The sequence below is a fragment of the Gadus morhua genome, chromosome 11 (genome assembly GCF_902167405.1).
Source record: "Gadus morhua chromosome 11, gadMor3.0, whole genome shotgun sequence".
NCBI classification, from domain to species: domain Eukaryota; kingdom Metazoa; phylum Chordata; class Actinopteri; order Gadiformes; family Gadidae; genus Gadus; species Gadus morhua.
The window spans coordinates 3,741,872-3,811,755 of record NC_044058.1 but is presented as its reverse complement, the minus strand read 5'-3'; the positions used below and the strand labels follow the sequence as shown (position 1 = coordinate 3,811,755).

The 69,884-nt window shown below is 46.9% G+C and overlaps 5 protein-coding genes and 1 pseudogene across 6 annotated transcripts in view; 4 read left to right on the top strand and 2 right to left on the bottom strand.

The window, feature by feature from the left end:
• krtcap2 (keratinocyte associated protein 2) overlaps positions 1-2,123 on the top strand; it is a 2,134-nt gene extending 11 nt beyond the window's left edge. The window contains exons 1-5 of the mRNA XM_030370687.1: positions 1-146; positions 691-845; positions 970-1,033; positions 1,452-1,518; positions 1,649-2,123. The exon at positions 1-146 is cut by the window's left edge and continues 11 nt beyond it. Coding sequence (XP_030226547.1) covers positions 143-146; positions 691-845; positions 970-1,033; positions 1,452-1,518; positions 1,649-1,769 — 411 coding nt within the window. The 5' untranslated portion in view covers positions 1-142 and the 3' untranslated portion in view covers positions 1,770-2,123. The remainder of the gene's footprint in view (positions 147-690; positions 846-969; positions 1,034-1,451; positions 1,519-1,648) is intronic.
• A 323-nt stretch (positions 2,124-2,446) lies between these two features.
• On the top strand, positions 2,447-3,698 carry s100a10b (S100 calcium binding protein A10b). 2 transcript variants are annotated; one of them, XM_030370684.1, is made up of 3 exons: positions 2,447-2,617; positions 3,195-3,350; positions 3,456-3,698. In XM_030370684.1, the coding sequence occupies exons 1-3, from the start codon at positions 2,462-2,464 to the stop codon at positions 3,615-3,617; spliced, it is 474 nt and encodes a 157-aa protein (XP_030226544.1). In that variant the 5' UTR covers positions 2,447-2,461; the 3' UTR covers positions 3,618-3,698. The 2 variants fall into 2 exon arrangements, with proteins under 2 accessions (XP_030226544.1, XP_030226543.1); XM_030370683.1 differs by having other exon boundaries at positions 2,532-2,617; positions 3,171-3,350.
• Positions 3,699-31,846: 28,148 nt separating this feature from the next.
• On the top strand, positions 31,847-33,298 carry s100w (S100 calcium binding protein W). The gene is made up of 3 exons (XM_030370718.1): positions 31,847-31,962; positions 32,255-32,403; positions 32,601-33,298. The coding sequence occupies exons 2-3, from the start codon at positions 32,263-32,265 to the stop codon at positions 32,787-32,789; spliced, it is 330 nt and encodes a 109-aa protein (XP_030226578.1). The 5' UTR covers positions 31,847-31,962; positions 32,255-32,262; the 3' UTR covers positions 32,790-33,298.
• A 768-nt stretch (positions 33,299-34,066) lies between these two features.
• On the top strand, positions 34,067-55,725 carry snx27b (sorting nexin 27b). The gene is made up of 13 exons (XM_030370717.1): positions 34,067-34,707; positions 37,050-37,281; positions 37,639-37,831; positions 39,166-39,230; positions 39,414-39,518; positions 39,732-39,810; positions 46,650-46,813; positions 47,643-47,732; positions 49,116-49,265; positions 49,708-49,836; positions 51,724-51,783; positions 51,866-51,914; positions 53,427-55,725. The coding sequence occupies exons 1-13, from the start codon at positions 34,376-34,378 to the stop codon at positions 53,495-53,497; spliced, it is 1,719 nt and encodes a 572-aa protein (XP_030226577.1). The 5' UTR covers positions 34,067-34,375; the 3' UTR covers positions 53,498-55,725.
• A 1,588-nt stretch (positions 55,726-57,313) lies between these two features.
• LOC115553811 (uncharacterized) lies at positions 57,314-60,240 on the bottom strand (annotated as a pseudogene).
• A 3,773-nt stretch (positions 60,241-64,013) lies between these two features.
• Positions 64,014-69,884, bottom strand: part of LOC115553617 (neuronal acetylcholine receptor subunit alpha-7) — a 7,554-nt gene continuing 1,683 nt past the window's right edge. The window contains exons 2-10 of the mRNA XM_030370038.1: positions 69,037-69,176; positions 68,679-68,723; positions 68,471-68,580; positions 68,190-68,269; positions 67,842-68,009; positions 67,122-67,316; positions 66,497-66,583; positions 66,280-66,389; positions 64,014-66,188 (exon numbers count right to left, since the gene is read on the bottom strand). Of these exons, the coding sequence (XP_030225898.1) occupies positions 65,313-66,188; positions 66,280-66,389; positions 66,497-66,583; positions 67,122-67,316; positions 67,842-68,009; positions 68,190-68,269; positions 68,471-68,580; positions 68,679-68,723; positions 69,037-69,176 (1,811 nt within the window). The 3' untranslated portion in view covers positions 64,014-65,312. The remainder of the gene's footprint in view (positions 66,189-66,279; positions 66,390-66,496; positions 66,584-67,121; positions 67,317-67,841; positions 68,010-68,189; positions 68,270-68,470; positions 68,581-68,678; positions 68,724-69,036; positions 69,177-69,884) is intronic.

Genomic DNA, 69,884 nt, shown 5'->3' with positions numbered 1-69,884 from the left:
CTTAGCCCCGCCCATAGGTTTCGCACGTAGGTCTTTCCGGAAGTCCCTCCCTCCTAGGTTCCTATTTCTTACAGCCGTAGGAATACATTCCTCAACACATTTAAACACCTTTAAAATTCTCCATCTTAAATCGTCATTCATAATGGGTATGTATTATATGGCAACTGTTTCTTAAGACTGCAATTACAATGCATGATCAAGCATAAGAGTTAATTTAAGAAGCTAAGTGGCTAACCGGTAGCTTTACGTTGACAACCGATGCTAGCGTAGATCGGCGTCAGACGATAGCGTTAGCCCCCCGGCGTTAGCCCTACAACATCACATATCTCCTTTTATTCAGCAGGAACACATAGAAAACCGAGTTGACTCATTTTTATTGCCCCCCAGATAAAAGCTATGTACAGATTTTGGTTTATACTCGTGTAACTCCGTTCTTGTTGCCTTTTAGTCCCAGCAAGCTAACCTGTATGATAGATGACGTGTATGTGTGTGTTCTCTTTCGTGGCCTAAAGTGGAAGTGATTCATGCACACTACACACATTCAGCACCCAGAAATAAGAGGCATTTAGTGTAATTATTACACGATGTATTCACTCTGTTTCTGTAATCGTCTCTATGTTGTATGCAATGCTGCATATCTTCTATTAATGCACCCTCATAACATCCAAAAATGCATTCTGTTCTCTGCAGCGGCGAACACGGGGACGTCCTTGGTGCTGTCCAGTCTTTTGTCAGTACTGGTGTTTGCTGGCATGCAGATGTTCAGTAAGCAGTTGGGTTCCACCGAGTGGCTCACCATCGTTGGCGGTTTCCTGGGTTCTGTTCTCTTCATATGTTCCCTCACTGTATCCTCTTTTGAAAGCTACATCTCGTCGTTGATAACTGATAACTGGCCGGGTTGCTTTCACTCTGGATCGTCATTTACTATTTGCCTTGAGAAACTGTTGCATTCCTTAATTTGTTATGCAGGCATTCAATAACCTGGAAAATGTGGTCTTTGGAAAGGGGTTTCAAGCCAAGATATTTCCAGAGAGTAAGTTGGTTTGGATGTCCGTATGCTGGAGTTGATATAGAAGTGCTTTTATTATTTGAACGCCTTGGAAAAACATTCTCATATTTTCCATGCATCTTAAACAAGTTATACGGATAGTTTTGACGGTTTTCTTAATTATCTTTCAATATGTTTTAATCGTATTTCCAACTTCTAAGTATAAACATAATTAGATCAACACCTATTTCTAGATTGCTAATTGTTGAAATAGCATTGGCTATTCTCCTTTCACTTCATGCTAGCCAATAAACTGATATATTGGTGTCCTTCAGAGATGAAGGACTAGGCAATTGCCGTACGGTGCATAAAGATCAGGCATTGGCTACCTTGTATGCACAGAGCCTGTGGCACAGACTTACAACAACTCTGTTCATTGTATGGTCCTCTTTCTCTCTTCCAGTCCTGGTGTGCCTGTGTCTGTCGTTGTTTGCCTCTGGTTTGGTCCACCGTGTGTGTGTGACAACATGGTGAGTAGGGTAGAGATATAACAAATATCCAATGCTGACTGAAGCTCACTTGAATGTACCCTTCAACCATCATGTTGGTTCTTGGCTTATATGGGGTCTTGAGGCAATTGTGTTTATTTTTCCTTTCCAGCCTGATCTTCTCACTCTTCGCCCTCTACTACATCAACAAGGTGTCCTCGGCTCTCTACCAAGGGGTGGTTCCCGCCGTAACCCCGGCCAAGGCTACAAGCAAGGGCAAGCGAAAGAACTAGGAGCGTCTGTCTGATAACATTCCCTAAGTGCCACAGAAGCCCCCGATACGATATTTCAATGAAGATTTCAATTAGAATGCAAAACATGTCTATTACACAAGGTTTTCATCGTGATGGTGCCATTGTTTGTTTCCCTTGTGGTGTCTTTTTTTTTGCAAGAATTTAAAGTGTTAGCTTAACATTTGTAACGGGACAGTGGCCAATGAAATGGACCCCCCATAAGCTAATTGAAGAGTTGTAACAAAAGAAAGGAATTTTTTCAGCACTGGTTCATCAAACTAATTATGTCGGGCCAATATTCCAGCATCATTTTCGTAAGCACATTTTTCAATTAAAAGAATCTGAAAGACGGTGTACCGTTGTTTGACTGGTTTATGCAAAGATAAGGCCACCAAGCTAGTCAATTAGATGGTCTCATTTTAATCTTAGGGGTACTCTGACAATATTTAAGACGGCCCCCCAGATAGGAATAGACTAAAGACTAATTTTATTTACCCATATCAAATTGTAAATAGACTAGTTATGAGTCCCAATCCTTTGAGGACTGCCTATAGGCCTACACATTTCCACATATGGTATGATAAAGACGGATTGGTTTTATTAAATTTTGTGTAGGCTGAAGTTGGTAAAGATTATCATGAGTGAATACAACTTTTCGAAAATATACTGTTTAGTGACGTTAAGGTGCGGGTATGGCAAGAATTTCAGGAATACAAGTTTCCTCATGGACCCCTCCCTTCATTACGGGCGTGGCGGGGCCAGCTATAAAGGGCTTATATAAAGTTGCAGAGCTCACGGCCGTCAGAGCTCTGTTCCCTGAGGCAAAATTACCCCCCATCATTCGCTTGGTATGTATTAGACATATTTTCAACTTGAATTATATTTGTATTTATGATGTTTCAGCTCCTTGACTTTTCCGCATGTCGTTATTAGAACTGCGCATGATCTTATTAGTTTCATGTCTCAAGACTTTACCTTTTTCGTTACTCGTGCGCCTATGTAGGCGTATGTTGCTAAAACTATTTTTAACAAAAACAATTTGGTGGAAGAAAAATATTTTGTATCGTCTGTCGGTGAAATGTTTTACAAATGCTACACTGAAAACGTGGATCATGGCTCCCTTCAAAGTCAAAACCATTTATGGTATTTAACAGGCAAGAATCCCATTCTAAAAAACGTTCAAAAGGCATAGGCCTAATAGACAACATAAGACATATTGTTATCCAATAAAAAGTCTAAGTGTCAAATAAAAGTTGCCCATTGTGACGACTAGGCTATAGAGATAAGCCAAGCAATAAATTAGTTAGGCCTATACCAAAAATGATGTGGATCAAAAAAATCCTCAATAGGCCTATCCCACACTCCTATAAACCTAATCCCACATCCTCACTCTATTTACACACAAATAAAATCTTTCCTCTCAAGAGACGCAAAACGGCCACCATGTCTGAGCTTGAGAAGTGCATGGAGTCTCTGATCTCTGTCTTCCACCGCTATGCTGCCGGCGATGGAGACAAGGCAACCCTAACAAAAAAGGAGCTTAAGCAGCTGTTGGAGAAAGAGTTTTCCACGTTCCTCTCTGTAAGAAAAATAGCTTTCTCCATCATTCACACTGTTTTACAATTAAACCATTAATTCCATGTATGCCTAACTAGAAGCCTTCTGGTTGTTTTGGTTTGTTTACAGGCCCAGAAAAGCCCTGACGCAGTCGATAAAATAATGAAGGACCTGGATCAGAACAACGATAAGAAGGTGGATTTTGGAGAGTTTATGGTTTTTGTCGTCGGCCTCTCCACCGCATGTGAAGCATTTCATCGGGCACAGCAAAAAAAAGGGAAAAAACTGTGATATCAACGCAGAGCCCGAATAATTCAACCGGAATGTTTGAAATTAAACAACTGTAAGTTTTCCAATAAAGATTTGACAAAATCGCATTGTCCTTCTTTCAGAGTAGTTATAGGCCTACTCATATATATCGTCATGAATCAAATCAAAATATATAGACCTCAGGCTCAAACAACTAAAGTTTAATATTATTTGACTATGACTTGCTCTGACACAAAATATGTTGGCTATTGGACTGAAACGGGGAAAGATTTTCATACAGAAAGGTGAGTCGCCCCCTGCTGGCCTTCGCTGCAGACTTCAAAATAGTGCATGTGCTAATTGTCTATCTTGTGTTTAACATTATGTTCAAACCTATTATAGAATGTACATTGCAGTTACACATCATCTGCATAATATATATTGATTATAGTGTGTTTTAATAACCATTCTGTAGACCAGGCATCACAACTTACTGTGTATAATACAGATGTTGAAGAAACCTGTGCAGCATGTGTTCACAAATCTTGGTTGTTCATAAATCATGAAGTAACAGCTTGCAGAGCACATTTACATATGAGCCAGATGCTCTCTGGCGTAGTCAGCACATATCAGTGCAGGTAGAGGGCCAGATTTGTGATTATTATATATTTTTCGAAGGATGCGATATCTCTGGTTCTCTCACAGACAATCTCTAGCACAAACTATCTGCACTTTTTTCTTGACAGTTCACGTGTTTGGGTGTAACCAATGACATGAGACTTTTGAAATTGAACATACTATGTGTGTTCTATGATGTGTGGTTTATAATCAATACTTAAGGTTGTGATTGATCATCTTGTATATCTTTGTGAATTTGAGACAAAATAATTGACAGGCGTACAGTAACCACTGGAGGTAAGTAGTTCTCCAAAGGCCAGACGTATTTTAGTTTTGTTGGGTCCATTATGTTTTCTGGTGTGTCGAAGAATAAAAGGCCTTTCCTAGCAGAAAATAATAGAACCGCAAAATACCGGCAAGAAGAGAAGAGTTATGATGCAGCTCCACGCAGCGGTCAGTTGTGTGACAGCAGCGATCATCAACACACCCAACACGTGGTGTACTCTGCGACTCGGATTCTCCAGACTTTGGATGAGGAGCATGGTCGATTTATTTTATCTTTTCATATTGTGAGACAGTTATGAGTTCAATTGCTAAGTCCTTAAAATGATTTTCTGATATAAGTACCCTTTTTGCTCTAAAATTATTTTATGATTGGAGGCCAACATTTTCTTTGTGCAGACAGTGTCTATTATATTTCTATTACAAATTGTTTCTATTTAGAAGCAGTGAATCATGCACAATCCAATCATACTAAAGATTTAGCAACTAATCAAAATAACATTGTTGTACACTGCTGATAATTAACATGAAAAGCTGATACATTTTGTAAATAAAGAAGATGAGGTGTGTGTGTGTGTGTGTGTGTGTGTGTGTGTGTGTGTGTGTGTGTGTGTGTGTGTGTGTGTGTGTGTGTGTGTGTGTGTGTGTGTGTGTGTGTGTGTGTGTGTGTGTGTGTGTGTGTGTGTTTGTCTGTGTGTGTGTGTGTGTGTGTGTGTGTGTGTGTGTGTGTGTGTGTGTGTGTGTTTGAGAGAGAGAAAGAACAATCAAGCTATTAATAATGAAAAGCCATTTGGTTCCCTGCAAAGATTGTCACCCCAGTGCACCTATTCTATTCCAGTGTCTCCCATTGATCAGCGCAAGGCTCGCTTCACAAATGATTTTGTAAATGCGAATTTCACATATTCCTTCAGCTGGGAGGCAATCTTTGCAGGGAAGGAATCAGGCTTCTAAAGAAATGCTCATCTTCCGAGGGAGGCGCTGGAGCAGGTGGGGGCTCTGGAGGTGGGGGCTCTTGAGCAGGTGGGGGCTCTGGAGCAGGTGGGGGCGGCCTTTTCATCCCTTCCAACAGCCGCATCTGGAACTCCCTCTCCCTCCACCAGGTCCTCTTCCGTATCCTAACCCTATCACTGTATGAAATGGAAACAGCAATTTTTAAGTACTTTATACCATAAATGCAATAATTTGTAAATGTAATATTTGTTAAAATATTGAAATTGGGTAACAGACCAAAATACATGAATGAAACATGAAAAGCTATGAATGCATTACTAGTCATGCTCCTGGCAAAATTTATGCATAAGGACCGCAATGACCACGTAAACAAAGTATAGCATGAAATAAATGTAATCTAAATTCTCCCATGTAAATGTACATACCTGGGATACTTGCAGGAGCAGCAGCAGGTGTTGTTGGTGGTGGTATTGGTTCAAAAGCAGCAGCATCGGACTCTCCCACACTTGAATCAGACAACCTTTCTAAGGTGACAACATAACAAAGATGTATCTATACCACAAATCACGAGTTTATCATGTCGTGTAAGTGCGTAATGGCGCGTTCACATCGCTGCAAATTATGGGGAAAACATTGGCACCTCATGACGTTGTTTCCCAATTGGTGACGTATGGCTTACGCGCATGAACATGGCGGAACATGAACGTTTTAGTCAATATAAATGAATCAACCATTATATCACATACTTTACTATTGATTGACCTTGTAACCGTCGGTTGGCATCGACTTTGCTCAGTTTTAAATGTTGTGTAGGCTACAGGTAAACCAGCTCTAGATAAGGGCAAGTGTAGCCTTCCATACAGTGGCAATGCTTCTCATAAATTAAAGCTTAAGGATATTGGGGGTTATGGTACAAGGAAATAAATGCGTTCGAACTTGAAACTGATCCTACTAAGTTCTGTTTAGTTCAGACCTTTTTTTATCGGATAAAAAAAATAACTTAGATTTCCAGCGCAGTGCACATGAACGGTAGCTCACGCGTAAGCGTGAGCTACCGTAATAGTGGTGGATTTAATGATGAATAGTGGTGGATTTTAGTGGTGAATTTAATGATTAGTTTCCGTGACCCAGTTCGCGTGATTCAGTTCGCCAAGAGGAGTCGTTCGCGAATCGTTCGTTCGTTCAGTCGAGTTTCCGGTAGCACTAACTCCACTGAGTCTGACTGACTCAGCTGAGAACCGTGCAATGGCTTGCATTCCATGATGCGATTTACCGCTACCGGAAACCAGGCTGAACGAACAATCGATTCACGAACGACTCCTCCCAGCTCAGTCGAGTTTCCGGTGAATCGATTCACCGGGAACTCGACTGAACTGGGAGGAGTCGTTCGCGAATCAGCCTAGTTTCCGGTAGCGTTGAATCGCATCATGGAATGCACGCTATTGCACGGTTCTCAGCTGAGTCAGTCAGACTCAGTGAAGTTAGTGCTACCGGAAACGCGTTCGTTCGTTCAGTCGAGTTTCCGGTGAATCGAATGGTCAACGAGACGAACGAGAGAAACGAACCGGTTTGGTTTTTTCGTCCTAAAGACTCGTTCATTCGAACCGGTTCGCGAATGAACGAGCCAAAACTAGTGCGTAAGTTAGTAGATACTTTATTCATCTCCTTAGGGAAATCCAGGTATCCAGTAGAAACAGACAGTACAGTACAGTTGACAAACAGCAAAATGGACAAACAGTAAGAGTCAACAAAATAAGTCAATAAGAGTCAATTGAAAGAAAGTGAGCCATATTGCACATAATTAAAAATTCCATGAATATAACGCGTGTGTCCGGTCCTCCTCGACCCCCAGACCAAAGGTACTGCTGCGGTACTAGGGTTATGGTTAGGGTCAGGGTTAACCCTAAACCTAACCCTAACCATAACCAATCGGAGGAGAGCCATTCTAACAATCAGAGGAAATTAAGAGGTGAAAATAGCGGTACTTAACCCCTACCATCCTACGAATAAAAGATTTGCCTCCAGGAGGCCGTAGACAGCTTGGACCTATCAATAAATAGAAAGGCTGAGACGGCCTCTATAAGCTTTCCCTCCTTTGCAATCCAATCTGGCATTCAGGAACTGAGAGCTGACAGGCTGACAATTCGCGCCAAAGTTCAAATATTTGAACTCGAGGTGAATTTGCGTCGTTTGTGCGAGTAGGAGGCTTGGCCAGCGAATGCTTTGAAACGCTTTGCTTTTGGTGGTAACCATCTTATGACATTCAAAATTTGCTTATTTTAAATAGTTAGATCATATCAGTGTTATTAAAGCTTTAACATGGTATGCAGTTATTCCAATGTCCCCATATAGTTCTTTCTTATAGTTAATTTTATATATTTGCAACCAGATCAATTATTGGACAGCATAATTTTTTTTTGGTTTGGAATTAAATGCGTTTTCAAAGTAATATTTTGACGTCTTTTGCAAATAATTGGTTTACCCGCCTGGACTACTTCAGACTATAATAAACATCATAATGTTTATAGAAATCGTAGATATCTCTCCACAATTCTTTCTGTAAATACAGTACTAGGCAGAAGGCAGAGCGCTTCATTCAGATAGTGACTAGTGCTAGTCTAACTTTTACTGTGAGTTAACCTTTACTGTGAGTTTAGGTCATTTTGGTCACCAAAACTTTCAAGAGACACCCAAATCTATCCAGACAGACCTTATGAAAGGGCAGTTGCTTGGGTTGGCAGTGCGTGGGCTGTGAATACCTCTCGTGACTGCTTACATATAGTTATGTTATTCTAACTCCATTTATAGGATTGTAGGTGTAGCTGTTCAGGCTTCACCCTATGGGCTTGTCCCGTATGCACTGTAACCTCTGACTCAACCTGTATAAGTGGCTCTTCCAGGCCCAGAGCCCAAGTGGCAAGGAAGAATGTGTCTCTCCCTCACCATGGGGAGAATCACATGAATCACACATAACCTTTCTCAATCAATTTGAAATGTAGAAGAAACAAGGGTAGCATTCATTGTTGATGGTTAGAAGTCATTAATAACTAGGTTATTAAGATAACTAGTTATTAAGATATTAATAACGTTGGTTACAATTGGTAACCAAAGCAAGACTAACCGGTAACTCTTAATCCCCCGATACGCCCGAGTACAGCCGTAGAAGCGGCCACACCCTGTGTAGAGTGAGCTCTAACACTCCCTCATATATCCAGCGAGACAGGCGCTGCTCAGAGATCTTGGCCCATGGCAGCGTCGCTATAGCACACAATCAACTGTTCAACTGTAGAACGGAACGCCGTCGAGCGTTGCACGGACATAGCCAGCGCCCGCACTGGGCACAGGAGATTCAACTCTGACTCTACCTAACTAGAATGAGGCGGGGGTTGAAAAGCCCAATATCCCTTGACTGAAAATATCTATTCACGCAGGATTGGGTACAAGCAACGTAAAAGCTGTTACAACCTTAAGAGCTCATTAGGCTGACGACCAACTCACCGCCACATTGGCAGAAACCAAAGCCAATAAAAGCGCAGTCTTAAAAGAAAGAGCATGGAGTGTGTGCCATCGCGTCTACCCCCAAAGGAGGAAGACCCTGCGGGCTGAGAGAGAACCACATCCTGCAGTAGGTGTTCGCTCAGGATGTGAACAGGTAAGCCTGAGCCGTCAGAAAACTCTGCCAGATCAGTCGGACAATGTCGGATTGTCTCGGGGAGGACCGCTGCAAGACACAAGGAAGTTCTGCAGCCGAAGTTTTGGGCAGCCGTGATATGCAGGGCTCTTAGGCTGAGCAGGGCTTCTGAGAGCCAAACTTCTGCTTGGTGGAGGGCAGAGGAGCGACCTGTTGGTTTATGTTTAGGCCGCCGCTGCACGCTGTCCGTTCCACATCTTATCCGAATGTGGCAGCTGCGCACAAGCTGATTAAAATGTCAAAGCACTTTCCTCACCATGTAAAGCTCCTGCACATTTTATGTGTGCAGTAGGGGACGTCGTCCACTCGCCTCCGGCAGACGGGGAGAGGCACGTTCCCCTCCAACCTTCACACTGTGTGTGAACCATGGGGGGCATCCCATGAAAGGGAGGGGAAATACCATCTGCAAGCAGAGAAAACACTGCAGAGGGCAGTGTTTTGTGCGTCACAGACATATAACCCATCACACACAGCGGTGGGCTGCTTTTCAAGACGGTCAGGAGGCACCAGCCTCTTCTCAGACATACACACATGACTGTAACAGCCATATTGTTTCAAATTTCTAAACTCTTTTGAATAACTTGACTAATGAAATTCTAGGGCAGGGGACACCAACCTTTTCGAACCTTAGAGCTACTTCAAGGGCACAGTAATAGTAATATGAAGGGCTACTTGTTTGATACAAACTTCCTGAATAACAAAGTTGCACGGACCGGCAAATTTGTCATACACCCATGTCTTGCACTGTCACAAAAAATTACTTTTAAGTTTTCTTTCTCTTTTCCGCCATGTTTTTCTTTATTTTGGGGGTAAAACCCACATCTAGCTCCCCATTGTACCTGCGCTCGCTAGCTTGTCACAGCAAAGAGGCTGCACTATATTGAACTTCCAGACAATGTCAGGAGTTCATTAAACATTTTTGTTTTTAAAATGTTATTTTTAATACTATCAATGCCATCAAATCTACATCAATGCAAGTGTTTTGCTGTAATCCATTTGGATGGTACGCCGGTACGTGCAAGTCGTAAGTATTCTGAAAGTAGAGCGAGTTCTCTTTCAAGCAATCATGAGGTATCTCACATATGGGTACGCCTCCCCGCGTATCCCTCAGAAGCACTTTATCACTACGCCAGCCATGATTGGCTGGCCACGTCTGACGCACCCCGGGTCAGCCCCCTATATAAGTATCTGACCGTGCGTACAGCGTCATTCAATTACCTCTTCTCGCTCAGAAGTAAATGTTGACGATACTGCTAAGTGTCGAGGTTCTACGCTACTGTCCACAGAGTGAGCTTACCACTCGCTCGCCGGGCACTAGTGCCTACTAAGCGGTTGTCGACAGATAGGCTTGTCACCAAAGATCTATCTTTAACCAGCCTGTTTCCAAACAGTGGTTACTCGCTTCTACATTGACTAGCTTGTACCCAAACATCAGTCACCGGGTGCAAAGCTAACTCTGTCTAGCTGGAAAGCTGACACGTTTAGCTGGGAAGCTAAACCGAATCAGCTGCAAAGCTGCAATAAATAAAAATACAACTGGCCAGTCTCCAAACTGCAGTTAAGCCATGGCTTCTCCCCCTCCTGACACGGTGGATGGGAAGCTTGGACGGGTGTGCGTTTGCGGGAACCATATCTCGGAGAGAGATACCCACCACACCTGCAATGAGTGCCTCGGGCTGAGACATGCCCGAGAAGCACTAGCTCCTATGGGTACCTGCGACCACTGCGCACGGCTCCCGATGAAAAGTCTACCATGTTAGCCTGACAGACGATGACCCGTTGCTGTCGGGGGCCCCCATTCTTAGCGACCATATCCAAGTAGCCACAGCGGGCGCGAGCACCGACTGGGGTGAAAGGATGGAGCAAGAGAACCTAAGGGCGATGACCGAGTCCGAATGCCTGGGGGGCTGCGAGGCCATTGATGAAGGCTCGGACGGCGCGGGCCTATTTGAAGAGGACGGCGCCGACCCGTTCCAGCCGGTCGAAGAGACTGGATTGCGAGGAACCCCGCTTGACCTGCACACAGAGGGTGCGAGAGGCGATGACAGCGGTTCCCCGACTATCGGCACGGGCCTACATGATGTGTGCAGGCGCGCTGCCGCCAAACTGGAAATCCCACGGCCCAACGCTCCGCCAGAAAGGACCGGTTCCCGGTACGAAGGCAAGCGTATACCCCGGTTGAAAAGCGCGGAGAGGCAACTTCTCCCCTTGTTCCCCGAGTGTGTGGAAGAGGCTACCCGCACCTGGTCGCAGCCGTTCTCATCGAAGATCCCGATCCAGGGGGGAGCCGCGCCGGAATGCGTGGACATGGAGGAAAGAGGTCTGTTCAAGCTACCACTTGTGGAGCTGCTGGTCGCTCAACATCTCCTCCCGGGTCAGAAGGCCCTGTCCACATCGTCCGCACCGAGCTTCCCGTCGAAGACGGACGGTTTCCAGTCTTCTATGACCGACAAAGCGTACAAGTCTGTTGCTCTTGGTGTGCGGGCCCTCAATGCGTCGTCCAGGCTGATGGTGTATCAGGCGGAGCTACAGGACGAGATGTCAGGATCGGGGGACATGGACCGCAAACTCTGGGACGAGATGTTTGTCGTGACCGACCTATGCCTCCGTCTTCACCGGTGCGCCGTGCAGGCTTCTGGAAGGGCTATGGGCACCATGGTGGCGCAGGAGAGAGCACGTTGGCTCAATTTATCCAGCCTCTCTCACTGCGAGAAAGTCCAGCTCCTCAACATCGCGGTGGATCCAAAGGGCTTGTTCGATGCAAGCCAGCGCCACTTCGCCCACGCCCGGGCAAGAGGCCTAAGCAGTCCGCCAAGCTTGCTTCCGGGAGAGGGAAAACGTGTCTTCCAGACGCACGCTCCTCTCCCACAGCAAAGGGGTATGTCCGAAGGGTCTGCCGTTGCGACTCAGGACGGTTTACAGTTCCAGAACCCCTCCACTGTCGAAAGCGCAAACATGTTTACATCAATAAAATTGTACCCCCTAGTGCATCTAGGCCAAGGGCCGAGGGCACTGCTTTTGAAAAAAAGACAAAAAATAAGCCACATGAGCTCTTTGTCGGAGCAGGCTATAAACAGGGCGAAGCAACGCTCCCTGCCACGAGCGGGCGGCGTTGCTCCACCTGTGGCGCTGGCGCCGGCAGTGGGCTCACTCGCACAGCGAATGCAGCACTGGCGGCCAATTGTGAAATCAGAATGGATTCTGAAAACCATAGAAAAAGGGTACAGAATCCAGTTTATGCATTCCCCTCTCGAGTTTCTCGAGAATAATACACTCGCAGGCAGTGGGGGAAGCGGATGCTTTCTTGCAGCAGAGATAAAGTCTCTACTGGAGAAACGCGCGATTCAAGTGGTTCCACCAGCTCAAGCAATGAGCGGGTTCTACTCAAGATATTTCATAATAAAGAAAAAGGGAGGGGGCATGAGACCTATATTGGATCTGAGGGTGTTGAATACGCATCTCAGACGATACAGATTTCGGATGTTGACACATTCAGCACTGCTGAGGTTCGTACGTCCAGGCGATTGGTTCACCACCCTGGACCTGGCTGACGCATATTACCATATCCAAATCTACCCCCCGCACAGAAAGTATCTCAGATTTGCCTTTCAAGGGGTGATTTACGAGGAAGGTGGTTACCACCGACGCGTCTCTATGGGGGTGGGGTGCCACCCACGAAGGGCGATCGGTGAACGGCCGATGGAGATCAGAACTGCGCTCTGTTCACATCAATGTTCTCGAACTTATGGCAGTGTTCCTGGCGCTGAGACATTTTCTGCCGTATGTAACAGGCGCTCATGTTCTGGTAAGGACAGACAATACGACGGTAGTGGCCTACATCAACAAGCAGGGAGGTTTGCGCTCCCCTCAGCATAAGAAGAAACATCATATGGGACCAGGGCCCCGTTTCCCGATAACAATGGTCAACTACACAGACTGGCACACAAACTGATCCTATGGAGCAGCGGCAATCTACTCTCACTCAGGGCAACGCATGTGCCTGGAGTGATGAACCACGGCACAGATTTACCGCGCCGTGGGTGCGGTAAATCCGCACCCTTCAGGTCTACTGAAGGGTGCCCTTCAGTAGACCTGTTTGCCTCCAGGGAGAACACACAATGTCCCCTGTTCTTCTCTCTGAACGATCCAGAGGCTCCGCTCGGTATGGACGCATTGGCGCACGCGTGGACGCGCACACTCCTTTACGCATTTCCCCCGTTGGCTCTGATAACCCCCACATTAGACAGAGTAATTGCTATTAGGGTCTAATTGCTATTCTGGTAGCGCCGAATTGGCCTCAGAAACAGTGGTTGGCAGAGATAACGCAAATGCTTTATTCAAAACCGCTGCGACTCCCGCTGCGCAGGGATCTGTTGTCCCAGGCTCGGGGGGGACATTTTTCATCCCCATCCAGAACGTCTGGCTCTCTGGGCTTGGCCCGTGAAAGGATGAATCTTACGTCATGTGGCCTGCCACAGAATGTTATAATTACCATCCAAAGCGCGAGGGCGCCTTCGACGCGTACTGTGTATGAGGCTAAATGGCGTGTCTTTGAGGATTGGTGTACTTCTACTGATGAAGTCCCCTTCCAGTGTTCTGTTGATACTGTGTTGATATTTCTACAGTCTCTCCTTGACAAGTGGAGGGCGTTTTCTACGCTGAAGGTGTATCTCGCTGCCATATCAGCGTGTCACGTGGGTATTAACGGTAAGATGGTGGGACAGCATCCCTTGGTCTGTCGTTTTCTTCGGGGAGCACGTCGTTTGCGCCCTGTGTCAAAGCCTCTATCACCTGGGAGGGATTTGCCACTGGTGTTGGGGGCTTTATCGGGGCCTCCTTTTGAACCGTTGTCGGAAGTGGACGTGAAAACGCTTTCCCTTAAGACGGCGTTGCTCTTGGCGTTAGTTTCAGCAAAACGAGTTGGTGATCTACACGCTTTATCGGTGCATTCGTCGTGTATGCAGTTTGGCTCTGGGGACTCTGAGGTGTCGCTGCGGCCGAAGCCGGCGTATGTTCTTAAAGTCATGGACATGTCTTACTCGTGCCTTTCCATGGAGTTTAGTGCTTTCTACCCTCCACCGTTCACCTCTGCGGAACAACGGCGGCTGCATACGTTGTGTCCTGTGGGCGCTCTGAGAGCTTATGTGTCAAGGACTCTATCGTTTAGGAAAGCGGATCAATTGTTCGTTTCGTGGTCTGGCCCTCACAAGGGTAAGCCTATCACAAAGCAGCGTTTATCACGCTGGGTTGTTGAGGCCATAGACATCTTATAGATAGACGGAGCATTGGCTGCTGGGACACGAGAAATACGGCCGCCATCTTGGAGTGGTCAACCGGGAGCAGCAACAGCAGCAGAAACAGGATGCCGGGCTGTTGTTCAGCTTATTCCTGCTCAAATCGGCGGACAATCCATAATAGGAATCGGGGGATTACTTTTTACAAGCAAGATTTAACATTACCGTACTATTGGTATCATTAGTATTGAATAATAAAACACACCAAACCATGTGGCCTTTAGGCTGACCAAACGTCCTCTTTTCCCCGGACATGTCCACTTTTTACGTCCCGTCCGGGGCGTCCGGGTTTTTTTTATTAATTGATGATAATGTCCGGTTTTCCTTCTGTGCGTGTATATGTGTGTATATGTGTGTGCCCCCCCTCCCCCGGTTGTCATTGTGGGTTAGCGTTATTACAGTAGCCATTTAACGCATCGCCAGAGAAGATGTCGTATGACGTACAGACATTAATCAGGACGTACGACCAGACGCGGCAGCGTCAACAACAACAATCTAGAGGCGGCAAAAAGGAAAGAAAAGAAGACCAGCGGTCATAAATGGTATGTTGTGTATATGAACTTATTTATTTTGTGTGAATTGGCAGTAGACTTGGACGTTAGGTCTGAATTGAAGACCTAACGTAACGTTATAAAAGTCAGTGGACGTTAACATTATGACAATGTTTTCATATCTGTCATTAGTGACGCTGTAACGTTAACGTTAGCATGAGATTACCAGGTGATGACATTGTATGTGGCCCTGTTTGGGAAGAGGGGGAGGTGGAAGACTGCTTTGGTAACATGTGATTTTCCTGTATGCATAGGAACATATGACTCTGTTAAAAATAATAATAATCAATGGTTGATAGTTGTGTGTGTTAGGCTAACTTCTGTATTTTGTGTCGGGCTGTGTGGGTAACTAATGACTGTAGTAGTTATAAATGCAGACCATCTGATTAGCTGATGCCCTGAGTCATGTATAATATTAATATACTCATATGTTATGACTTGGTAATTATTATTAATTACATCTTGAATGATATTTACTAGCTACTGGTCTGGCAGCTGTCTTTGCACATGGCACTTAACTTTGGAAGAGAGATGTTTTTTCTAAAGTATTCTACATTTGTGTTTTTGACACTGCTGTGCGCTACTGATACATGATATTTATTTTTATGAAGCCTATCTGAATTTCTGTCTTTGAGAGATATTATTTTGTAATATAACAAAATATTCTATCCATACATATATATATTAAAATTATAGGGAATCTTTGGGTAAACTGCGAGTATCATTTAAGTAGGCTATCTCGTGGCCGGGCTGAGTGTCTTCTTTTTTGGAAATCAAAATATGGTCACCCTACTTTATCATAGCTACACATATGACAAAAAAACGCATGAAAATCAGTGGTATTCAGTGAGGTATGATTAATTAAATGCGCTGACAGTTCATTGCTCCAGCCAAACGGATTACACTGAGTGGAGCGGATGACCACTCCAAGATGACGGCCCCGCGTCTCGTCAGCGCCAGTAGGCGGTAGCATTCGATGCTCCGTCTATCATATAAGATGTCTATGGTTGAGGCTATAGCTTGGCTTATTCAGCAAAAGGGCTGGAGGCGCCTGTTGGTTTGCATGCGCAATCAACAAGGGGCGTTGCCACGTCGTGGGCCTTGTTTAAAGGGGTCTCGTTGCAGGAGGTGTGCGAACCCGCTTTTTGGGCTTCACCCACTACGTTCATGAGGTTTTACCGACTTGACGTTACTGCGCCTCGCTTGGCTCACGCTGTTTTGAGTGTGAACTCAGGGGGAGCGCAGGACGCTCTGTCATGATTGGAATGGTCACGTATCGTTTAGGTTGGCTTGTCCGGCAATACGGGAGTAATCATATCCCAAATGTGAGATACCTCACGATTGCTTGAAAGAGAACTTAAGGTTACGACCGTAACCCCGGTTCTCTGATAGCATGAGTGAGGTATCTCACCGGATTGCACTTCTTGCGGTGAGCGAGAAGAGGTTGCTGCCTTGAATGACGCTGTACGCATGGTCAGATACTTATATAGGGGGCTGACCCGGGGTGCGTCAGACGTGGCCAGCCAATCATGGCTGGCGTAGTGAGTGATAAAGTGCTTCTGAGGGATACGCGGGGAGGCGTACCCATATGTGAGATACCTCACTCATGCTATCAGAGAACCGGGGTTACGGTCGTAACCTTAAGTTCAGTGAGGCCGACCGTACAACTCGTCATCAAAAATGGCTGCGCCCGTAAAGAAATTCTGTATTTGTATCACGTTGGTTATTTTAATGTAGATTTTAAATGCACACTTGATTACAATGCTACTTTATGCCGGTCACCAAGTTATGCATTGCACGTTCTTGTTGTGCGTGCAATACAATGTAAAGTTGTGTTGTTTGTTTTTGAGCTGGTTTGCTAAAGAGGCTTATGTAGCTAACAATAACAACGACTAGCCAATGAGAAACGGGAAAGCCACTACGACCAAAAGGGGACGTGCCTCCGCAAATGCTGCAAGAAAGCTGGGAGATTTGCAACTTACGACTTGCACGTATACCAGCGTACCATACAAAAGGAAAACACCATTATTGATTAAAAAAGGATATCAAATTTTAGACAGAGCTCCATGGTGACTATTACTTTTTTTAATACATGCCCTGCGCAACTCGCGTTGGTCCTGCAGGAAGCCAGGTACCCGCGGGCACCGTGCTGGCTGCCCCTGGTCTGGGGCATCAAATACAGGTGGTCTGCTTCCAATAGGAGGAACTGTCTAGTTGGATCGGGTAAAAGCATGTTTTTGAGAAATTCTAAATGGTGGAAAATCTAGTCAGCATAAGAAGAAAAATCATATGGGACCAGGGCCCCGTTTCCTGATAACAATGGATCCACGCTCGTACGATCATTCTCACGATGGATCTTGCGATCCATCGTAAATTTCTTTGGAGCGTTTCCCGAAACTCCTCTTAACATGAACGCGCGTTCACTGCACTCACGACGTTCGTAAGATTGTAACTGTCTACTGACACGGTTCTGAAATGGGCTCCGTAGGAGGGGGAGACGATGGAATGTCGCAGGAAAATGGGGTTAAAAAGCGTTAAAATATCTCCCCATCAAGGCCAACAGCAGGGTAGCAAAGAATAGACTGCAATAATATGAATGCTAAAGATATTAAAACACAATTGATTAGGCCTAGGCCGACATATGTATCAGTCCTAATCCTGAATGCAGTGTGCGTACATTTTTTCACAGCATTTTATCCCCCTGAAATAATTCCATGTTAACAAAAATCAAAAATAGCTTGTGTGACAACTACATTTATCTTAATGTGCTGATTTCTGAAACGTGCGTTGCACAGCAAAGAGAGCTGACTTTATCTGATTCCGCATAAGGTTTCATTGATTGCCGCACACTCTCTAGTCTAGAATAAGTGCAATGTTCCATAATTCAAACGCAGAGGCTAGGCATTGACACACGGTTATTGCTGACACGATTAGGAGAGCTTGGTCTAGATCCTGCCCATATTGTCGGGCAGGATGAAGTAGGCTATACAGTCTTTTTACACTGCCAAGCCGGTTCGGTCGCAGCTTGGCCCGCCCGGCGATTTCACCTTCTTATCTCAAGTTTCCTGTGTAAACCGAGGGCGTCAAATCCCCCGTTAGTCATGGTACGGGCTTTATTGGTTCACTGGAGAAGGCGGGGCTGCGCACGTAGTCTCTGACCTCTTAAGAATGATTTGTATTATTGCATACTCCCGAATGTTTTAATTTTTTTATGAATGAAGACACCCTGCATGCAATAATGAGTTCACGTCTGAGTGTAGACTACAAACACGATTAACTATGGTCAGGGATGTTCGTTACTGTCTAGACAGGGTCCAATAAGTAGTGAACTTCATCACAGCCTCACCGAAGCGCCTACAGTGCTTAACAAAAACAAAAAACGACTGCAGAAATTCTCAGACACCCACTGTTCTCAACATGATGTATGTCTACAGTAGCCTATGTCTTCTATCATTGATCAATATGAGGACATTTTATCCACGATGGTTGAATTAATATCAGAGGGAGACATTAAGTGCAGCTCGAAAGCGACCACCCACAAAAGAGCAATGGAATAATTTGATTTTATTATATGCCTTTTGACATTGCGTTTGATCGGTACATTTCGGCTGCGCATGTATTTTTGGTATTTTTAAATGCTGCAATAGATTATGTTGTTGTTGACTTCTAACATGTCTCTATTTTTGCTGTTTAAATCTAACAGTAGTCTATCAGTGATATATCGGCGGTAACCACTGATTTTGGTTGCGAAATTGCGCCAGCTGGGCATTCCGTGGTATTGGATGTGTTTAATAAAACGCATCCAATACACGGAATGTCCGCTGGTGACGCCATTGAGGCTATAGTAGGCTAATGATGCTCTTGGCATCCTGCGAGTACCCCTGGAATCCTCGTTAGCTACGAGCGTTTTCACAACGTTCGTTACCAACGATGCTTTCGGGAAACGGTGTGAATACTGTACTATGCACGTACGACACACTTCACGATCCACTTAGGCTAACAACGCTTTCGGGAAACGGGGCCCAGGCCCAACACTAATGGCTCATTTCCACCGGAGGGTGCGGTTCGGTTCGGTTCTCCTCAGTCCGTCAGTGAGGGGATGTTATAGCCCAGCTCAGTTCCGAGGTCACGTTTCCACGTCCATGGTTTCCACCGCCGACAGTACCCTTATGGTAGGCCGAATGTTGATCGCCGCGGCAGCTACGCAAACATCGGGACATCATTGCAGCGCGGCACAGTGTAGCCTGCTCAATAAAAACAATAAATAAAATAAAAACAATAAAAACTGCTCCATCAATCTTCCTCTGCATGTCTTCCTCCTCAAGAATGCAGAGGAACATCTCCACCTCCTTGTTCGCCCAAGTTAAAACTTTGCGCGACATGCCAAGAATAATACCTCTCGGGGTACTGTTTGTTTGTTTTTATCCCCATGTCGCCCGGAGTTGACGATTCTGTCGACCAATCAACAGAGGGCTTGTGTAGCTCGAACTTGCCGGCTCCCTTTCAGGCGTCTCAGTACCCCAACGGAGGAGTACTGCGGGACGAGTGCGAGACGAGTACGGCTCAGTCCGGGTCACGCCCACCTTTGGCAGTGGGAACGCGATCCGTTCTGCACCTTTGCGAACCGAACCGAACCACACCGTACCCTCCGGTGGAAACGCGCCATAAAAGAACCAGTGGACCAGAGATATAGCCTTTTCAAAAGTGCAACTTTGAGCTGTTGATGGCACTAGAGATTTGTTCAGATTGAGGCAAATCTGAGGATTTCATCGAAAGGCATCAATGTTCATAAACATGCAAATTAACATTAAAAGCGAGGCAGAAGCTCCTCAAACAACAGCAACGGAACTAGCCATCCACATGTCAAAGAAAAATAGCGTGCTGCTAAAAATGCCTGGCCAGCCCCAGGTGCAATCACTTTAGTTAGCGATCCACCCATCCCTGCTAACACTTCAGTGTGAGAAAAACAAGACTGACTATGATGTAGTAATTGGTTCGGATATGAATGCCATGCTAGATCAAACATTTGACAAAATCAAGCAAATCTCACTCTAACCTGCAAACCACCCAAGCATTAAAGCATTAACTTTCTGATTTGGATCTATATTATTATTATTATCGGCTGTTGCAGTAAAGGCCTTAGACCGACATTGTGGCTTTGTAGAATCAGATGGGCTTTGGGTCAAATGATAAAACCATTTATGCATCCTTCCGCCGTTAGTACTGTATATGCTCCGCTGCTCCCTTCTAAATAAGCGGAAGCTTATTTATTTTCAGAATCAGAATCAGAAAGGATTTAATTGCCAAGAAGGGTTTTACACCAACCAGGAATTTGGCTTGGTGAATAAGGTGCATACATTAAAACAATAACAATGAACAAACAGCGATATATATATATATATATATATATATATATATATATATAACACAATATAAACAAGCAGGGACATAAGTGATCAATTAAAAATAGGATAAAATAGAATAAATTAAAACTAAAGTAAAAGATACTTAAAAATGTATAAGAATTTACAAATTGGTGATGGGTATGAGTGCCAGATTCAGTGTCAGTCAGTGGGGGTGGTGGTCCTGGGACCTGTTAAGGAACCCAACTGAAGAGGAGAAGAAACTGTTCAAGTGGCGGGAGATTTTGGTCCTCATGGATCGCAAGCCTCTTGCCATAGGGGAGAGTTCCAAATAGACTGTGACCAGGATGGGACGGGTCGGCCATAATCCTGCCTGCCCGCCTCAGAGCCCTGGAGTTGTGCAGGTCCTGGATGGATGGAAGGTTGCAGCCAATCACCTTCTCCGCAGAGCGTATGATACGCTGCAGTCTGCTCTTGTCCTTAGCCGTAGCAGCAGTATACCAGACAGTGATGGATGAGGTGAGGATAGACTCAATGATGGCAGTGTAGAAGTGCACCAACATAATCTTTGGCAGGTTGAACTTCTTCAGCTGGCGCAGGAAGAACATCCTCTGCTGGCCTTTTTTGGTGAGGGACCTGATGTTGAGCTCCCATTTTAGGTCCTGGGTGATGATGGTGCCCAGGAAGCAGCAGGACTCCACAGAGTCGACTGGGGAGCCACACAGGATGATGGGGGTGGATGGGGCTGGGTCTTCCTGTAATCCACAATAATCTCCACTGTTTTTAAAGCGTTAAACTCCAGGTTGTTCTGGCTGCACCAGGACACCAGATGGTCAATCTCCCACCTGTATGCGGACTCATCCCCGCCAGAGATGAGCCCGATGAGCGTGGTGGTGCAGCTGTTTGTGTACAGGGAGAAGAGCAGAGGGGAAAGAACACAGCCTTCGGGGGATCCGGTGCTGATGGTCTGGGATTCAGATAAATGTTTCCCCAGCTTCACACGCTGCTTCCTGTCAGACAGGAAGTCTGTGATCCACCTGCAGGTGTAATCGGGCACGTGGAGCTGGGAGAGCCTGTCCTGAAGCAGAGCTGGGAGGATAGTATTAAAGGCAGAGCTGAAGGCCACAAACAGGATTCTGGCATATGTTCCTGGGGAGTCCAGATGCTGGAGGGTGTAGTGCAGAGCCATGTTTACTGCATCGTCTACAGACCTGTTGGCTCTGTAGGCGAACTGCAGGGGGTCCAGGAGTGGGACGGTTATGGCTTTCAGGTGGGGCAGCACAAGGCGCTCAAATGACTTCATGACCACAGAGGTCAGGGCGACGGGTCTGTAGTCATTGAGTCCTATGGTCCTTGGTTTTTTGGGGACGGGGATGATGGTGGAGGCTTTGAAGCAGGCTGGCACGTGACAGGTCACCAGCGAGGAGTTGAAGATGTCCGTGAACACTGGAGACAGCTGGTCGGCACAGTGCTTCAGGGTGGATGGAGAGAAAGAGTCTGGGCCGGCTGCTTTGGGGGGTTCTGACTCTTAATGAGCCTGTGGACGTCCCACTCCTGCAGGAAGAGTCGTCACTGTGGTGGGGGAGGTGGGGGACACAGAGGTATGGAGGTGTGGAGGTCCTGTAGAGCTGGTGGTGGGGGAGTCATTGGGATGAGGCTGGAAGAAGGTGTCGCGACAGTAGAACACATTTAGCTAATTTGCAAGGCGCAGATTGTTGATGTAGCGAGGGGGGGTTGGTTTGTAGTTGGTGATCTGCTTGAGCCCCTTCCAAACAGATCAAGGGTCTTTGGCTGAGAACTGATGTTGGAGCTTCTCAGAGTACTGACGTTTAGCTTCACGCACCGCCTTGCTAAACGTGTACTTCAACTGTATAAACCTTTCTCTGTACCCACTCCTAAATGCCTCCTCCTTGTGCAGCCGTAGCTTCCTGAGTTTGGCTGTGAACCAGGGTTTGTCGTTGTTATAACTCACCCTGGTGCGTGATAAAATACAACAGTCCTCACAGAAGCTGATGTATGACGTCACAGCCTCTGTGTACTCGTCCAGACAGTTGGTGGCAGACCTGAACACATCCCAGTCGGTGCAGTCCAAACACGCCTGAAGGTTCTCCACCGCTTCACTGTTCCACTGCTTGGATGTCCTCACAACAGGTTTACAGTGCTCGAGTTTTTGCCTGTATATGGGGAACTGTCATAGAACTATCTTTCATAAATATCTATCTTCTAAATATCTTTGAACAGTTTAGTTATGTCTCTAGTTATAAAATAAACTTGACTAAGTCCTTTATATTACCTTGAATCCCTATAAGTAAAGACAAATGTGCAAATTGTAATATCCTAGAAATCTCTTACTTTGAATACTTAGGAATAAAGGTATTTGCATATTGAACAAAAAACATCTTTAAGAACTACAGTAATTCAGTAATACACAGGATCAGATGTTATAATCCCTTGTGCCAAAATCCAAGGAAAACACATATTCAGAAGCCCCTGTCCAAACCAACCTTGTAAGCACGCTGGCTACTGAGCTACCAACCAAAAAAAGACGAGACAACTAGCCCAACTAACAGCAGTAAATACAGCAGTAAGCAGTAAGCAGAATATCATTGGGGTTATCAAGTGGGCACCCTCTTTCACAGATGTTTCGTTTAAGTTAGGCCCACGACACCTCCTGAAGGCTTAACAATGAAACCAGCGTCCTGGATTCAACCCCCTCAATGCTGCCACCACATTGCCACATTTAATGCATCTAAACATTCTTTCCTGCATCGTACCCCTAGCCCTACCCCTAACCCTGACCACTCAAACACGTTGGCATATGAGCTCACGTTAGCACAGCTGGCTTACCTCAGCTTGCACCCCAGGAAGTATGTTTTCTCCTTACCCACAGCCATTCACTTGCTCGTTCTGCTGCCACGGACATGTTACTAACCGCCTGCCTCAGACTTCGTCCACAAATACCCAGTTCAGTCAGCAAGCTAATAGCAGATCTAGCCACAAACCCCCGTGCACCGATTTCAATAGGCCTCAGTCGCGAACTCCAGCCTCTCTGTGCTGCCTCTTCAGCCATCTCAGCATACTTCGCTTTCTTAAGCTCATTAGCTACTTCAACTCTGTCTTCCCAAGGAACTGTAAGTTCAATAAAATAAACAATCTTCTCTAAGTCTGACCACAATAGCATATCTGGTCTTAGCCGAGTGCTAACAATGTGTGGAGGCACAACAACCTGCTGAATAAGATCCGCCTTCAATTCCCAGGCTCCTCCATTACTTAGCTGCCCGACTCTGTGCCTGCCTCTAAATGGTCTAGCCTTTTCCCCCTGATGCACAAAGTTAATTTGCCTACCCTCTTTACTAGCGGCTGATGAATTAGCTTCGCCCCGTTTATCATCAACAGCCTCTGCCAAACATTTCAATACCTGGTTGTGACGCCACGTATACCGCCCCTGGGAGAGACTTACCTTGCACCCTGATAGGATATGGCGGAGGCTGCATACACAGGAACATAGTGTGCATGTCTCATCCTCACCATACCACTGATTTAAGTTCTGGGGAGATGGGAGCACATCATAAGTGGCACCTATCATAAATCTGATCCTGCTAGCCTCCATGCTCCATAGATCTCTCCACTTTATCTTCTTCTTCTCCACTCCCTCCCAATTCACCCACTGCCCTTGTTTTGCCTGTGACACTGCCTTAGTACATCTTACAATCTCCTCCTGCCTATGTATTTCCTCCACTACCATTTTTCTCCTTTCCCCTGCAGAAGCCTTACCCCACGAGGGTTTACCTACGTCCCTCCCTAAGCCCCCCCGCCCGTGCTGAACATGGCCCATAATATCTCTATGTCTAAGTGCCGATTGAGCTTGCTGGACCGCTTGTTTTGGTTTCCATTTCCTCCCTGCGTTAACTGTGGGTGCAACCCTCCTCACCACTGGGTCCTTGGACTGAGTAAGAGTCATCTCCAGTCTAACCTTAGCACATTTAAATTCTTCTGTCAGATTAGATATGGGCAACTCTACAATGCCCTTCCCATACAAGGCCACGCTGCTTAGGCAGCGTGGGACTCCGAGCCACTTTCTGACAAAAGAGTTGATCATTTTTTCCATCCTTTCTACCTTTGACAGAGGAACTTCATACACTGTCAATGGCCACATTAGCCGAGGCAATAAACCAAACTGCAGACACCACAACTTAAGCTTACCTGGCAGCCCTGACTTGTCTATCTTTGCAATACCTTGTCTAGTTTCCTGTCTCAATTCTTCAACCTGTGCCTTATCACTAAGGCTTGCATCATACCACCTTCCCAGACTCTTCACTGGCTTCTCCAGAACTGTAGGCATCACCTCTTCATTTATAGCAAACTTCTTATCAACTACCTTTCCTTTAACAATTGAGAGACTCCTAGACTTACTTGGCTTCACCTTCATTCTAGCCCATTGCAGATTGCTATTTAGCTTATCCAGCAACCTGCGGGTGCACGGAGCGGTTGACGTCATGGTTGTCATGTCATCCATAAAAGCCCTAATTGGGGGGAGACGTGGCCCTCCCTGAAACTTCTCCCCACCAACTACCCACTTAGAGGCCCTTATAATAACCTCCATCGCCATTGTAAAGGCGAGTGGGGAGATTGTACATCCCGCCATAATTCCTATCTCGAGCTGTTGCCACCCTGTGGTGTACTCTTCCGTATTAAAACAAAGTTGAATATCCAGAAAATAAGCTTTAACTAGGCTTTTAATGCTACCTGGGATTCTGAAGTAGTCAAAGGCCTCCCATAACAGACTATGTGGTACTGACCCGAAGGCATTAGCCAAATCCAAAAACACAACGTGCAGGTCTCTCCTCTCACGCTTCGCTAACTGAATTTGGTGCCAAATCATACTGGTATGCTCTAGGCAACCTGAGAAACCAGGGATTCCAGCTTTCTGGACCGTGGTATCAATTAGTCCATTATTTTCAAGATAACTAGTCAATCTCCGAGCCACAATACTGAAGAAGACCTTCCCTTCAACATTCAGTAGACTAATTGGTCTAAACTGATTAATCTCAACTGAGTCCCTCTCTTTGGGAATAAATATTCCCCCAGCCCTACGCCACGCCTTGGGAATACTGTGCTTTTTCCAAACTATTCTCATTAACTTCCATAGGAATCTTAACACATCCGGCGCGCTCTTATACAATCGGTAGGGCACTCCATTAGGTCCCGGGGCTGAAGAGGACTTTGCACGTTTTATTACATCTTGCACCTCTTTCCACCTTGGTGGGCTATCGTCACACTGACTACTTAATTCACCAATCGGTGGGATATCTGCTGGAAGCACCATCTCTCTGAACCTCTCCCTATCTTTGTGCACTCCCTCCAAGTACTCCTCAAGCTTCTGCTTAGGTTCCATAAGACAACCACTCTTCTGCCTATCAAATAATGACTTAACAAATTTAAATGGATCTTTATAAAATGCTACTCTAGCTCGCGATTTCTTCTTCCTATTTTTCCTAATATTTTCTGCTCTTCTTAGCACTGCCAACCGCTCCCTCACAGCTGCCTGTAGACAATCAATACCTTCCTTCTCGTTATCTGTAGCTTTTCTCCACTGCTTCTTAAGCTGCCTCCTCTCCTGGATGAGTCTATCTATCTCTTGCTGGCGCCTAGACTTAACTACCTCATGTTGCCGTTTCGTCCTTTTCTCAACAATCCCAAATCTTTCTTGACCGTAACTGTAGATAATGTCCCCCATTTTCTCTAATTTGCTTTCAGCCGTCCCTTTAAGCCGTCCCAGAATGCTAACCAGATCGCTATTAACAACTTCCCAAGTCCTACCTTCTGCTGCGCCTGGCCACCTAACCCCAGGCTTATGGCCGCTCATCTTTTCCCTCCTTGGTTGGCTGGCCTCCCTTTCGGCCTCAGTGCTTGACTCTACCACAACATCAGGGGTGCTGATGTCCTGCGAACTGTGGGTTACTTCCTGTCGCTGGACTTCAACCGACTGACTCAATACACTTCTTAAGAAGTAGCTATCAATGCGGGTTCCCTGTGTTCCCTCTACCAAGCACTTCATTCTACCTTGATGGATTCTTAGGCCCCTCATAGTAGTAACCTTCTGCCAGCCACACACACACACCTGTAGCTTCTTCTCAGTTAAATTTGAACTAACGGCTTCCATCGACATGCCCTCCTTACTCATAGTCAAATTCGTTCCAGGGTCAATACCTGTGTCCATCATAGGTGAGTCATCTTCCGCCCCTGCTCTCGCTGACTCTAGGGGTATTTCTCCATTATATCGTTTAGTAGCTTGGTAGGGTGTAGCACATAGCTTAATAAGCCTGTGCTACTGCCACACTGGGCTGCTAACCCATTGCGGCCCCGGCGGGGTCTATTTCCTCCTGTCAGCCGTCTTTCCATGCTGTCACAAGGTCTTTCCCTAGCTGCCAGCTGCCCTATTCACAGCAGTCACTAGCCTAAGCTAGTTTCAGTAATTCAGTAATACACAGGATCAGATGTTATAATCCCTTGTGCCAAAATCCAAGGAAAACACATATTCAGAAGCCCCTGTCCAAACCAACCTTGTAAGCACGCTGGCTACTGAGCTACCAACCAAAAAAAGACGAGACAACTAGCCCAACTAACAGCAGTAAATACAGCAGTAAGCAGTAAGCAGAATATCATTGGGGTTATCAAGTGGGCACCCTCTTTCACAGATGTTTCGTTTAAGTTAGGCCCACGACACCTCCTGAAGGCTTAACAATGAAACCAGCGTCCTGGATTCACCCCCCTCAATGCTGCCACCACATTGCCACATTTAATGCATCTAAACATTCTTTCCTGCATCGTACCCCTAGCCCTACCCCTAACCCTGACCACTCAAACACGTTGGCATATGAGCTCACGTTAGCACAGCTGGCTTACCTCAGCTTGCACCCCAGGAAGTATGTTTTCTCCTTACCCACAGCCATTCACTTGCTCGTTCTGCTGCCACGGACATGTTACTAACCGCCTGCCTCAGACTTCGTCCACAAATACCCAGTTCAGTCAGCAAGCTAATAGCAGATCTAGCCACAAACCCCCGTGCACCGATTTCAATAGGCCTTAGTCGCGAACTCCAGCCTCTCTGTGCTGCCTCTTCAGCCATCTCAGCATACTTCGCTTTCTTAAGCTCATTAGCTACTTCAACTCTGTCTTCCCAAGGAACTGTAAGTTCAATAAAATAAACAATCTTCTCTAAAGCCTGCCACACACATAAAGATTTTATAAATCTCAACCGATTTTTTATCTGTGAGAGACCCCACACATAAACATTACATTAACAGTTTTGATCGTATTGTGTGTGGTGTCCTGCGATATTCCAAACGCAGCACACCACACACATAAAGATTTGTCTTCAGACGCACTAGAATCTTGTCCCTCAAGCAAGAAATCTCGCGTGAACAAACGTGATCTGACGTAGTACTCTGACTGACCTGTGGGGGCAGTCACACCAAAAATAGTCATTGAACTAACTACAAGAAGAAGTGAAGAAGAGCGAGTGTAAACCGGTGTAAACTCATGGAGGACCAGCTGGATACCGACTGCATGATGGTGGTTTTGGGATTAATCCTAACTGAAAAATCCCTTAACTTTAACTGTCTTCGCCATATTGGTGGTATTCAGGGATATCGTAGCCATGGAGATAGCTCGTTATAATTCCGTGTTCAGTCAGCTCGCTCTTTATTGGTTAAATTCAATATTACGTCACGTTGGAGACTCCCGATTGTCGGCTTCCCCCCCACACAAGACGTTTGACACCATAACGTTCTCCGCCGATAATCTTAAATATTGAACATGTTTAATACTTACGATTATCGGCGCCGACTGATTTCGGAGCCGATTGTCGGCCGAATTTCACTCTTAACTCACCACACACTACAAGAGAATCTTATAAAATAATCTTAAGAGCTTAAGATAATCGGGCGATGTCTGTCCGTGATCGGAAGGGGGAAAATCGGGGCAAAATCAGCCCGATTATCTTTATGTGTGTGGCAGGCTTAAGTCTGACCACAATAGCATATCTGGTAGTATACCCTTAACATGATCATGCGTGATTTAGAAAGATGGCATATAGCTTTTTTGTTACTAAATGGAGGTCTGACGCCTCGTTTCCACATACGTACATTCTCGTATGCGATCCAACCGTCTCCGACCGAAAGTCCATTCATTCCTATGTGATTCTCCGTAATGTCCGTTTTTCCTGCGAGACTCCTCCCCTCCGTAAAATTTCTGTCCGGTATGTCCGTAATATACGTTCAAAAAATTTAACTTTCGCCGTCGTTTTACGGAGATACCGTATGAAAGTTTTTATGTTTTTCACAAAACGTGTAGGCTAAGTACCTTGCAGGCCAAACTCCTCAGCGATCTCTTTCCAAGCCTGTTGGTTTTGTTTTTATCTCTGTATATGTCGATCCTCATGTTCCAAAGTACCGGTCTCCTATCCGCTTATCCGGGGTCGGGTCGCGGGGGGAGCAGCTCATGCAGGTGGCCCCAGACTTCCCTTTCCCGGGCCACATTAACCAACTCTGACGGGGGGATCCCGAGGCGTTCCCAGGCCAGTGTTGAGATATAATCTCTCCAACTAGTCCTGGGTCTTCCCCGAGGTCTCCTCCCCACTGGACGTGCCTGAAACACCTCCCAAGGAAGGCGCCCAGTGGGCATCCTTACCAGATACCCGAACCACCTCAGCTGACTCCTTTCTAAGTAAAGGAGCAGCGGCTCTAATCCGAGTTAGGGAGACGCCAGCCACCCTTCTGAGAAAACTCATCTCGGCCGCTTGTACCCGCAATCTCGTCGTTTCGGTCATCACCCAGCCCTCATGACCATAGGTGAGGATAGGAACGAAGATCGACCGGTAGATGGAGAGCTTTGCCTTGCGGCTCAGCTCTCTTTTCGTCACAACGGTGCGGTAAAGCGAACGCAATACCGCCCCCGCTGCTCCGATTCTCCGGCCAATCTCACGCTCCATAGTACCCTCACTCGCGAACAAGACCCCGAGGTACTTGAACTCCTTCATTTGGGCACTCATTTCCTACCCGGAGTAAACAATCCGCTGATTTCTCCTAACATCTTTTGTCCGTAAATAAATTCATGCCCGTACGTAAAACACTAGCGACTCCTTCCGTAAATTTACGGAAGCACGGACACGAAAAACATACGTATGTGGAAACGAGGCGTGATTGTCGGATATGCATGTTGAACGGGTAGGGTGAAGGTCTTGGAAGAACTGCACTTCACAATCTTGCAGACGAGCTGCTGGGTGAGGCGCCACTAGAGGGAGCTTTGTGAGACACTTCTTGTAGGGCTGGAGCCCCTAAACTAAGAAGGGTATATGTCCTTTGAGAACCTCCTTGATATAAAAGAGACTCCAGCTCTGTAACTCACTTGTTGACCCCTAAGTGATCTACTCATGGCTTAATTTCCTTTAGGGCTTCGGCCTCTTAATTGATCATTGTAGCATATTTTAAAGCCCTCTTTCATATACAGTATATGACACCACTGGGGCATTGCAACAATTCTCCATCTCCATAAGGGGGAGGCAGGGGATGCTTGTGGACAGTAGGTGTACACCATACATCAATAGGAAGCTTGCAACAAGCATTTCACTCAACAACAGAAATAGTCAATACACAATCAGGATGCCGATGATCTCTCCCACATGATAAATGAATGAGTCAATTAAAGATCCCATGGCATGAAAGTTTCACTTTCTGAGGTTTTCTCACATTAATATGAGTTCCTCTAGCCTACCTATGCCCCCCCCCCCCCCCCCAGCAGCTAGAAATTTCGTTGGGTGTAAATCGAGCACTAGGCATTCTGCCGTCGTGCCAGTCGTTTGAGATTCATAATATCGTCTGGAGGCTCACACAGCTTTGGGCCGTGATAATATATATTATATGATATAGATATCTATGCATGATATGATATTATTTAGATATAGAGCTCCAGGACTCCCACTGGAGCACCCGGAGTGTTCTAGAATATTTACAGAACACGGCCAAAGGCTGTGTGCGCCGCGCCATTGCGATACATCCACTGTAAACAGAGCGCATGGTAGCATGGCTGCAAGCTGCTCAGGGTCAAACCCCTACCCTCCTCCTTGATCCGCCTCTCTCCTCCTCATTTGCATTAAAGCTACAGACACCGAAACGGCGCGTTTGGGGAAAGGTCAATGTGCGACTGGCTCGTAGTGGCTGTAATTCTGCACCACGGCTGAATTTCGGGAACGTCTTCAAATACTGTGTTAGGGGCCCACTAATGCCTATATCAAAGCATCCATAAAGTAGCATGCCATGGGACCTTTAATGTGTTAAATAAACTTGCCTTGTTAAATCAATGAGCTTGGTGTTTTGGTAGGTTATCGGTTGTGTCACTACCAAATCTGTTCTCACCAACACATCTCTCCGAGTAACGTAACTGGCCCTAAGACATTGATTTGAAAAAAACGAGTCATGTTGAAAAGGAATTTATAAATTAAAATTGAACTGGATTATGGACTACTAAAAGCCATGCGTACTTACCATGTTTCATCAAATATAAACATGGACAACTAGTGACCAATAACTAAATTACCATGGTTGGAAATTAAATTAAAAAAGGAAAATAGGCTCAGTCAAAATAGCCAAATTAAATGGTTGACACAATTAATCACAATTAGTATGATTGATTGTTTGTTTTCGTGAACGATGGAAGTGCGTCGCTTCAAATGTTACTGCCGAAAGGAATTGTCTACGTTATTATCTCCTTTTCTTTCGTAAAGGATGGGCCAGTGTACCCAGAGACAGCATTTATTGCACTGAATACAACACTTGATCCGTGCACCTCCCACACCGCCAGGCACTCCCCTGCAATGAGAACCCGATCGCAACGGAAGGCAAATAACAAAGACTAAATGGGTCTTGGTGGGGGAGGGGAGGGGAGGGTAGAGGGGTAGCTATGGAAAAAAACCAGTGTATGTTTATGTGATATAAAGGCTGGAGGATCAGTGTGGTTTGCTTGCCGGAATCATGGGTGTGTTTAAACATAGAAATAACCCAGGTATGTCTGCTTTTTCACCTAGTATTACTATGCAGTACGCAGGAGTTATCCCCTCTGCAGTGAAATTACTGGTTGCACTAACTGAGGGAATGAGCCTTTGACTCTCACCCTCTACTGTGGGCTTGAATGGAACTTTCAATACCCTATGTTTCCACTAAGTTCGTTTTTTCCACATTAAACCAAACTAAAGAGGTGGGGTTTTGTAGTTTTGTAATTTTATGTCGTTTATTAGTTGATTAAGTCCAAGCCTTGCTATTACTATTATTTCCTCTAACTGCAGTTGTATACTTATAAATACTCTCATTCAGAATGCCCTGGGCAGGGGTTTCTTCACACACAAACACAACAGTCAGACAAGACCCGGCTGGCTGGTTTGGGTGGAGCCTGTGGGGACATTTCCATGACATGACTCACGATTGGTGCGAATCTATGTTGACATATATTTGTGTCTGTGTGCAAGTGGGAGTGTGTGCGCCTGCCTTTAAGAAGAGGCTTTTCCCATCAGGTTCACACCAGTCCAGGACCTCAACGCTAGAAGGTCTCTCTCTTCTTGCTTGGTTGATCCTTAACTCAGCGGTAAGTAGAACATGAGAAGGCAGATTCCATAAATATAACTTGACAAGAGGTGGAAGTATAGACTCATTAATTCTAAATGGAAAGAATAACATTGTTAAACATTGAATTGGTCAGCTGTTCAGTGAGTGCCTTTGTTTTGCTTGATACATTTGCAAATAAATCGAACAATACTGTATGTCAGTTTTTACGCTTTTAAACTTTACGTGTCATAACATTGCTTTTGGTTTGAATTAACCAAACGGCACTTGCATGCAGAAATGACAATGCTCATCCTTGGTTTCCTCTCCTCCAGCTGCAGCCATGTCTCACCTAGAGCAGCTGATCGTCTCCATGGTGGACGTGTTTGAGGAGTATGCCGGACAGGAGGGCAAGAAAAACCAGATTAGTATGGATGAGCTCAAGACTCTGATCGATAACGAAGTGTCCAAGCCTGAGTTCCAGGTAAGAGGCTACAAACACCCACTAAAGCAGAAGACACAGCCACAATACTGCAAATACACTCACAATATTAACAGGAGCATTCAGAACTTTTCATTCAGTTAATGCGGTGACACATATGTATTTGTACGTAAATAATTTGTGTGTATTGATGGATGGAGGCAAATATTAAATGGTAAATCCCGCTACGTGTTCCTCAGAAAAAGATCCATGCAGAGGATGTGACCAAGGCCATGGATTTTCTGGACAAAAACCATGATGGAGTGGTGAACTTCAATGAGTTCTCTAGGTGTGTGGCCACCCTGGCCAGGGGATACTACAAGCAGAAGCAAGGCAAGGGAGGCAAGAAGGGCAAAGGCAGAGAAGAGGACGAACAGGAGGACCAATAGGAACACTCCTCAACTGACCTGCACATGCATTCCAGAAGACATATTCAGTATATTATTCATAATGCTAGTATCTGGGTGACTATTTTCTGTCTTGGAAAGACGCGAGAAAATGTAGAGCAAGCTAATAGTTGAAGATTTCTTTAACCCTGCGGACATTAGTCCTTTGCACACCTCTCTAAGCTACTAACAGAATGTTTTTGTTTACCAATGTGCAGAAGGTTATATGAAGTATAATAGAATACCTTGTACTATATTGGTCTTTGATTTGAAATGTGAGACAATATAAGGACCAAATAAGAATAACAATCAATAGAATAATCTAGTTTGGGGTGGGGGGCATTTAAAAGCATTAAATGAAACCAGAATCAAGTCATTAAACATTAATCGATCACTCAGGTATCTGGTATGCACATCACTGTTAATAGCTTCTCAACGGCGTCTTGCCTAAACAAAAGGTTACTGACTAATTAAAGGTTCTCCCTCTCTGGTGGAAAGCTTTGCACACATCATACCCATATCAGATTATTTCCTTTGTTATTTGCCTCTTCTTAGTTAAAAGTCTTGAAAAAGTTAAAGACTTTTAACTAGTCTTCCCTAGTTGGACCAGGGAGGAGCTTTTAACTCTCCTGAGTTAAAATAATTTAACCTAGTCTTTATAACCTAGTAAAAAATGTTTAACTAGGGAGCTAGTCTGAATTGCCTATGTTATGGTACAATGGAACATTTAAATTGGGTGCAGTTGGACTTAGTTGCATATTCCCTTGATAAGATTACAATCTTTCAGATAGTTGAACCTGCCTCTGTAACAGGCTCAGAGACAAGTCACAACATGTAGGCCTGTGTTAAAGAAAATAGGTAAAAAGTATGTTAATGTTCTAGCCACCACGCCCAGTTAGGCTAAATCCATAATTTCAAAATAACACAGCAATGTTTTATTCTGCACCCACCCTGCTGTTTGAGAACAGAAGATTGCATTGTGTGCATTAATGTGATCAAAATGGGTAAAGGGAATTGCACCGTTGTCACTGTCCGCCAGGCGGAGCTAGCGTCTCGTAAATGTGACGACAAGAGAGGGAAAAAAAGGTATGATCCACCTTGTCTTCTGCTAGTAGGCTACATGTAGGTCTACGCTTCATTGTGTAATTTACTGCAATTTCGAAATAATGCATACAAGATACAAAATAATGCCCTAGCATGAAAAAAAATTACACAAATATGGAGAATACTCATAAACAGATCACATACGAAATACTTAAACTGTATGATAATGCAGTAGAATAAGCTCCACCCCGCCACCTCAAGAGCAACCTTTTAGAACAGTGTACTTGGGCGTTCCAAGGCTCTGTATATTATCGGAAGGACTCGGTCCCAGGCTCTGTATATCATCGGAAGGACTCGGTCCCAGGCTTTGTATATCATCGGAAGGACTCGGTCCCAGGCTCTGTATATCATTGGAAGGACTCGGCATTTTCCGCCACATCGGGATCACCTAGCCAAACGGTTAGCTTGCAATGAGCTAATGTTTGGGGGTATTTTTTATATCCTTAGCGTTGTACTGGTCACGGAAGACATAACTATTGTAGAAAATGGCGGATGTCAAAGGAGAAGAAATTAGCTCGCCTTTTCCTCCGTTGCCCCAGTCCTTCTCTCGTAACGGCTCCGGTGGAAGTACACCGGCTGGCACCGGCGACGGTCCCTGCCAGACGGCCACCACCGTCACGTCGGGCCCGCGGCTGGTCCGGATAGTGAAGTCCGACTCGGGCTACGGCTTCAATGTCCGCGGACAGGTCAGTGAAGGGGGACAGCTGCGGAGCATCAACGGGGAGCTGTACGCGCCGCTGCAGCACGTCAGTGCGGTGCTACCCGGAGGGGCGGCGGACAGAGCCGGGATCTCAAAGGGGGACAGGATCCTGGAAGTGTAAGTGCCCATCGGAGCTCCTGTATGGGCTTCATATGTTGAACGCCCTCCCCACCTAGGCGCTTGATGATAATGTACAGTGTTTACAGTGTAAGGAAATACTCGTTAGTGGTCACATACATTGGTGAGCTGTGTATTCTAGAGCTTCAGTTATGGATCTGGGTCGCTGATGTAGAGCAGATAGCTCATTTTAATTTCAATCACCATTTAGTCCACATTGAAAGTACATATTGCAAATCGATTAAATTATCTAAGCATCAGGTGTACAATGTGCAGGTCTAATGATTGCACAATCGTGTCATCGCATGTGGAGTTTGTTTGAGGCCCCGCTATGGGATTGAGATATCTCTTGTGGTTGCTGATAAACAGGGGTTCGACATCTTTAAATTGCAGGCATGTTACACTAGTATGCATAGAGATTGCTCGCCGATGTTAGGCTCTGTTGCCATGGAGAGGCAACGGATTTGTGTGTGTGAGTTAGATGGATGGGAGGTATGTAAGGGGCTTGCAGAACAAGTGAAGCTCAATTCTGATTGGCGTTGTGCTCTTTTGTGTTTATCCGATTGGTTAGTTAATGGTGTGTCCTGCATTGTAATTGGATGGCAGGTGGTAACTTGGCAGTTTGTTGACCCCAATATCTGTGCAAGAGTATGTGGTTGCATGCAAATGTAGAAATGCATTGGCACTTTATTGGCACACGGCAAACATAAAAAATGTTCCACTCATGGTTATTTTGTTAACCATCATTGACTATTCTCTCTCTACTCAAAATCCATTTGCCCAACATTTAGCTCTACCAATAAAGATGTGCCATTTCCAGTTAATTTATCTTGACATTGGCCCTGGTATACGGCTTCATATCTATATTTTAAATATTAACCAGGGTAATATCAGGAATATTGGGATCCATGCGAAATACTGAATTGCTGTTAAACAAATTAATGAAATGCAGCCTAAACCGTTCTGAGGTCTACAAATAGTATGTAGACCTACATAAACCCATAATAGTGTGTTTAGTGGTTTATGAAACTACATGCTGACAAGGGCGGCTGCAGGCTTTATCCTACATGGCTATCCTCAAGTCTATAACTAGTGCAGCAGTGACATAATGGAACAGGTCACAACCCTCTGGCGTCCTCCTCACCGGGAACAACAATGCAACAACATCCCCTGCTGCTGCTGCCAGTGTCCTCTGAGCTTTACTGGTGCGTTAAATTCCATTTAAACCTACAGTCCATAATGCCTGTGCTGCCATGGGTATGCAGGAGAATTACACAGGCACAAGCAGCAGCCCTTTGATATTCAAAGTTATTACATTAGTGAAGTAAATGTTGAAATCACTGTTGGCTATGTTGAGCTATATTCATGCAGTTTTGTTTAGTTCAGCGGTAGACGTGGGACATTGGAAGAACTAGATGAATGGGTGAAGGAAGCAGACGTTGTGGTTAATGGCCTTAGTGAACAAAATTTCAAGGTGTATTTGCTAATCATAGATGAAATGGGATTACTTCATTGGATGAAACAGGTTCACATCATCAAACGTCCTCATTGTTGACTCAAGCTGTGTTTGCAGTGAAAGGCCATGCAGGGAACCACTCTGGATAGTAAGTTTATGTGTTTTTGGTTGGGCACAAAAAGGCACTAGCTCACGTGAATGCAGTACATAAACGAGTGGCCCTTAGCAAAGAACATTGTTCTGCTCTCGTCTCACAGGTCATTCTCTGATCCGTTTGAATTCTAGTGGACTGCAAAGTTAATTATTGGCTTATAATTAAAATGTGTCGCAGGATAGCTTGCGTCTGTGTCGGTTGGTTGGGACTGCTCTTCTCTCTGTGTGCAGAGAAGTTTCTATGGTTGAGGGAAATTATACACTCCAACAATAGTGCTCTGAATCACTATTGTCAGCAGGCACAGCTGATGCATCGCTGTACGATGGAGTACATGCCCTGACCTGCTCATGTGCCACCACTTGGACACAACCCCATATAGTCCTCCTGTCAGTTTTGGGATCCTGCATTATGATGAAGATAGACATTGTATTTGTTTCTCTTCAGCTCCTGGACAAACGCAGAGGTACAGCATTGTTTGACTCTATCAGTCCCAGTTTCCTATCTAGGATTTCTTATATTGATTGGAATCTTTGGGAATTAGGCATTTATTGTTCTAATTTAATGTATTTATATCTGTGGGAAGAGCTGCAAGGAGTTTTGGTGATATCACTCACAAGGGGGCGGAGCCTATTGATGATGTATCTACCAACACTTCCACCCCACCCCCTTACTTTGTCCCTCCTCCGGTCTGCCCACCCTGCCCCCTGCTGATCTCCCATCTCCACCCAACAGAAATGGGGTGAACGTGGAGGGAGCGACCCATAAGCAGGTGGTGGACCTGATCCGGGCCGGGGAGAAGGAGCTGGTGCTGGCGGTGCTGTCCGTCCCGCCCCAGGAAGCGGACTGCCTGGACCCCGGGGACGACGGCTCGGCCCAGTCCTGCTACGACTACTCTGACAAGCAGGCCGTGCCCATCTCCGTGCCCACCTACAAACACACCGAGCTCAGCCAGGAGAAGTTTGTGGTGAGCAGGGGGATTTGTCCTGTGGGATGGATAGATCTATGCATTGAGATTAGGGAGCTTGGTTTAGATCAGCCTGTGCAGAACTTAATATTATAAAAATACTTATGCTTTATGCATATAAGTAATGATAGCGTTATGCTATGATTTCTCTCCTGGCCTCCTCTGTAGGTCGATTTGGATAAAGTGTCTGCTAAATGTGAATGTAAACAGATGGGTTGTTTGTTCAACTGAAAGGTGGATGAGTATTGTAAAGTTATATTGATCTGCAGATGGGATAAGTGCGTTGTCATCACTTCACGTTTGCTGCAGAACAAGGCTCTGGCTCATGGGTTTCTCCACCCCCCCCCTCCCTTCCAGGTGTACAGCGTGTACATGGCCGGCCGGCAGCTGTGCTCCAAGCGCTACCGGGAATTCTCCATCCTGCACCAGAACCTGAAGAGAGAGTTCTCCAACTACATGTTCCCCAAGCTGCCGGGGAAGTGGCCCTTCACCCTGTCTGAGCAGCAGCTGGACGCCCGCCGCCGGGGGCTGGAGGAGTACCTGGAGAAGGGTGAGTGAGACCGCAGAGGGAGGAGTTAAAGGGGCTGGAGGTTACCTGGAGAACGCAGAGGGAGGAGTTAAAGGGGCTGGAGGTTACCTGGAGAACGCAGAGGGAGGAGTTAAAGGGGCTGGAGGTTACCTGGAGAACGCAGAGGGAGGAGTTAAAGGGGCTGGAGGTTACCTGGAGAACGCAGAGGGAGGAGTTAAAGGGGCTGGAGGTTACCTGCGGAACGCAGAGGGAGGAGTTAAAGGGGCTGGAGGTTACCTGGAGAACGCAGAGGGAGGAGTTAAAGGGGCTGGAGGTTACCTGGAGAACGCAGAGGGAGGAGTTAAAGGGGCTGAAGTTACCTTCAGGAGTTAAGGAGAGATGAGTGAGAAGGATATGAAGAGAGATGCCCTGATTGGTCAGAAATTAGCTGGAGGGCTAGGTCTAAAATCTTAGGCCACGTTTATGCATAGCAGGGTATTTACTATTTAGAGAAAGGGTTAGTGCATCGTGCATACAACAACCGTTTTCAAAAAAGTTGTCATTCACATCAACCCGCATAAATACACCACTGAGCGCCATCATAACTATGCCAAACCTATGGGCAGCAGTGTAGGGAGAAGGATAAAGCCATGCAAGCCAATCAGAATCCTCAGAATCAACAACAACGAATAACACATATGGCTTCCTGTTCCTTTTGTTTGGCATGATCGCCAAGCAAACTGTAAACATAGAGCGCTCACATGACGTTAAGCATTTTCTGGCGCATAATGTGACGCTTGAGAACCTAAAACCCTGTTTCTCCCAGTTATCAGAAATCTCCAATTTGGCCGCTGTTTTTAGAAATAATAGTTTTCTGTGATAAAAACAGGGTTTTCGTGTAAATGAGAGGCTAAACCGTGTGGAAATATCTGCGTTTTCCCTTTGTGTAAACAGGGCCTTAATTGGCTCATGCAGAGGCAGGTGCAGTCAACTAGAAAACTGATATTCTCACAGCGTATTTCACTCAAATAAATGAATAAGCTCTTTGATGTTACCTTTCCACGTGTTAAATCTCTACAAATCACTCAAGATTTCTTGTATTTTGTACCTGACTTGAGATTAGTTTCTCTCAAAAAGTGTGTGTGTGTGTGTGTGTGTGTGTGTGTGTGTGTGTGTGTGTGTGTGTGTGTGTGTGTGTGTGTGTGTGTGTGTGTGTGTGTGTGTGTGTGTGTGTGTGTGTGTGTGTGTGTGTGTGTGTGTGTGTGTGTGTGTGTGCTTTGAGATGGTAACCCACAAAGAGCTTTGGGTCTGACTCTGTTTACGTTGTGTTGCTAGTTTTCTGATGGCCTCCCTGGTGTGTGCGTGTTTTCCCGCAGTGTGCTCCGTGCGTGTCATTGGTGAGAGTGACATCATGCAAGAGTTCCTGTCAGATTCCGATGAGGTAAGTTAACATTTCTCTAAAAATAACTGGCCTTTGGTTGTTGAACAATTCTTTTCTTTAGAAGGAAATGGAGTGCCTCCGCGGCCTCTCTTTCTTGTGTCGTGTGTGTGTCCACCATTCGTTACCATTCATTTTATTTTCTCATTGTCTGTACTAATCTCTCCTTCTCTCCTTACTGCCTAGAACTACAACGGGGTGTCTGATGTGGAGCTAAGGATAGCCATGCCCGATAAGACGACAGTTACAGTCAGAGTACGCAAAAACTCCACCACAGACCACGTCTACCAGGTACACACACACACACACACACACACACACACACACACACACACACACACACACACACACACACACACACACACACACACACACACACACACACACACACACACACACACACACACACACACACACACACACTTTGTGTGAGAGAGACTCTTACATTTTCTCTCTTCCATTATTGTCAATGCGTCTGGACCTTTTCCTTCTTTGTCTGTCAAGGCTGTGGTGGTGAAGGTGGGCATGGACAGCGTGACCGCCAGCTACTTTGCCCTCTTTGAGGTCATCAACCACACCTTCGGTAGGTCAGCGCCATATCCGCCTGTCTGGGTTTTAAGGTTCATGTACAAATGTGTGTATGGTATAAAGGTGGTTTAATGGTCTAAGCTGCTGTGGAAGCCCTAGTCGGATGTCTGATGGCAAACAAGCATTATTTTGCTTAATATTTGTTTCGACCAATCATCTGGCTAGAGGGAATCTGTCAGCGCATAACCGGAGAACACAAACTGGGCCGGGAATAGCAAAATGTAAGAACTTGTCTGTAAAGGTTTCAGACGAACACAGTGCGTTTACATGACACTCAAGAAAATCGAATTATTAGATCAGTCCAACTATGATTGGATTATTAAGATGCATGTATACACCTTAGTCCCCTTCGACTAAAATCGAATCTAATTGGGTTTCTCATAGTCGGATTAAAACCCCTAGATTATTCGATTGATAGTCGCATTAAAGGGACTCTTACCTTTGTTGCATTTGAGAATTACAGCACATTCAAATCATCCCGCCTTCCTCCAATGCCCCACCCCCTAAGCGTTATTTAGTACAAGCGTTATTAGTACAAAACTAAGCGTTATTTTTTAGAGTACTGTAACGACCTCGCCGGTGACATAATGATGTCGAGTCATTAGTAGTTGAAGGTAGTTTTAATGAACCAAAACCAGGTCACTGAAACCCGTAACATTGTAACCAACGGCAGAAAACCGACACAAAACAAACCCCGGTTACCCCGGCATCCCCCAACACGGTCTCACTCGCGTGCAGGCCCCCACCCTCCTGTTCTTCCAAGGCCCTCCCCCAGCTGACCTAATGATTCGCCCCCACGCTGATTGACAAGAAGAACATTACAATACATGCACATAGAACAACTGGCATAGCGGACAACGAAATATAATGTAACACATAACACACAAACTATTTAACTGTCCCAGGGTCGCTACAGTACAAAAGTTCTAGACTCCCATGGGTTATGTTTAGAGTCCCATGGGTTATGTTTAGACTCCCAGGGGTCATAATATCTACCAGGGGTCTAGTAAACAAGAAATTTAGCAGGTGGCTCACTTTAATTTTATGGGCTTCGTGTGATACCGTTTTGAGGCCCCATGTTGAAGGACAGTGGTCCCTCTGAGTATAAGAAAGGTGTATGAGCATTACAAACAGAGTAGCGGGACAACGTAGCGTCTGAGGCCGAAATGGGTCCCCTAATCGGACTGAATGGTGCGGTTGGGTGCCAACGGTCTGGAGGTCTTCCTGTAGCTCCAGAGTAGCGGGACAACGTCGCGTCTGAGTCCGAAATGGGTCCCGTAATCGGACTGAGTGGTGCGGTTGGGTGCCAACGGTCTGGAGGTCTTCCCGGAGCTCCAGAGTAGCGGGACAACTTCGCGTCTGAGTCCGAAACGGGTCCCCTAATCGGACTGAGTGGTGCGGTTGGTTGCCAACGGTCTGGAGGTCCTGAGAATCATCCAGGGGAGCGGGACCACTTGGCTTCTGAGGCCGAATCGGGTCCCCTTGTCGGACTGAATGGTGCAGTTGGTGGCCAACAGTCTGGAGGTCTTCCTGAGGCTCCAGAGGAGGGTAACTCTGTGACTCTGAGTCCGAGATGAGTCCCCTAATCGGACTGAATGGTGCAGTTTCAGTACGCCGTGGACCACTTTGGTCTGCCATCGTCAGTCGCTACGGTCGCTACTCGCTACTGTCTGCCGTGGAATCAAAACAAACCCTCTAGTTGAGGACGCGCCTTGATGACGCGGGCCCGAATGCGCCACAAGAAGCAGACGGAAAACCTTATATATCCATGCAGCAAACAGACAGGTCTGTCGGCCAATAAGGTCATTCGGTCCGAAGAATTTTATTGGTTGAAGTTTTCACTAAATATTATGAGAGTAAAATAATTGTTTGTTTTTACTCCTGGTTGGTCTGTCTTGCATATTAGAGTGTTATTACCTTATTAATACCAATTTAACCTTATCCAAAAAAAGTGTAAAAATGCAACAAAGGTAAGAGTCCCTTTAAGCGTGCATGTTTACGGTGAATCAAATGGGATTTTGCGTTCTGCGCATGCTCAAGATCTTTTTTCTGGGGGGCCGTGAGCCGGAAGCAAAATTACGAATCCTACTATGGTCACACCCATATCCCGAAAAGACATGCACGCCTCTATTTCTGAATGGTCCGTCACACACGTCACCCAAATAGTTTATTCTGCTGTCTATGGATTTGACTACTGCGATTTAACTGGCTTGATATTAGCTGCTATGGTTAGGATTAGGGGTAAGGGTTAGGGTTAGGGGTAGGGTTGCACCGAAATGAAATTTTTTGGCCGAAACCGAAATCCGAAAAAGAGTAAACCAAGGCCGAAAACCGTAAACCGAAACACCGAAAGAAATTATTATGACAATTATTAGTTCCATTTAGGGTTGCCGCGGTATACGGTATTAGGTTAAAAGTTCGGCAGTTTGCCTTTGCGCTGTTTTATTTTTGATGTGTTTTTTCATAAAAAAAAAAATAGATACAAACCTAATAGATAGGCTACCTAATAAAGCGTTGGAACACGCAAGATCGGTAACCATAGCAACGCCGGTAAACAAACCCCACAAAGCCCAATCCCTACGAAAGCTCCCCGCGCTACGGCCATCAGGAGGTGCACAGAGCTTTTGGCCTGTGATATTATCTATACAATATTATACTATTATATATAGAACGTTATAAGACGCTGAGAATTGGCACGATGCCAGACGCTGTCACCAAGTGAGAGGAGAGTTGACGGAGAAGATGGCGGTTGACCTACCGTTAAGTTCATACCGTTTATACTCGGTAATACAACCCTAGTACCATTGCATTTATGGCTATGACTGTGTACTAAGTTAATCAAAATCAAGGCATTGCAATTTCTGCAAATCGCTATACGTGGGTCTTTCTCAGAAACATTGAAAAACGTCCACACCGCAGACATATTGGCGCCTATCCAGACAAGCGTGTGCTGGCCGCGCTTTTTGTTTGCGTCATCACAAATTTCTGTTTCGGCCGTGTTGTTCGGTGATGAAAGTATTTCAGCCGAAAACCGAAAATGCGCTTTTGGGCCATTTTCAGCCGAAAATTTTCTGTGGCCGAAAATTCGGTGCATCCCTAGTCAGGGGTTATAGTTAGGGTTAGGGTAATTTTGTTGTGTTTCATTATAAACATGCATTCAGTACACACTACTCTTCGATTACACCTAAGGCTGAATTAAAAGTACATGTTTTTCTAAATTTCAACAAGGTTGTAAAGTAGTAACTTCGGGCACGTCTGTCAAAATAAATGTTTTTTTCTTCAGACGATTTTTTCTTTACGATCTTTATTCATTCATTGTGCCGCGGCCAAACTGACGGGGATATTCTCTGATGTTATGAATCTTAAAGACTGCGTCAGGTTCTCAGACTCTCTGATACTTCCACAACCAGTAAAGACTCGTAGTGCATCTCGCCCATGGTGGAGAACGAACTGGGGGAAAGGAACTTTGGATTTCACTCTCTGTGAACAGATTGAACAGATTGAACCGCGACATGGAGGAGAAAGGGATTGTTGCCGTATGCACCACCGAGGGGCTGCTCCGCCGCTGGAGCAGCTGATCCGGTGGGGATTCCGCATACGGCAACAATCCCTTTTTCCTCCATGTCACGGTTCAATCTGGACTTTCGAGAGTCTGAGAAATGACATTGACCCGAAGGGAACTGACAGCTGTCTACTGAAAACATCTTTCTCGAATGCCGCCTGAGCTTGTTGTTGCTGGTGACGTAAAGAGTACAGCGGGTGGCCCTATTACCACTAGATGAAATGGGTACAGCGCCACCTATCGTACCGGGGTATAACATGCTTCTGCCAATGAATCGATTTTCCCACCGCCATTTATATCTGACAATTGCAGTTGTCAAATTGAGGAGCATAGTCGAACTATGGCTTAATCGGATTAAGCTGTGCATGTTAACGAACTGACTGTTTAGACCAGCCCCTATAGAAATCCCCTTCTGCAAGCTTCAGCCACTCATGTAGATGATGTATAACGTTGGTAGAATATCTCTGTAATGAACAGGAACTGTTCATTAGAGATGGGTCAGAATATTGGATTATTAGATTATTCTATTCTATTCCTATTCTGTTCCCGAGGGTCAAAGTCAATTTTTAACATTTGGACCGTTAATTCTTTTTCCCATTCAAATAAACAACAATTAACAGACGGAACTAATGTTGGACAGGTGTCAAAGGGTATTATCCTGCTTATACCATGGTCACTTGCCATAGAAAATAAATGAAGACCATTCATTTCTAGGGGGATTATTTGTTAATCAACACGGCGGATGTGCGCGCAGAATGATCGCCATAAGAAACTTTGTTTGACCGGTTGCCATGGTTATCTCTGTGCGGTTAATTTGCAGTTGTGGTGTTAATTAGTGATGTCGTCAGCTTACTGTTACATTAAACTGTAATCAGAAAACGCGGTTATATGCTATAGACCCTATAGTATCTGTGGTATAAAGGTTGGGACGAATTTCAAATGATAATACGTACTCTTTATGTTGAAAGTATTGACCGTCGCGATTCAGCCCTTATACCACAGATACTGTAGGGACTATAGCATATAACCGCGTTTTCGGATTGCAGTTTAATGCATTTTTCACAATTTACCAGCTCTCGTTTTGAGGGCTGAACAGATCATTTGACTGGAACTACTTAGCAGGTAGTTGTTGTTTTGCGTTTAAGATATTAAGTGATTTCTTGCCGATGATCCATGGCTGCCCTTGTGAATGTCGGCACACTTTGAATAATCGATTATTCCTTCATACCACCCACCGATTATTCGACCATGAAAATTTTGAGTTATTCACATCCCTACTGCTCATTACCCTTGCATTTCCGGTGTCTGGCCTGGGCTCTTTGCCTTCTCCCCCAAAGGTTTTGCTATAACATGGTGGGACTTCTGGGTCCTCGATGATGGACGACCCATCGGACCCTTTCCCCAGGTCCATTAATACACTGGTCACGTGGTCGTCCGGAGTGGATCTGTGAGAGGCCTTAGAGTATGGACAAACCACACGCAATGTCGGACCACGCTGATGTCTTCACACATATTGGAAATACTCTATACGTTAGGCAAGGGGTGGCACCTGGGTAGAGCGTTTAGGAGGCGGGACTTGACGCAGAAGGTATACAGCGGAAGTGGCTGTGTTTTATTTAAAACATCTAAGATGGCGGAAGAGGCTACCACCGTGATGAGGACTGTTTTTGCGGTGATGGAAGAGCAGAAATCAGACTCATTGTCTTCGTTCTTCTTCACACTTTGGTTTCTCCCGGTTTCATGCCGGTCACGTGATCGAAACGTCAGCAACACGTCAGCAACACGTCAGCAACACGTCAGCAACACGTCAGCAACTGGTCAGCAACTGGTCAGCAACACGTCAGCAACACGCCAGCAACACGTCAGCAACACGCCCACTCACCTGTTGTGAGTTCTCCAGCTCTCAGATACTCTGGACTTGACACTAGGGGCCTGGTAGGTTAAACTATGTAGGGGCAAAGTCTGACACATTTCACACATACAGCGCCACCGGGGATTTTCAGGAGACTGTCCGACTTTCAGTGCCTGTGTGAGAGGCCTTCCTGTTTGGCCGTTTTCTTAGTTATGACATCATCATCATCATCATGAATGAGCAATTCTTTCCATCTAACTGAACTTATAAAGGAAACTCTTTCAGAACTCCTTAGTCCGTAGAACTGTACAGGTGTAGGGTTTTGTACTGGGCACAATCCGCCATCCTCCGGTTCCCCCTCTGCATCTCTCCTTTAATACAGGTTGTATTATGGTACTGTATATGTGATGCTTATTTCCATTCAAGTTGTCAGACTGTTGCCCTGCAGCCTGATCTTTACACAGAGCGAATGGAGTTTAAATCATTTTATACTTTAGTATATTATTTACAAGAAAAGAAGAAAAAATGCTATCTTTTTACTTTGTAGTTAAGGCGGAAGCCTTGTGCTGCTTAGGCGGCCGCCTAAGCTGTAAAGTGCTGTGGGAAACCCCTGAGCGGTTAAAGCTTGTACCAATGAACTCTGAGCTTTTACTGTCATGGGTTTCAGTGGCAGAAACAAGAATAGTTGATCTGCAACTGGAGTACTGCTGGTCCGAACCTATTCCTCCCCGTGCTTGGATATCCCAGACACCAAGAGACACCCAACCCCCAACCAAACCCGGCCTCTGAGGAGCTGCTCTGGACACTGGCGTGTTGATTTCTGCATCCCTACAGAGCGGCCATAGTTATATTTTAAGTATTCCATTAGGGCTGTGAGCAGGAGGGGGTGGGGCGGAAAACAAAGTGTTTCCACTCTTTAGCAACCCTCCATTAATCAAATTCAAATGTATTCTATTTCTATCCAATATTTAGTTTTGTATATGAATAGGGCCAGGTTGCTGATGTCACCACATCTCTCCCTCTGAGGCCGTAGTATGGTGCTAGTCGTCCATCCTGGCCTGATGGAGAGCCGCACACAGGATCCCAGTGTCAGTGACACAGACACAGAGAGAGCTCTCTTCAGCGCCATTGAACAAAGTTCCCTCTCTTTGCTAGCACACATTTAAATGCCAATATCTTCCACCCTCTCGCTCTCTCTCTCTCTGGGCCCCCACTTCCCCATCTCTCTCCATGGCTCTCTAGCTCTCTCACCCAGGTAATTCAATCACAAATGATTGATGAGGTGTGTGTGCGTGTGTGCGCATGCGTGCGCGTCCAAATTTACCTTCTTAGTATTATAGAATCTATAGAATATTCCTTGATTTTAAGCTAAATCTTTGCTTCCCTCAACTCTCTTTTTCTCTCTCTCCCTCTCTCTCAGTGAGGAAGCTGGCGCCCAATGAGTTCCCCCACAAGCTGTACGTCCAGAACTACACGTCAGCGGTGCCCGGGACCTGCCTCACGCTGCGCAAGTGGCTGTTCACCACCCAGGAGGAGATCCTGCTCAACGACAACCAGCTGGCCATCCACTATTGCTTCCACCAGGTGTGTGTGTGTGTGTGTGTGTGTGTGTGTGTGTGTGTGTGTGTGTGTGTGTGTGTGTGTGTGTGTGTGTGTGTGTGTGTGTGTGTGTGTGTGTGTGTGTGTGTGTGTCTTTTGCCAGAATCCAAAATGCAGCTTTGGCATTTGCGTGTGTAGCGTGTTTGTGTCTCTGGGTCTTTTTTGGGGCATTGGTTTGTAGCCCGATGTTTGTGGATGAATGACCTTGGAATATTTATTGGTTAAATACATTTGTTCAGTAGGTAAATAAGGCTTGGGCTCATCCACTGGCTAACTCAGATCCAGGTGTTGGGTGTTTATTGAGACAACATAAAGACCCTGGCAGACTTTAGTGCGCGTCTCGCTTTTATTTTCAGTGGTGCCGATTCAGATTAAGTTCCTGCCCTTAAGGAGATTTGCAGTGATAAAGTGTTTCACTATTGAACAAGTGAAGATAAGTAAGTAGGCGGTGGCCTGTGTTTTTCCAAATTTTAAGTGAATCCTGTTCCACTCTGTGGCGGTAAGCTGGCGCCCCACTGCATACTCTGCTTTAAGTTCCCTTCTCGTCTCCAGCCCATCCCATCGTGCAACTAAAAGATGGATTCATCATGAGCCACATATTTATGTTCCTGAGCCTTTCCAATATTATGATGTGCATAAATTATTCAATCAATCAATTCATAGCCTAAAATGTTTTTAAGATTTTGCATCTTTTGAAGTGTGTGTGTGTGTGTGTGTGTGTGTGTGTGTGTGTGTGTGTGTGTGTGTGTGTGTGTGTGTGTGTGTGTGTGTGTGTGTGTGTGTGTGTGTGTGTTGACTCCCGTGCTCTCCCCAGGCACTAGACGACGTGAAGAAGGGCTTCATCAAGGTGGAGCAGAAGTCCTACCAGCTGCAGAAGCTGGCGGAGCAGCAGAAGCTGGCCATGGTGGGGCACACACAAACCTCCTATTACAGCCGTGGTTCTTATTGCCACACACCATCAAGTTGTATTTATCCTCATCATATTTAGCAATTCTTTGAGATTCACTCTAAACCTACGGAAAAATCTTGTGGACTGATTTGCGATACAGTTACTATTGAGGAATATCTCAACTTCATATTGAAGTGTAGCTGACCCCACCCTGTTTCTACTTTAAATTAAACACTGTTTTTTTTAATGTGTTTTGGGCTTCGACTTCTAGGAATGGGGTGGGATAAATTATTCCCATGGTTACGGCAATCCTAACCCTAACCCTAAACACATAAAACCTTCTCACCACATACAAGTGTGGGGAGCAAGCATCCCAACGCTCTGTAGGTGACACGCGTTGTACGCAAACATCAAGTGGCTTTGGGCCTTGCTGCAGTGGCCCTAACGTAATAAGCACATCCCAACTGCAGTAATGGCTGCTGTTGCAGCTGATGCAGTGTCCCATCTAGCCAGTGTAGTGCCTTACTCTAAACTGACAGCAGAGCTGTGTATTAAGATGGATCTACTCGCCACTCCTGCACTTAAACAACTGCTACGACTTATTTTAAACTCAATAATAAACTCCTCCGGTTCTCTGTACATTAACATTGATGTATGTACACACTCATAATATGAACATGTAGCACAGTGTGTGTATTCCGGTACAGCAGAGTGAATGAAGGCATCTAATTAATAATCTATCAATCAAATCTTGGCAATGCGTTAGTAAATACTGTAATTATTCTGTCAAGTTTCCCGGATTGTAATGACACCGTGTAGCAACGGAATGATCCGGTGGCCTCACTGGGAGCAAGGATGGGCTGGAGTCGCAGCCTCGGCTCCGGACTTTACAGGCCACTTCTCAAGACGGTCTAATTATATAATGGCTGTCTTCGGAAATAAGTGCAGACCAAGACTCTGGCTCAGACGGGGCGAGGAGGCTGGTAGTGGGAGGGGTGGAGGGTAGACAGAGAGGGAGGGAGAGGCCTGTGGGGAAATACAAGGGCTGAGAATAAATATAAAGGACTGACTTGTTGAGGCAGGACTGACTCATGTGGAAGTCTGGAGGCCGCGGGATCCTTAGGGCGTAATAACCAGGCGGGGACACTGGGGAACACAGACAATGTCAACAGTGGTGCTAGTCCTGTGCTGCTTCCAGCACTCCCAAACATTGGTATTATGTGCATTCGTATTACTCGGTGGGGCATTTATACCTATTTGGTTCAGACCAAGATTGAGAATAATTGCACCCTTAACATGCAAATAAATACAATTATTTATTCTAATTCTCTTCTGTTATCTGTCGCTCTGCTTCTCTCTCGTCCTCTCTCTCTCTCTCTCTCTCTCTCTCTCCCTCAGTATCTGAGTCTGTTGCGGGGCTGCGAGGGCTACAACGAGGTCATCTTCCCCCACTGCTCGTGTGACTCCCGGCGCAAGGGCCATGTGATAACTGCCATCAGCATCCAGCACTTCAAGCTGCACGCATGCACGGAGAATGGCACGCTGGAGGCAAGGAGGGACCCTACCACCCCTGACCTCTTAAGCCATGTTCCTGCTTTCAAGCCAGGGTTACAAACTACAAATATCTGTTTGCAAAACAATTGAAAGGATTTGAAGGCAGAAACCTCTGGATGTGATCCAAGTGGACACAGATGATGGTACCGTCCTCCAGAGGCACTTGAGTTTGGTGAATCCACCATGTTGTGTTCTGTACGTCCATGTTCTCTTGAACAATGGTGGACCAGTAGAACCCCACTGTTAAACCACACGATAGATAAAATCACACAAAAAAAAACGAAATATAATTTTGGCAGTATTTACACAAAATGTACAGGATCACAATACATATCGTTTCACCAGTCAAAAGCAGGACAAAGGAGAGTTCCAATAAGCTCAGAGGACATAGAGCAGGTTGTAACCCGGCACTGTGGGGCCCTGCTGTGTGCTCCAGAATCAGGTGATCGCCTTCGAATGGGCCGAGATGCAGCGCTGGGACACGGACGAGGAGGGCATGGCCTTCTGCTTCGAGTACGCTCGCGGGGAGAAGAAGCCGCGCTGGGTCAAGATCTTCACACCATACGTGAGTAGGAGGGCTGCCTGTCTGTCTGTCTGTCTGTCTGTCTGTTTGTGGTGCTTTCCACTGGTCAGTTGTTATTTTTTCTGGTTTGAAATGAAAATATTGACCACCAAATGACAGCCAAAACGAGATAATTGTATTTGGTGCTCAAACGGAAGGGCTTAAAGTAACACACCACGTACCTTCAACCTAGCCTGGTTCTACCAGACTCTCGTACTTCACTTCATTTCATTTCATTTGTACAGAGAGTCTGGACCTATTCAATTGACAAACGCTAACTCACTTGAAGGCGGGTGTCTGTTGAAGTTTAAAATGATTGGATCTGCCCAGTGCCACTCTGGATCTGCCATAACCAATCGCTAACGTTTGGTTGTGACGTATGTCATGCGCCGGGAATCACGTGCAGGTTGTACACAAACCAAACACCTTGCGCGTCTGCACGAAAATGTCCGTCAACGACAGCTGCAGGTTTTGTTCGTCGAATTTAATTTATCAGGGAAAAATTGCCCATTGTAAATCAATATTTTATAGTAAGGCCAGAGATGATGTATGCAGTCAACTTTCGAAGCTTGGTCTAATCGTTGACAACACGCCATCGACATTGTTCTCAGACACGCCCTCTGTTCGCTGATTGGGCGCCGCTGTGGCGGCCCCAGAAAACCAAATTACATACAGCAGGTCCAGACCTAGTACTGAAGGGAAATTCAAATTAAGCGGAAGTACTTAGGCGGGTGGAGCCAGGCTACCTTCAACCTAGCTGTCCCTGAAAACCTCAATCAAAGCCAGAAATCTACGGGTTACCCTGGATTCAGATTACAATTTCGACAGACGCATCCAATCAGTTACAAAATCTGCCTATTATCACCTTAAAAACTAATCAAGACTTTACTGCAATGTTCTCCTTCCAGTTCTTCCAAAAAAAACCTCCAAGGCAACTACAGCTTGTTCAGAATGCTGCTGCTAGATTTCTAGCAGACCAAAATTGAACATCATTACAACATTTCTTCTATCATTACACTGGCTACATGTACAGTATGTCAGAAAATTGATTTTAAAATCATGCTGCTCACCTATAAATCCCTACATGGTTTAGGGCCAAAGTATCACTGATATGTTTCTACTACATAAGCCTTCTAGACCAGCGGTCCCCAACCCCCGGTCATTTGGTACCGGTCCGCAGAGAAAGATTATTTATTTATTTTAATTTTATTTTTTATTTTATTTTTTTTATTCACTTCGCAATACTGTCACTCTTTTACATGCCATAAGTCTATATGCAGTTGTTAGATTGCATATAACATGTTTGCATTTTTGGCAACCTCTGCGCAACATAACCACCCCCCCTGAATCATACCGGTCCTTGATGCTGAAAAGGTTGGGGACCCCTGTTCTAGACCACTAAGATCCTCTGAGACCAAACAGTTTATTATCCCCAGAGTAAACATGAAACATGGGAAAGCAGTATTTAGTTAATAAGCAAGAAATTGCTGGAATAAACTCCCTGGGGATTTAACGCAATTCTGACCATTTTTAAAACAAGACTGAAGAATTGTATGTTTGCTTTAGCTTTCTACTAAATCTTAACTACAATCCACTTTGTACAATGCATTTCTTAAGTTTGCTATTTTATTTTATTATTTCATGTTGTGTGCATTTTTTTACGTTGCCTTTGTTTTCTTTTGCTTATCTATTTTATTTAATTTCATTTTATGGGATGTGAAGCACTTTGAGTCTGTCTCGTGTATGAAAAGTGCTTTACCTTGCCTATCTTGTGTAACTTATTTCACTTTAAACTGAAAGAAGGAACGCAACGGAGGGCTTTTATTGACCACATCCAGAGGAAGCTGTGTCATCCTGTCCTCTGTGCGCTCTCTCTGTGTGTCCTCTCAGTTCAACTACATGCACGAGTGCTTCGAGAGGGTCTTCTGTGAGCTCAAGTGGAGGAGGGAGGTGAGGACCTGTCACTCATTTCAGACCGTGTGGATCGGTGGGCGGTGTCCTCGCAGTACAATAACATCTCCGCTGTTCACAGGTGGAGGAGGAGGCGACCGACAACGACAACAAGAACTGCAGCAAAGATGGTATGTGTGGCGAGGTAAGGCTCTGCCTGCCTCGCTGCGTGTGCGTGTGCGTGTGCGTGTGCGTGCGTGTGCGTGTGTGTGTGAATCACTGATCACACATCAGAGGGGTATTCCACGAACGGAGGTTTAACAAACACATAGTTCACGCTGAACTCTAGGTTGATTGACCCTGTGCCAACTAAACCAGAGCTGTCGGTTCCAGCGCACGGGTTATGCATTAGTTCAATCAACACGGGGTTGGTTAACACAGGGTTGTGCACGTCCACGCCAAACCTATAAAGACGTGATGTATGGATCATGGAAACCCCTGATCGAAATGGCGAGATGGGCCGCTTATTTAAATGAAATGGAACTCCAGGTTCTGCTGGAGAATTATGACGAGGAGGAGGACATTATCACAAGAAAAGGGAACGCTTAAGCCTCTGCAACCCAGAGAACCAAAGCCTGGCAGCAAATCGCTGACCGCGTAAATGCGTTAGTTACATGTCGAAAGCTTGATCCTTAATATTTGAGCCATGAATCTATTAACATCCCAGTTAAGCGTTCCCACCACATAACCCTTTTCTTCTAAAAAAGATGTACTCCGATGGCTCCCAAGCGGTCAGTGGATCAAGTAAAAATAAAGTATAAAAACATACAAACTGGTAAGCTTTTCCCACCATCGTATTGGTATATTTTGTCAGTCCAGCATTTAAATTGTCATACCATATTTGTCACTCCTGCATTTAAATAAGCCCTTTTTTTTTAAGTCAATCGTGAAAAGGCCGTCGAAGTAAAGCATGCAAACCGTGTGTGTGCGCCACAGTGCAAATGTTCCAAATGTTTTTTTTTGGTAACTGGGTAGAAAACCTAAAAGTGACAATTCATCAACTTCACAGATCAAGATGGATTAGTGCTTGTAATGGAGCCGCCGGCCATGATCGAACATTCTCCAGTGGATGTAAGTCCGTTAGGACTATTTTATACTTCCTGTTGTAAGCGCCTCTCGGCATAGTACTCAGCAATTTTTTGTACCGTGTGGACCTATCATACTCTTTGTATGATAGGAGGCCAATGAAAATCTTGCTCCGGACGTGGATGGGTCATCTGAAAGGACTGAGATGTGCTCAGCATCTCCAACATTATAGATAAAACTATAATTTGCAAAAATCGCTCCCGGTGGATTGCGCGAATAATTTGCGCTCCGATATCAAAAGGCCTCTCATCAAAAGGGCATGCCATTGTGAACACATGAAATCTGCGGTGAACGCAGGTTTAAATACCCAAAACCGGGTTATGTTCCAAACTTAACCTGCGCAAAACCTGCTCCGACCAGGTTTGATTCAAAGCATATGTTTCTATAGTAACTAACATACCGTGTTCATTTTGGAACCTAGGGTTACCGCAAACCCTGGGTTAACTTACCCGGTTATGTGATAAAACCGGCTTTGTGGATTACCCCTCAGAGTGTTGTGTTTACATTATTTGTGTGTGTATGTGAGTCTCTGCTCTGATGGTGTTTACGTTGTGCAGAATATCTTCCAGCTGTTGAGGCACAGAAGGGATGGAAGCACCTAGGAGGAGCTGGACTCATCGCCTCCTAGCTCCTCCTCAGCAGCGTTCCTCAGCTCCATCTCGGCTCTTCATCTCCCCGCCCTAAGACAAACCCCTGCCGCCCCTCCCCACCATACCCTCAACAGCACCTCACCCATTAAGGACATTTCAGCAACCACGCTGCAAGATGCTGAACCATCATATGCAACGGAAATAGGAAAAAAACTCATTTGACGCAGACGACCACCACACCATCCCCCCCCCCCCCCCCCCCCCCCCCCCCCCCCCCCTCTCCCGCCTCCAGCCTCTCTCCTACACTATGAACACTGGGCCCCCGTGGCCAGGGCCCCTGAGGTGTAAGTTTGTGACCCGGTTAGCTAGGACTGTGTGCCCGGGCCCTGTCTCTCCTCGGACAACCAACAAAATGGTTGAAGAACACCGTGAAACGACAGGTCAGTAGATGTCAGGACACGGAGAGAGAGAGTGGCACGAGAGACAAAAGAGCCTGCCAATGGTGGGACGGGGTTGGGGAGGACAGAGAGACTTAAAGCGTTGTAGCCGATGGAGGAGAGTGGCGGTGCCCGCGTGTGCCTGGGGTCCGGGTGTGTTTTGGACCTGTTTGCTGTACTGAATGTTCTCAAAATGTTGACCCCCAGTGTGCAGCCATGGCAGGGGCCAGTCCAGAAAGAGGCCTTTGCTTTGTAATGGAATCCCGTGCGTGCATACACCCCCCACCGCTCCAGTTTTGGCCCTTAGACTGAATTTTTAAATAGGGGGAGTACATAAATATGGCATATCAGGAACAGAGAAAGAAATAAGGGAAAGGCCCAGACCTCTTTGGGTCGATCTCACATTCAATAAGCAGTGTTGTTAGTGAATGCTTTTTATTGGGGGTGTACAAATAGCGGAATGTTTTATTCACGAGCAGGCACTGTCCTGCAATGTTTGCACTTTAAAGAACAGTATTAATGACCTCCAAACACGCTGGCGACTTCTGTCAAGGAAACAGGTATTAGAATGCAAAAAAAAAAGTTTTATGCTATTTTGGACTGCAAAGACGTATAATACAGCAACGTGTATATTCAAGATGTATTATCCAGGGATTTTGCCATAATATAGACTTTTATGAGCGAATAGTATATTGGGAGCAATGCTGTGCAGCAAAAGGCCCTTGTGTGAAAGCACAGTACAGAGTGTGTGTGTGTGTGTGTGGGTGTGTGGGTGGGTGTGTGGGTGGGTGGGTGTGGTTGTTGTGAGGTTGCATTTCTCACTGGGGACAGTAGGGGTCCTTCTCTCCCTCTCCAGTCTTTCTATTTTGTCATCAAAGCTGCTGATAAATCATCAACCATTAGTTTGCCCCCTAGACCCCCACCACCCCCCCTGCGCATTTACGGCAGGTCTATAATGGCAGGTCTATAATTCAGACGGCCTATCACAGGATGCCATCTATCTCCCAGTAGTCCGTGGCGTTACCTTGTTATGTAGGGGGATGCACTCCTATTAGCTCAATCCATCAGCTGACACCCGGCCCGGGGACGGGACACCCAGCGCTGCCCACCCTGCTCCGCAGTAACCTTGACATGATCAACAATAGGGCACCTTCACATTTACTTCTCCAGTCATCCATCAACACGAGTTACACATAGGTTGTCATAGGTACTGATCAGATGCTTTCCCAGTCCCGGTCTTGTGGCTCGGCTCTCTATGGAGAGAGGAGTGATCAGGGTACATGGTCCTCGTTCCTGTCAGAGGAGGTTGAGCGTCTGGGTGTGTTCTGTCCCCTGTGGTTCTCAAGCCGTCATGTGTCTCCTGGTAACTTTTCTACACCTTGTCCTTGAGAGCCGACGTTGACCTCAGGGTGGAATGTAAAACGGGTTTGGTCGGGCTTGTTAAACCCTAAAGGCTAACTGTGTTTCGGGACGAAGTCTGTTTACCGGACACTTGCCGACCCCACTTTACCCAGGTGGGTCGTTTTGACTCGGGCTAAGCTGCCTTGTCGACGCGGTCCACATTCTCTCAGTGAGTCCCCTCTCTTTTAGACCAAGATGGCCATCTTCTGTCGGCTACATTTTATTTATTTTAATAAGATAACACTGTAACACATCTCCAGTACTATGGTATTTGACCTGATATGGTTTTGCTTTTTGAAGACGTATGTATGCTAAGGTAAAAGATTGTGATGTTTAAAATTCAAAGACAAAGTTGTTTGGGTAAGTTGCTAACTGTAATAAAATGTATCATATTCTTTTAAATAAAACTGTTTATTGATGCTGAGTATTAATGGGCTTGTCATTTGTGTTTTCCCCTCTCCTCCTCGGTCAAATAAGATCTTCAAATCAAGCATTTATCCTTTTATAATCTATACTCTAGATTGAGATCCCACCTGGGAATGTCCACTCAGATGGATGAATGATGGATGAACTAGCCTACCCAGTGGACTGAGCTACCGCCTGCCTGATCCATTGATCATGCATGACAGAGGATCAAACGATAGTTACGAATGTAACTACGGTTCTATGAATCCTGGATGACCGTGCTTAAAGCACTGGATCTCCACCTCGCGCATGCGCATTTCGAGTACCTAATACCAACATAGTCACCTGTGACCCCCACGTGACACCGGGAAGGCTATATCTTCCGGTGTCATTAGAGGCTCTGTTCCTAGAATCTTCTCGCGAGAACACAAGGATTCTGAGTGACTGAACCCTCTGGCGGTCATCCAGGATTCATAGAACCGTAGTTACATTCGTAACTATCGTTCTATTTCATCCTTACTGACCGCCAGAGGCGGTGCTTAAAGCACTGGATGACCCATACCAAAAAGGTCACAAAGTATCCAACACCCACCTCACTCATTGGAGGTAGCAGAGCTTGGCAGTAGGACCACACTCATCGGGTGGGGACTGGCGACGTTGACGCGGTAAAACCTTGTAAAGGTGCCCGGTGACGTCCATGATGCCGCGGCACAGATTGACTCCAGGGGTACACCTCTTAGTGCGGCCCATGATGTTGACACGCTTCTGGTGGAGTAGCACCTCAACCCGGATGGCGGGGGGCGGCCACTGGCTACATAGGCGTGTTTAATGGTGTCGACGACCCAGTGGGACAGCCTCTGTTTAGACAAGGCAGAACCTCTGTTAGGGCCACCGTGACACACAAACAGTTGCTCGGACTGCCGTATACCGTCCGTAGCAGCAATGTAAGCCCTAAGCGCCCGTACCGGGCACAGCATCTCGGACTCATTCCCCTCAGATGGGGAGTTAAAACGTGCCAACTGGATAGGCTGGTTAAAATAGGTGCGTGAAAGCACCTTGGGCAGGAACGCCACATTGGGCCATAAAACCACACCTGAGCCATCAGGGTTCCACTGCAGGCATGTATCTGCCACGGATAGGGCGTGCAACTCCCCGACCCGCTTCGCAGTGGTAATGGCGAGCAGAAAAGCCACCTTCATGGACAGCCACTTCAACCCTATCTCGGTCAGAGGCTCAAAGGAGGTGATGACATGGCCTCCAGCACCAGGGGCAGGTCCCAAGCTGGAGTCCTCAGAGTCCTAGGGGGACGCAGCCTCAGGGCCCCCCTAAGGAAGAGGGACACCAACCTGTGGCACCCCACTGTGGCTCCGTCAACCATCTCATGTCGGGAAGAGATAGCAGCCACATAGACCCTCAAGGTGGAATGAGAGCGACCATCATCCAGGAGGGACTACAAAAACTCCAGAACGGTGGCCACGGAGCAAAGCGCTGGGTCTACTGCCTTACCCCTACACCAGTCAGAGAATAACTTCCATCTGTTGGCATACTGTGCTCTGGTAGATGGTGCCCTGGCATTCAGAATAGTGTTCCTGACGATCTCAGTGCAAACATTCAGCAGTGAGTCGGGCCCTGCAGCGGCCAGGCCCAGAGCTTGAGGCGACGGGGATCTAGGTGCCAAATCTGGCCCCCCAGCTGAGGTCCTTCCTGCAGGGGAGGCGCCATGGAGAGCTGCAGCAGAGCCTGCGCAGCAGTGGAAACCAGAGTCTCCCTGGCCAGTAGGGGGCCACCAGAAGTAACCTGTGGCCCCCTCAGGTTACTAGAAACACCCTCTGAAGTGTGGGGAGAATCAGGGGCAGCGGTGGGAAGGCATACAGAGGACTCTGTGGCCAGTCGTGAGCTAAGGCATCCTGTCCGAGGGGGCCGGTCACCTCCGTCCAGGAGAACCAGAGGGGGCAATGTGCGGATTCCTCTGATGCAAAGAGGTCCACCTCCGCCCTGCCAAAGAGACCCCACATCGTATCCACCACCTCCGCCACTCCCCCGGTGGGGGCTTCTGCCGCGATAGAAAATCTGCGACCTGGTTCCGTTGCCCCGGTATGAAGACCGCCCGCACGCTGGCCAGGCGGGGATATGCCCAGGCCAACAAGTTCCGAGATACCCGGAGTAGCCGTGAAGACCGGGTCCCCCCTTGGTGGTTGATCTGGGCAACAGCTGACATGTTGTCGGATCGAACCAGCACATGCTTGCCTCTCAAATGAGGCAGAAAATGATTGAGTGCTAGCTGTACCGCCCTGAGCTCGAGCACATTGATGTGAGCGTGGTTCTGGGCCGGCCACTGCCCTTGGGCAGTCCTGCCCTGCCAAACTGCGCCCCATCCCGATAGGCAGGCGTCTGTCGTGACCAGCTCCCGACGGGATGGAATGGTGCCCATGGGTACACCCACAGTCATATACGACCTCTTCCTCCATGGGGACAGAGAGAAGAGGCACTGCCGAGACACTCTGACCTTTCGGTGCCTGTGCCACTTGGGGTCCAAGTGGAGGCTGTTCAGCCACATCTGCATAGGGCGCAGAGACAGCAAGCCGAGGGGCACCACAGCTGAGGCAGCTGTCAGTTTGCCCAAGAGCTGCAGGCAAAGAATGAATGGTACCATCCTGCCATACCCGAAGCGGGGGAGGCAGAGGAGGATGTCGGTCACACGCTGAGGTGACAGGTAGGCCCTCATAGCGTCCGAGTCTAGGACCATCCCCAGGTATGCGACCCGTTGGGATGGGTCCAGGCGACTTTTCACAAAGTTCACCGTCAGGCCAAGCCGGGCCACGTGCAAGAGCAGCCGAGCCGTGTCCCGGGCCGCCTGAGACTGGGAAGGTGCACAGATCAGCCAGTCGTCCAAATAAGGCAGGACCTTCATGCCCTGCTTCTGCAGGGGTGCGAGAGCTGCCGCCACCACCCTGGTGAATACCCTCGGAGAGAGGGAGAGACCAAAGGGAAGTACCCTGAATTGAAAGTGCCGGCCGCGAAAGGCGAACCGGAGGAAGTGCCGATGGCGCGGTGCAATTGGGACGTGGAAGTATGCGTCCCTTAGGTCCACCGTGGTGAACCATTCTCCCCTTGCGACCACCCGCAGCGTGTCGGATGTGGTGAGCATGTGGAATGGCAGGACCTTCAGGAACCTGTTGAGTCCCCTCAGGTCGAGTATTGGGCGAAATCTGCCATCTTTCTTTTTTACTAGAAAGTATCTCGAGTAGAATCCTCTGGGGTGCAGCAGAGGATCCACTGGCTCGATTGCCCCTTTGGCCAGGAGGGTGGACAACTCCTGGTCCAGAGCTAAGGCCTCTGCCGGGTCGTTGACGACAGTCATTTTGACCCGGCTGAAGGCTAGGGGCCGGCGTCGTAACTGTAACTCGTACCCTTGGGTCAAGGTGGAAACCACCCAAGGGTCTGAAGTACAGGCAGCCCAGTAACTGAGCTGCTGATGGGAAAAACTCCCGACGAGCGGCGCCAAGGGCCTAGCGCCTACCCCCCCGGCCTCCTGAGGCTCTGGGGGGGCGTCGGTTGGGTTGTGGGGCACGGAGCTGCCAGGAAGGTAGGCGTTCGGGGGCCCGAAAGCCATCCGCTGGCTGTTGTGCAGCCCGCTGAGACCTACGTAGGCCACCGGAATAACCAGGTGGCTGAAAGCGCTGCTGGGGGACTGCCGAGGGGCCCCCAGGCCTGCTAGGAGCGGACACAGTCCTATTTAGGCCTGACAGTTGCTGCCTGGTCTGCCTAGCTCGGGCAGCCCCCTCCAGTGCTTCCAGGGCAGCTGACCCAAAGAGCTCCCCTGGTTCCACCGGCACCGCACGAAGGACCCTCCTACATGTCTCCGTCAAGGGCGACTGCGCAAGCCACACCTGGCGGCGAGTCTGCACGAGGGTGGACATAGTGCGCCCTAACTCCCTCGACATGAGGGCAAAAGCCTGCAATGAGGCGTCACTCAGACTCTGCAGCGACGGCTCGGCCTGGGCCTGCTGCAGAGAGGTCGAAAGACCCAGCAGCAGGTGGGAAAGGGAGTTCCCAATACGATCCATTCGCGCCGCTGCGTCGTAGGCCTTTGACAGGAGGTCGTCTGTGACCCTGCACTGTGGCCGAGGGCACCTGGCATTTGGCCTCAGAGCCTCATCAGGAGCCAGAATTAGGGAGGCGATAGCAGGCTCGACTGCTGGCATGCGGCCCAGCCCAAACTGTGCCGCATTCTGCATGGCAGCCAAGGTCCGGGCGTCCGACGTCGAGTGGGATAGGGCCCTAGTGTCCCTCCAGCAAGCATGGAGCTCCTTCAGATACTCCTCTGAAGGAGGGACAGAGAATGTGGCCGGGACAGGGTTGCGCCTGAAGAAGGCGCTGGCCTGGGCTGACTCCGTCTGCGACGCGTCAAGCTGCAGGTGAGCCAGAGCGGTCCGCAGGACGGCCGCCATGGAGGTGTCTGCTGCCCCCTGCAGGGAGCCTTGTGCCGAGGAGCAGGAGGCCTCATCCAACGTGTGGGAGGCATCGCCCTCGGTCATAGCCTCAGAAAAGAGGTTAGCCGAAGCCGCCAGAGAGAGGACATCGCTTTCAAAATGGGAGGAGGGAGGGCCAGGCTGTATCCCCGCCAGCCCCTGACCAGTCCCAGGCTGAAGGGCCAGGAGGAGGGACCGGATTTGCTCCATGTCGGACGCCAATCCGTCCACCCTAGCAGCAAGCCCGCCCCTTGCCTTCTTTTTGGGGGGGGCACCCATAGCCGCAGCCCCATCATGCCGCTGCCGTCCCGAACGACCTGGCTGATTGGGAGGGAGGCTCATTAAAGCAGAGGGGTCGTTGGCTGCTGCCCGATTCTCCAGCTCTGCTAGCCTAGCCACTCTGAGCACCCAAGGCAGGAGGCTGCAGATCATGCAGGCGCTGTCCGTGAGGCTCTCCCTCAGATGCTCGAGACCGAGGCAAGGAGGGCAACTGTCGTGGCCGTCCTCAGGCTCAAGAGGAGCCGCACAGGCGACACATAGGTGAGCCATTATAGAGGCAGCCACCGGTAGCGTACTGGGAGCGGAAGCGAGAGCACTTCCCTCGCCAGAAAAAATTAAAAACCGAAACTAATTAGCCTGAGCGTGATCGCTGCTACTAATTATCAAACAAGGGCAAAATGCGGTGTTAACGGGAGCGGGAGCGAGAACACTGCCTTCACCAGAAAACTAAATCGACCGATATTAATTAGCTTGAGCGTAAGCGCTGCTGCTAAACAAGGGAGAAACCAAACAAAAACGTTACTGGGAGCGGGAGCGAGAGCACTGCCTTCACCGGTAAGTTGTAAGGGAAAAATAAATTGATGGTTAGAACAGAGCAAAGCTAACGGCTAACACAACAAACAATAACAGAGCAAGAGGCGAACGAGTGCTGGGAGCGGGAGCGAGCACACTGCCCTCCCCAACAAACGCCGGCCACTCTTATAGTTCTTATAGTTACTTTCACTAAGTATCTGTATGAACTAGCAACAGCCTCTGGAGGACGGGTTACCCGCAGCTCCGACCTTGGTCACGAGGCTGCACGTAGCCAGTTGTAACAGCTTCCTTCCTTTCTCAAACAAAGGTTCAATACGGGGTGCCATGCCGTAATTCCGACGCCTCATTGTTCCGACGTCTCAATGTTCCGAAATATTTCCCATTAGATCGACATGTCACTATTCCGACGGTTCAATGTTCCGAAAACGAAACCCATTGGTCCGAAGGTCCGTTAGTCCGACTTTTCGAAAAGGAGGCGCATTAGGCCGACGGTTCAATATGCCGAATAGGAAAAATAGTTTTATACCTCGCTCGCTCCCTCTCCCTCTCTCTCTCAATCTCACTCTCACTCTCTCTCTCTCCAAAATACAACCTAGGCCTACATATCACGTTCACGATGAATTTTGGAGGGCAAAAAGACAACGCTTCACTTCATTTCGACACGGTGTTGCAGCACCATGGACAGAGAGCGGAGGTCTAATTCTCAACACGGGCACACACACACACACACACACACACACACACACACACACACACACACACACACACACACACACACACACACACACACACACACACACACACACACACACACACACACTGAGAGTGAGAGAGAGAGGGAGCGAGCGAGGTATAAAACTCTTTTTCCTATTCGGCATATTGAACCGTCGGCCTAATGCGCCTCCTTTTTGAAAAGTCGGACTAACGGACCTTCGGACTAATGGGTTTCGTTTTCGGAACATTGAACCGTCGGAATAGTGGCATGTCGATCTAATGGGAAATATTTCGGAACATTGAGACGTCGGAACAATGAGGCGTCGGAATTACGGGCAGGCCCCCAATACGGCACCTGCGCAGCGAGAAGATGTAAGGAACAGATCCTCTAATGACACCGGAATATATAGCCTTCCCGGTGTCACGTGGGGGTCACAGGTGACTATGTTGGTATTAGGTTCTCGAAATGCGCATGCGCGAGGTGGAGATCCAGTGCTTTAAGCACCGCCTCTGGCGGTCAGTAAGGATGAAATAGAACACTTACTATTCAAACTCACTCACCTCTTCCAACAGCTCTGTTTATTTTGGTACCTTATTACAAAACATCACAGTTTTAGTCGCCCTCTCCTTTTTTCTGTCCACCCTATTGCTCTCTGCTCCCTAACTCCAAGAGTCTCCTAATGGGATTTGGGAGACAATTATCCATTATTTAGATGAGCTTTTTCCATATCGACCCACCGATCAGAATTCGCACTCCAAGTAATGAATTGCTATCGGCGTACGGATATGTGGCCATCAGCTCTGGAGCTTGCGGGAAATTGGAGGAACAAATATATTAAATGTGGACATGGTGGAAACCAGCTTGATAATGCATAAATAGTTATTATGAATCCATGAGATTGATTCTGTTGTTCCCAATGGGATAACATGTGATCATATAATGTAATGTGGTCTGAAATATGGGTAAATGATTAGTTTGATTTGTAATATATATACACATAGTATACATTTTTTGTTTTGGTTGATGTTTGGTTTCTTTTGTGCAACTATTCCTCCCCCCATTAGTGTAATTGATTCAGAGGATTGAGAATCCTCTTTTGGCCACTTTGCACTGCTCTCGCTCTGCCCCTTTTTTTCCACATGAGCAACCGTACTACAGGGCGTACAGCAAATCAACTACTCTCCCAGCCAATGATGTGTGTCTTTGGAGAGAGAGAGAGAGAGAGAGATGGCAGAATGGGTAGCCACTGCAATAGGTCTGCAGCAGTGTCCTCACTTTAGATGTGTGTGTGTGTGTGTGTGTGTGTGTGTGTGTGTGTGTGTGTGTGTGTGTGTGTGTGTGTGTGTGTGTGTGTGTGTGTGTGTGTGTGTGTGTGTGTGTGTGTGTGTGTGTGTGTGTGCGTGTGTGCAAACAGTCAATGTTTGCAATTCTTCACAGAATGTGTGTATGCAGATTATGTAAAGAGTGTGTGTGTGTGTGTACACTGTACACTGTGGAAGGCAGTGCAGCCCGGCGGTGGTCACCTCAGGAACCTCTGTCCATTGTTCCCCTGTTAAAAAAAAAAAAAAAAAAACACCATAGTCCTTAGCAGTCGGGGGGACACAGATTCATGCCCAGGAGTCAGACAGATCGAGTTGGCCGACATAGTGCAATCAGGAATGAGACGATTTGGGTATGGACAGTGCAGAACAGTATGTGTATAGGTCACTGCCAAACCCTGCTCTATTCATTATGTTAAAAACAGCAATCACTGCAAATCAAAACAGATTTCAAAGTAGTAAGCAATTTCGTTCAGAAAAAAGCCTACAAGTGCATCATTTAGAAGGACATGTTTTAGAGGCTGGCTCCATATCCAAAACCTCTTGTAAGACATAATAGATGTTCCAATCCTGCAGATAAGAGGCTGAACCACGAAACGGTCTGGCAGCCCCTGCATCTCATACGAGGAGGGGGAGGGGGGTCACGCTCTGAGCCACACCCCCCTCCACCACCCACACGCCTAGTAATGACCAATCAGTCAAAAAACTTTATTGGTTGACGTTTGCTCTGTCAGCGACTCTTCCCCTCCCCCTCCCCGGCCGTCGGATGCTGTTCTGCACTGCAGCGACTCTGCCTTTCCTTGTTTCTCTGTCTTCAACTCGTACCCTCTGCATTCCTCTCCCTCCGTCTCTCTCTCTCTCTCTCTCTCTCTCAATCCTCCTGCTCCGTCCACCATTGCATCACACCAGCATCCTTCTCAGTTATGAATTCAACTGAAGAGGGGGAGGTTGGGGAGGCGTGCACGACTGTAAAGTACAAAACACACAACATATTAATTGCAATGGCAGCATGTTTATAGCGCTGTCGGTTTCAGGTCCCATTTCAAGTCAAGATTCATCTAAAGATCCCTTCCAGGAATCGGGGGATGAGGTCGTGGAGGTCTGGCCTCTCATGTGGCTGAAAGTGGGCTTTTGTGTTTTATTCGTTACATTATTTTAAACAGTATATGCAGTTGTTTTCTTTAAATGTTAACCATGTGTTGAACGGACATCCCTTCACAGCCATCAATCTGAACGCAATATACTCTTTTACTTTATGAATCAAAACCCTGAATTGAATGGAAGCATGTTTTTCATCAACAGAATAGGTTAATCAGCTATAATGTGTCCACATAAAATAATATATAAAAAATAAAAGAACATTGTACAATCTGTGAATGACAGATTTCATGCTTCAACACTAACAACAAAAACTAAAAAAAGATTGATGGCTGCACAGAAATTCTGCAAATAAATGCTGCACTAAAAATCGCTACACTATACATTTTGAAACATGACTATTTTACCAAAATGGAAGGATAAGAGAAGGTAAGAACAGCAGAAATGGCCCAGGTAAAACCAGTCTTGTAGATAATGTGTCCTTCAAGCCCCAAATAAACCTACTGCTCAAATTTCTATTAACTAATCAGCAGTAACTGCTGCAGCATGAAGGACATAAGGCAGAGGTCAGGGTGATAAATACCAAAACGTATGAGTTTCTGAAACAAAACCAGCTTTTGTCAACATGGCATGTACTGTAAGCAAATCACATACAGTGGGCTCTCTTTTGGTGGACCTGGTTATTCTAGTCCTCAGTACCTTATTAACAGGGTCTTCTTATAACACATGGAGCTTCTTCTACTGTTAAATATTCTTCAACCCATGGATGTTGAATAACATGGTTTGGGTGAGAACTGAGAAATGTGCAAAAATGCTGAATGCATGGCTGCATACGATGTATTCATATCAGGCAACAGGAATTGCACAGATTGCCCTTGTGATGGTACCATGTCATGCAGATAACATACAACCATTTAAAATGACTTCAATGTTTTTTTAACCCAGTAAACAAGATATACAGTATGTGTGAGACTAAACTGAACTTAAAAAAAACTCTGCTATTCTCCATGTTTTCCAAGGTCTTTCTAACTGTGGCACAGTGCTTCCCATGTCTGTGAAAAATGAACATGTGTGTCAGTGAAAGCGTGTGTGCTTTTGTATTTTATTGATTAGCATTCCTTTAGCCCTTCTTCAAACCCCCTCCCATCCCGTGTGTCATCTCTCCAAATACTCGTCTCAGCAACAGCCTCGGCTCACAGAAAGTCTTTGGATGCTGCTTCTGCAAAGTTGGGCGCGGCCATGAGGATGGATATGGTGCAGATGACGTTGAACACGCTGAACCCGATGAAGCACAGGCGGTCGATGACGGCTGAGGCGAACTGCCACTGCTCCGCCACACTCAGCTGCCGGTCCTGCTCCCGGATGTGCTCCACGATGTAGCGCACCTCTTCCAGCAGGGCCTGCAGCTGTCCGTCCACAGAGTCTGGCTGGAGCGCGCAGCACTGGGCGTGCATCCCCCCCACGCTCCCCTCACCTCCCACCTCCAGGCAGCCCCCGGGGCAAATGGAGGACTCGAAGGGTGGGGACACGGGGGGCAGGTGTGTGGCGACCTCGAACCCCGGGGGCACTGGGTGGTGGTGTAGGGTTGGTGGTGTGTCTCCATTCGCTCCACCTCCTTCTCCTTCTCCTCCTCCCCCTCCTCCTCTCCCTCCCATGGCGTCTCCTCCCCCAGCAGCAGCCCTCCCCCGGCTGATGCTGCAATTCCTCAGCTCCGGGGCGGGGTATGGCTGGAAGCCCATGTAGGGCAGGTGTCCGTTGGGCTGCGGCGGCTGGGAGCCGGGGCTGACGTCTCTCTGGGCGGCCTGCTGGGTGCCGGGCCGGCCGGGGGGTGGGGGGTGGCTCGGGGGGCTCAGCTGGGCCAGCCGGGCCTGCAAGAAGCTGAGGGTCTGCGGGAAGATGGTGGGGGCCGGGTTGGGGGTGGTGGCGGTGGTGGCGGTGGTGGTGGGCGAGGACAAGCCCTTGCTCTGGGAGCTGACGTGAGTGGGAATGGGTGGAGGGAGGTCCGCCGTCTCACCCGGCCGCTTCATGCGCAGGAACCAGGGAACCCACTGGAGCAGAACCAACTGCGCCTGGACACAGAGTACAAGGCCAGCTGAAGACGAGTACACAACACCCATAGATCAACAATAACGCACACTCAAACAAGCCAGACTCACTCACCCACTTGGGCATGTCCCCGCTGTTGGGGTCGTGATGGTTGAAGCAAAGCACGAAGACGGTCGCCACAACGGACATTCCCACGATCACCATGGTGCTGACAAAGTACTGGCCTGCAGCAGAGGAGGAGATGGACAGGAAGGAAGGAGGATAGCTTTTCACTCAACAAGGTCACTGTCCATACTCTCCAATTCAGCACGCAGCAACAACAAAGACTGACCGATGAGGGGAACTGAATCTGAGGTAGCAGGCATTATCTCAGCCACCATCAGCATGAAGACAGTCAGGGAGAGGAGAACGGTGATGCCTGAGGGGAAAGACACACAGACACCATTCAAATACATAAGGGAAAGACTCTAGAGGACACACTTTCATATCGACAAGCACAGTTTTCAAACCTTGCAGAAGGTTTACAAATCATGAATTTAAATAAACTCTTCATGATTTAAACACACTCTGACTAATCTCTGATGTAACTATGATGCACTCGGTCTACCACTCATAAGAAAACGACTCTACTCATTCTACTTTGAATCTGCTATTTCTGCTATGATTCCAAAAGCTACTCTGTCCAGTTGGGCAGCACTATATCATGCTACACATTTAGCTGGAATAAACTTTAAGACTTGCCCCAACTCTGAGCACTTTTAAAACAAGACCAAAGACTGTTATATTTGCTTTAACTTTCTGAAAAATCTTAAATACATTTCAATTTTTAACTTTGCCTTTGTTTTATGTGTCTTTTATTTTATTATTTCATTTTATTGTTTGACAATATTTGTATGTGAAGCATTTGGCCTCGTGTATGAAAAGGGCCGTACGGAGAGTGTGGCGCTGCTTCTCACCCAGGCTGATCTTCTCCCCGGAGTTGGCAGGCAGCAGGAACCCAAGCAGGGTCATGGAGGAGAGCAGCACACAGGGGATGAGCAGGTTGAGGGCGTAGTACAGGGTCCGCCTCCTCAGGGTCACCACAAAGGTCACGTCCGGGTAGGGCGCCGCGCAGCAGTCGTAGAAGTTCTCGTTACGAGTCCCGGGTACCTCTGGGAGAGAGAGAAAGAGAGAGAGAGAGAGAGAGAGAGAGAGAGAGAGAGAGAGAGAGAGAGAGAGAGAGAGAGAGAGAGAGAGAGAGAGAGAGAGAGAGAGAGAGAGAGAGAGAGAGAGAGAGAGAGAGAGAGAGAGAGAGAGAGAGAGAGAGAGAGAGAGAGAGAGAGAGAGAGAGAGAGAGAGAGAGAGAGAGAGAGAGAGAGAGAGAGAGAGCAGGGGAGGCAGGGAGGGAGAGAGAGAGAGAGCAGTGGGAGAGAGTATAAAAGGTATAAAAACAACAGGAGAGTGTAGTGGAGGAAAGAAAGGCCACAAAACAGAAAGAGAGATTCCTATGAGAGATATATAGGTTGCATAGATGATCCAGTCTCTGGTTATGTGTCTTATGATAGCCGGTTTGAAATAGAATGGCAAGGTATGATCTGTCTATGCACATTGAGGTATTTTCATTACATGGACTGGAAAGGCTACAGCTAACAGCCAACTCTGTCAGCCCTCTGGGAGGTGAAGGTGGCGTCTCTTACCCAGCAGGTCCCACTCCCCGTTGGGCATGAAGCCTGAGATGTCGGCCTCCTTCATCTGCATGTCCAGGTGCCAGCCGTCGAAGGTCCACGAGCCGAACTTCATTTCACAGCGCTGGATGTCGAAAGGAAACCAGGTCACGTCCACGGAACACGTGCTGACGAAGATCCCTGTGGGACAGGCAGGGAAAACCGAAACACCTGATAATACATCACACAACGGGACGTTACACAGTCCTGTGTGTGTCTGATGACGCGTGACGCTGGCACGGGCCATCTGTAGGGACGTGTGAGGTAAATGCAGATGCCGTTCTTCCGCTAAGCGATGGGTAAGTGTGCAGACGGCCATACCTGGAGGCAGGAACTCACAGAAGCCACTGGAGTTCACCAACACATTGGTCTTGAAGGAGGCGTCAAACTTATCGTGAGCACTGCAGAGGAGGGGGGGATGGGTAAAGGGAAGGAGAAGGGGATGTTTCATGACGTATGTGTGAGGCGGTGTGTGTGTGCGTGTGTGTGTGTGTGTGTGTGTGTGTGTGTGTGTGTGTGTGTGTGTGTGTGTGTGTGTGTGTGTGTGTGTGTGTGTGTGTGTGTGTGTGTGTGTGTGTGTGTGTGTGTGTGTGTGTGTGTACCTGTTGTACATCAGGATGTCGGGGGTCCAGACCTGGTCAGAAGAAAAGCGAAGGTTCTTGACTCCAGGATACTCAGACTGGTTCCACTGGAGGTAGTGGTCATACCATTGCTGTATAATCCAATCACAATAATGGGGTCAGATCAAAGACACCCCCATACAAGATCCACCATGAAGACCTTTTGACTAGTACATGCTTACATACTCACCATTTGCAGCCAGGCATTTGTGGTCAAAATCTGGTTCTTCTCATCCTAAAAACATTTGATAGACTTCACAATCAATTTGTTCTAGGACATGCAGTTGTATGTGTGGAGGAATACTGTTTAATATTATCACTATTAGAGCTACAATTTAAGGATCTTCGGTTTCAAGATAGCCTAGTCCAAACATGTCTGCTTTTAGCGAGCATGTCATTTCAATCTACATGTCGTGGATGAGCAGGTAGCGGTTGTGCAGGGATTCCTTCAGGAATCCTGCGTATGTAGAGAGGATTCAAAGCCCCTTATGGTTAGGTTATCTGACGCGCGGCATTGAGGTGATCCGGGATGAGTCTAGGATCCATACCACATCCATGACCTGCATCAGGATGAAGGAGAACTTCACGATGAGTGGGTTGGAGTCATTGGCCACCGGCCGCTCCATGGGATTGTAGTCCCTCAGAAGCTCCCTCAACAGATTCCTTTGGTGAGGGCCCTGCTTTGACACTGTCGGTTGATTGAGAGAGGGAGAGAGAGAGTGATGAGAGAGAGAGAGAGAGAGAGAGAGAGAGAGAGAGAGAGAGAGAGAGAGAGAGAGAGAATGTGCAGCATTTATTCTACAGTGACAACCCATGATCCCTGCATCCACCTCGCTGCCAGTCACTCCCCTGCAAAGAGAACCTGAAGGCACCAGATGGCCGAGCAAAAGAGAGGCTGTTAAAACCAAAGAACCATGAGCGTTTGGGGGTGATGAAGAGACGTTTCAGAGCAAGGTGATTACAATGAGGAACATATCTAGCAATTACAAAAACCGAAGCAGGTAAAATAAAGAAAAATCCACCAGGCCAGTGGTATGATGTTCATGGTATGATAACAACTAAAATACTCTTAAATGACGTCATGAAAACCCCAGGGCATGAAGCCACAACATATTTTAAGTAGCAGGAGGATGTGACACGATATGGGCAGAGATCAGTGGCCTAACGTGCTCCTAGTGCTGGCCACCATGGGTTAAATGCAGAGATCCCATTTGGTTTATAGTACTTTTAATTGTGCAATGACTACTGAAGAGTCCTCTTCTTCGTAGATAGACTGGCGTGCCAGGACATAGCACGAGGTGAGCTAGGCCAGTAAAGGGATTCCTCATCACTACATCCTGGATGGATCTCCAAAACAGTATCTCTGTAGCCCTTAAAGCTTACACTTATTCCATAC

What these genes read in the sequence shown, in the direction of transcription:
- s100a10b (XM_030370684.1), top strand. Translation starts at nt 2,462, where the DNA reads ATGGCAAGAATTTCAGGAATACAAGTTTCCTCATGGACCCCTCCCTTC. An exon ending in TACCCCCCATCATTCGCTTG is followed by an intron (nt 2,618 to 3,194) that starts GTATGTATTAGA and finishes TTTCCTCTCAAG; the next exon opens with AGACGCAAAACGGCCACCAT. An exon ending in AGTTTTCCACGTTCCTCTCT is followed by an intron (nt 3,351 to 3,455) that starts GTAAGAAAAATA and finishes GTTTGTTTACAG; the next exon opens with GCCCAGAAAAGCCCTGACGC.
- s100w (XM_030370718.1), top strand. Translation starts at nt 32,263, where the DNA reads ATGTCTCACCTAGAGCAGCTGATCGTCTCCATGGTGGACGTGTTTGAG. An exon ending in TGTCCAAGCCTGAGTTCCAG is followed by an intron (nt 32,404 to 32,600) that starts GTAAGAGGCTAC and finishes CGTGTTCCTCAG; the next exon opens with AAAAAGATCCATGCAGAGGA.
- snx27b (XM_030370717.1), top strand. Translation starts at nt 34,376, where the DNA reads ATGGCGGATGTCAAAGGAGAAGAAATTAGCTCGCCTTTTCCTCCGTTG. An exon ending in GGGGACAGGATCCTGGAAGT is followed by an intron (nt 34,708 to 37,049) that starts GTAAGTGCCCAT and finishes TCCACCCAACAG; the next exon opens with AAATGGGGTGAACGTGGAGG. An exon ending in TCCACTATTGCTTCCACCAG is followed by an intron (nt 46,814 to 47,642) that starts GTGTGTGTGTGT and finishes TGCTCTCCCCAG; the next exon opens with GCACTAGACGACGTGAAGAA.